Genomic DNA, 72,089 nt, shown 5'->3' on the forward strand with positions numbered 1-72,089 from the left:
TTGGATCAAAGCAAAAAAAGGGAGGCTAAATAAATGTAAAAAATAATCTAATGTAAAGGTAAAATTTATGTCAAGCAATATCCAGTCTCAGAGTAAAATCCCTAATGTACAGGGCCAGCTCTAGGGTTTTTGCTGCCCCAAGCAAAAAAAATTTCAGCCCCCCGCCCCCCCCCCCCCCTCCTCCCCTGCTGCCCCAGCCCTGGGTTCTCCCCCACCCACCCACACTCCCTGCCTGCCGCCCCAGCGCTGGGCTTCCCCCTTGCCCCCCCCCCACTAGCGCCCTCCCCCCACCCCCCTGCCGCCCCAGCTCTGGGTCACTGGTAACTCGCTCCCAGGATGGGTCATTCAGCAGGAATTTTAGATGTGCACAGAACACAGACAGGTTTGGTTCCCATATGGTCACAGAACTGCAGTAAAGTGGAACAATTTTCAGCTTGTGTGACTGGAGGATATCTGGATGCATATTATAAGACTGTCTGACATAAATGAGGAAACCCTGAGGTGTCTTTATTATTCTTTTGTTCCACTCTTTGTTTCTATGGGGAATTTGCCAATGCAATAGCACTGTCTTCCTTTTAAACAAATAAAACTTAAAAAAAAAAAAAAAAAAAAAGCAATGGCTGTTGAAAATAGCAATCCCAGTCCTAAAAACCACTGGGAAGCATTTCTTCAATTTTATCCTACTTTTTCTACAACAAGTTACAGTGGATCAGTATATTTGATTTGGGAGAAATGAAGTAATAGCTGCCCAAATTGAGCTTGAGCACTCCTGAATTCTGAGGGTGTTCAAATCTGGAAGGCAGGTGCTAGATTCCCTTTCTGAATATCAGCTAAATCTGAAAAGGAAAAGTCAATTTCTGCTTCCATGGCTCAGAAGTGGAAAACCTCCTAAGTGCCTGGTACTGTATCTAAAGCTGCCCAAGTCCTCTAGCAAAGCCTCTTCTCCCTTACTTTTCATTTTAAATTCTAGTGGGATCCATGTACCTCCCTTGCTAGGCTTCAGATAGAGCGGGGCACTGTCCATTTAGTTCACCCAGTTCCTTCTTTGCAAGGTGAGGTCACACCAGTATCCCTAATCCAGTCTGGGGAAGTCTTCTGAAGGGGATATCTGGGGCAAAGCCTACTCCTTGGGCACACTTGTTCCCCATTCACAGGGCCACCCCTTTCAACTCACAGCAAGCTGCAGCATGAGGTCTCAGCTACCTCACTCCCTACCCCTCCTTTTCCTGTTGATAGCTGCCAAGGGATTGCTGGGAAATGTAGTTCTTTCCCTGCTCCAGGTCTGGCTCTATAGGCAAGGAGGTAGGCAAGGAACTACAGCTCCCAGGGTCCCGTGGGTTCTCAGCCCCCATGCTGGATCCCCAGGTGCTCCGTGGCTCCGCTTCTGCAGGGTTGTTAGAGGGGAGGAAGTGAGTTAAAAAAAAAAAAAAAAAAAAGGATGACCCGAATGCCGCCCCTTGCAAATGTGCTGCTCAAAGCACCTGCTTGTTTTGCTGGTGCCTAGAGCCGGCCCTGCTAATGTAACAATGGAGGTAGAAGATCAGCATTGGATTAATCATGGTTCTACAAAGTTCATAGCCCAGATATAAAATGTATGACTATTTGATTTGCATAATGCACATGCACTTGGTGCAAATGACTCACAGTCCTTACAGCCTAAGTACAGCATCTTGTATTTGAACTGGAGCAGAGATGGGCAGAATACTTAAATACAAAGACAGCATATGGAGACATCAGAGCAGTACTCAGTCATAGCTTCCCTGATCGTTCAGCTGAAGAAGCTGGTATCACGATGGGAGGAAATCAAGGTGGAAAAGCTGACACCCACCTTCCGATAGAAAAGGTTGGTTCGGTTAGGTTTTTTTTGGTACATACCGTGGAAGTCCCTCCAGTAGACAATAATACAGCTGTGAGATGTAGCTAGGCTGCAGTGACAGAAAATTCTATTAGAAACACAAGACCAGTTCCTCAGCTGGTGTAAATCAGTGAGGCTCAATTGGCTTCAACGGAGCGACCGATCTATACTAGCTGAGGTTCTGGCTCATCAATATCTGGTGATGTGGTAGCCATACGGTAGTGAGTTGCACGCTATCCATAAAGATGACAGATGTAATGATACATTAAGTATCATGATTCATACTGGTACCAATGATGTAGGGCAGAGGTAGTCAATTATTTTTTGTCAAGGTCCAAATTTCTTGATCAATGTATAGTCCAGACCCCAGAGAAAATTGTACAAAATAACAACAATAATGATGATAATATGTAAATTAAAAGATTTTGCGGGCCATTCAAAAGTACCTGGTGGTCTGGATTTGACTCCCCCAGAACACCTATTGACTACCACTAATGTAGGGAAATATAAAACACAGGATTTGAAAGCAAAGCAATGGATGCTATAGACAAGTAAATTGGGTATTTGCATACCCTTACAGCAAACAAGGGGACAGTCAATGAAAGTAAGAGGAAACAATTTTTAACAGATAAGAGGAAATACATTTTATGCAATATATGACTAAATCCCTGATTTCATTGGCACAAAATATCATTGAGGCCAAGAGCATAGTGGAATTTAAAATAAAAGATATGTATATGGTTAATAAAAAGCATCCATAGTTATATTTAAAAGGGTGAAAAACAGAAATATAAACCCTCAAGCTTCAAGGCACAAGCCAACCGCTAATTAACATGGTTAGGAAAAATTGCCTGTAATGGACAGGTTATCCCATAATTGTCTTCCTGTGCAGAATAATACAAACCACTTTCTTCCTGCAAAACCTGTGTACGTTATCTAAATAGCAACTGCTACTCCTTGCCAGCCATAAGAGACAGCAACATTGGGAATGAACAAAAACACCCATCAAACTTGGGTTTCTTCTACAGCCAAGTTTTGGAAACAGCCAGCACACATCCATGCACCATATCAGTATCTCTCTGAAGCTACTATCTTGTTCTCCAGAATCTCAGGTTTCAATTTAAAAAAAAAAAGTAAATCTTTTGCTGTTATGGTTTAGAGAGAACCTCAAAATTATAGCTGAGTGTAACTGATGTAGAGATGAGTCTGTAGTAAGCTCTGAGCAATAGCTCTGAGAAATGTGAGCTGCCCTGTTCATCTTGCTGAGGAGTTAACTCAGATGCTCAGTGATGGAAGCTTAGATGTCAAACTTGTTAACTATGCCATTCCTCAAGTAGGAAAAAGGAGAATAACAGATCTGCATTATTTACTGTGAGTAAGGGCTCATTTTGGTGCCACATATGGATGGCATTTGGAAAATGCCACCACCCTTTTCCCCTCTCTGCCCCCCACAATCAAGGAGCCAAGCCCAAAGAGCCCAGCAGGGCCAACAGGTATATTTATAGATTATTATTTTTTTAAGACCAGAAGAAATCATCATCATCTAGTCTGACCCCCTGGCTAGCTAATGAATTTTCCCAAGCATTCAAGCCACAGCCAAACTCGAAGTGTCCTGTGGAGCCACAGGCACACATTATCATATTTTGAATAACTGCACAATCTACTATAAGTGGCATTTCCATTAGGCAAATCACAGGTGCAGCCTATTTTGTGGAGGTAGCTTAGAAGAGTACCACTACATCACCCTCCCATCTTCCATCTGTCTTGCAAATAGCCTCATGTTTTATCATAATGCCACAGGGCACATGCAAATTTCTATTGTAGAAAGAAACTTTGCCCAAGGGTCAGGTTATCCCAATACCTAACTACTGCAGGGTTTCTTCTTCTTCTTCACAGTTGGAGACTAGCTAGGAATTACCGCACTGGATCATACTGGTCTATGTTCCTATACTCCAGGGGTGACCAACCTGTGGCTCCAGAGCCACATGCGGCTCTTCAGAAGTTATTATGCGACTCTGGGGCTGCAGCTACAGGCACCAATTTTCCAATGTGCCAGGGGGTGCTCACTGCTCAACCTCTGGCTCTGCCACAGGCCCTGCCCCCACTCCACCCCTTCCTGACCCCTCCCCTGAGCCTGCAGTGCCCTTGCTCCTCCCCATCCCCACCAGAGCCTCCTGCACGCCACGAAACAGCTGATTAGGAGGTGCTGGGAGGGAGGGGGAGGCGCTGACGTATTACTGTGACTCTTTGGCAATGTACATTGGTAAATTCTGGTTCCTTCTCAGGCTCGGGTTGGCCACCCCTGCTATACTCCATGTTTCTTTCAGTGGAGGAAAGATATCAAGGTTTGGGGCAGCAATATATTTATATGCTTTTAATTTCTTTAAATAAAACAAACTAATAACTAAAGTAAAACCAGAATGATAACAGCATTTTTTTTTACTGTAGCAGAACAAATAAATGGAAGCAACAGCAGCCACACAACTTCTTCCAGTAACAGCCAAACTAAAACTGGGTAATTTTATCTTTTGACGTTAAGCCAAGGCCAGACGATTTTTACTGTCAGAGACTGCTTTGCTACCGAGCTTCCAGAATCTCCTCCCTCTCTACTAGGCTCTTCTTACAAAGAGAGAAGGCTAAACCCCTGCAGAGACAGCTGGTGCTTTTGCAATTGCATTGGAACTTTTCTGTGTTAAAAAATACAAACAAACTCCAACAGAAATTCTTAATTAAATCAAACTATTGGATGTTGTTTGTCAGGGCAAAGTATGCTTTTCTGCTTTGAGTTCAAATTGACATTCCACACCCCCTTCATTGTATATCTCTTACCCTTCTGGTAGGAAAAGTTTCTTGCTCTGACAGAGATATCAATTGAATTAGTGCAATCCAAATATATTACAGTGGTGTCCTCCTCCCAGACCAATTACTGGGAAAGGCAAATAAGTCATCTGCAGAAAAGAATGGGCTGAAAAACATCTCTGCTCCCTTTCTTCTGTTACACCGTATCTTTGAAGAATACTCCCCAGACAATGGCTTAAGACTCCTAGCCAGTCACTAAGCTTTTAAATGATCAGGAACACACCCTCTCCTTCCTCCCTATCATTTTACTTATAGGGAGGATTTCTCTCCAGTTTGAGGCTTGATCCTGTAAGGTGCTGAGCATTCTGGCTCTGCTCAAGCAAAACCCCTAGGGATGTATTTAATTTTAAATGGTTCAAGTCAAAGGGACTACTCCAGTGCTTAAAGTCAAGCATGTGCTTCAGTGCTTTCCTTTGTCTGATGACAATGTGTTTGCCTCAGTGCTTTGCTTTAAATTTAAAACTTGGCATGGTGAGGGACATCGGTGTTGATCACTTAAGTAAAATGGCATTAGCCTTATTATGAAATCTCACCACCTGTTACGGGACATACCAAACAGTTCAGTGGTTTCCACCTTTTCCATATTACATATGGGAAAGCTTGGAAACCCCTCCCAAATAGTGGAAACCCCTCCCCTATGTAATGCAAGAAGGGAAGGATGGTCATGACCCTGCTTTGTAACCTCTACACTGAGAGCCACTTCAGTTTCAGTTCTCAGCTGAGAAACAGTTCAGTGTAGCTCCCTTCTCACCCAAAGGCTATAGCAGGCCCAACAACATAGGAACCATATGGCCTGCCCATTCGGATGCAGCTCAAAATCAAAATCCCTCACCCAGCTGCTTCCTTGTGCACAGAAATGGGCATGAGTGAGGGACATCTCTAATCTGTGCTCATTGGAAAAGTCAGGCTGCTCATTTTATCCTGAGGCTCACTCACTCCCAGCAGTTTGGTGGAGCATATGGTCATAACATGACCCACTATTACAGAAGACTCTTGCTGAAGTTGTGACAAACACCAGAAAGTTGTCTGAAAATCTTATTCAATGCAACACAGAAGCACCCACTACAGATTCCTTGATGTACCCACTAGCTCTATTCACCTTCCAGAGCTCACTGCAGGGGTGGGAGGAGGAACCAGCCAGCAGAAAAAAAATATTTCCCAAACCGAAGAGATGGCCAGCCACTGCACAAAGCACTCAAAAATCTCACTAAACAATCAGTGATGATAACTCAATTGCTCCAAATATGCACAAAGAAAAGCTACCACCATAAGATAGGGCAGAAGGGAAGTTGGACCAGTTAAGGACAGAGAGAAACACTTCCCTTATACCACACAAAAGGTGGGACAAATTGGGGAAGCTGATTAGGAGGCTAGCAGGATTCAAAAGCCCTCATCACTGACTGAGCTCCCCTACATGCCAGATAGGACATGGCAAAGGTCTGGAGGTCTCCTCCCTCTCCCATGTCTTCCAACAATCCTGGATTCCACCAAAAAAAAAAAAAAATCTTAAGAGAACATTGAAGTTGCTAAATTAAGAACTCAACATTCAGAAAATGCACATGTAACCTTGACGGTGTCTGTGTGTGCACGCCTCATAAAACTACATACATTTTTACTATGTGTTACGTTATAAAATATAAGATCATTCAAATTTTTCTTCAGCTTAAAGTACACATACGTAGCACAGAAGTTTTTGATTAACTTTTTCAAAGAGACACTTAGAGGATGAGATGCAAATATCACACCAAAAAAATTGATTATTTTACTGAGATTCGAATACCACATTGTTAAATGGAGGTAACCATTTTGTTTACCTCAAAGGGAGCTGGTGTGAGGCTTCACTGTATAAAAGATACTTGTTAAAACCAGAACAGAATTTAGGATCTCTTGCCTATCAGTCTGTGAAAATCCTCATATATTAAAGGTACCTTTTGCTGGGGGATAAGAAAGATTCCTTTCAGCTGGCCTGGTATTTCACTGAAAGTTTGAAAATGGATCTTAGCTGGTCCAGAGCCATTCAGGGAACTAAGGTGCTTAATGTGTAACAAAGTGAGCCATGTGCAATGCAAAGTAAATGTGCTCAGAACGTGAATGAAAAATGCTTAAAAGAATCTTAACAGTAGTGTACATTCACGAGGTGCTATCTTGAGAAGCTCCTAGCTCAGTCAAATCAAAACCAATTTTACTACAACACTCAGTCACTTCTCATCAATGAAGGTACTTCCCTACATATTTCAATTTTCTAACCCCAGCTGCTTTGGCATGCGAGCAGTTGCAGGGTAACGTTGCAATCTTTTTTTCTTTTTTTTTTTTTTTTTTGAAGTAAAAATATAAGAAAAGTATATTTTTAAAACTTCTCCTATAACTCAAATATGGCAGAACACTTTTTCCAAAATGTACAAAAAATGTTCATTGCGGGGAGGGAGCGGGGAGAGAGACCAGAACTGGATATTTTCATCCTCAGATGACAATTTCAGAAAATCATGTGTGATATAAAACAGGGGTTAGAACAGAAATGCCTATGAAACCTTAACTATTGCTTACAGATTCACCAAACTCCATTCTGATCTCATTTATGCTTACATAAACTAGGAAAAACTCTTGACGTTAATAGAGTTTCACCATTTAAAAACTCATGTACATAAAATCAGAATCACACGTCCTGTGTATTGTGGTAAATCACTTTAAAAACGCATTGAGAAGAAAGTGACCGCAGCAGCCATTCTGCATAGACAATGGGACTGCTCACATGCTTAAAGTTAAGCATGTGCTTAAAGTGTTTGAGAGGATCAGGCTTATGTAGGTATCATTTGTATTTACATTCATTTCATACTTGAGGAGGCTCTAGCAGAAGATCACAATGAAACATTATATATGAATAAAAGGAAATTAGATGTTTACTGCATAAAGCAAAGCTTTTTAAATGTATATTTAAATACTGTTTTCATTTGTATGCCTCAACTAATAACATACATGTCTTTGAGATTGACTCTAGCAATTTGTTATTACATCACTTGTTGTTTTTTACTGTTGAAGAATTAAACACTTTTCAGTTGTATAAATATTTATTTTTGGTTTGAACCAAATGTTTATGTGCATAAAACTCAAACCCCTAGAACTGTGAGAAAATTAGCATGGCATAATAAACTGCAAGCATGGTCTGAAACTTGATATTGTCATTGTGTATATTAAATAGAAATGAGCTAAGATAAAAAAAAAACTGATTTGGGTTTAGATGCAAGTTTACAGCCCGAAGATTTATTTATTTATAATCTGCTAAATCTGAACACTAAATCCAGCACTCTAAAATTTGGGGAATTTTGGATTTGGATCTGGCATGCAAATCCCCATCCTAAGCAATGTTTGGACATGGGGGAAAGGTGGTGTCAGCCCATTACAGAGACAAGAAATCTGATTTTGAATATGAATCTGGAGATTTGATCTGGACCCATTTCTGATCAAAAAGGAAAACAAATCGAGAACTAATCCTTAGAATAGGATCTACTATATAACAACATTTCCACTGAAATACACATAACAGTATAAAATAAAAAAATTATGATTTTTTGTCAACATTTCAAATCCCAACAAAAAAGCATGTTTCCCTCTATTTGCTGGACAGCTGTAGAGTTGGTTGTGAGTTTTATTTTATTTGTTTGATTGGCTTATTTGTAAATATTTTAAAACTCTAAATTTGAATGAAAAGTGGAAGAAAACTTTTTAGAAAAAAAAAATTCTCTCACACACGTTTCTTGACCATTTCTAGTACAAAGATTGTGCATGATCAATATTCACAGCATTTCAGGTCAAGGATTGCTTCTGTCACATCACCTCAGATAGGTAACTCAGTTTTCACCTGAAGAGACCACCTCTGTCTGGGAAAGGATAGCTCAGGCTTCATGCACATGCTCATGTTGGCCTCTCTGATGAGACTGCTAGCCAATGTAATGGCTATAGTGGGTATTTTGTGGTGTAGTTACCTTCCATCAGGACCTGAAATAAGAGCACCCATTCATTTCATGTAGACCATCCAATGGACTTTAGATGGTAATGATTTTTGGGTCATAGCCAACTGCAGCCAAAGTCATCTAAAGGTAAAATCCCATTATCAGAGAGCATGTACATATTTGCACCAATTTCAAAGTCCTTTATCCCTCTATTTCTGTGTGTACCTATCTGTGCATGAAAACTAACTTCCCAGTTTCTGTACATGCATCCAGCATGTAGAGCTTTTTAAATGTAAGCCTTCCTTTTCACCCTGAACTGGAAGACGCGACATGGCCATATCTCTTGATGGTGATTCACTGATATACATTAATGAGAAAGAATTACCATGAAAGAAGAGGTCTGGAATGAGATAAGTTGTTTCTTGGGCTTTTAACTTGGCCTTCTGACTTTATACAAAGGCAGGTCATAATAATCACATTAAGTTGATACCAGGAGTAAATGAGCTGGTACATTTACTCGTAAAAGTGAAGATGTTGAAAACCAGTGGCACAACAATTACACGTATGACTCTGAATGCCTCTTAGTATGTGTTCTGGCCTCGTTCATGTCAGCAGCTCCTCATCCATTACATTTGACTTAAGTACAGTCCAGTTGCAAAGTAGCCTAAGTCCTGGCCCTAGTGAAATGAATAATAATAGTCCTATTGACTTCAAATAGAACTGGGATTTTTGCCCCAGGATTATAGATGGGTTCGAGCTGCAAGAGGTGTCACTGTCACGCCAAACTTTTCCAAATTTCAGAGTGTTTAGATCTGTGGCTTTCATTTAGACTTTTACTTAAATTGCATTATGGGGCAAGTTTTCTGGCTGAAAAATTTGAAATGTGCCTGCTATTGTAATCTGGAAGAAATTGTTTGTGAAATTCCTCATGCACCAGATGGAAAATGTATTTTTATTTATAATTCTGTCTAAAACATTAAAGAGAAAAATGTAATTTCTGCAGCAAAGATGTGAATTGGGTATGTGGGGTTAACACAGCATAATTTTTAAATAGGTTTAAAATGTACTTAAATTGCTTTTATATTATCACTAGCAGATTCCAACTCCCATAGCAGTTTCTTTATTCACAAACATTAATAGCTCTGTTGTGAAGGGACTGTGCTGATTAGATGGCTTTCAACTCACTTTAAATGACCACATCTATCCACCTATCACATGCTCATCACTGTCATATATAGGAACGTACTCCTATTTTATCTATAGTATGTGACCCTGGTACGTTTCTTCCATCTGGACATTTTACAATGCTTCAAAATATTTGGCTAATGTGAGATAGAGCATCATGGAAGTAAAAAAACAGCACGGTGAGAGTTAAAAACTGCAATTACTTACAGGGCTTGAAAGAAAAGGACTCATAGAATCTACACAATCCTGAAGGAATCAAATTTAAATCTTCATTACTCTATATTGTCTGTTACACTTCATGCACTAAGGAGCCTACAGAATCTGGTAGAACGGTACTTTGCTACTATTTCCTCTCGAGAGTGCACCATAAATGTAGTCTGGAGAAAGACATGAATTGTCCTGAATGAGCATGACAAGTATCATTTCACAAATGCACAACCTGAAGAAATATTTGAAGACATCGGATGCCCAAGGAGCTTTAACTTGCACAACTGGCACTACCATGTCTAATAACCCAAGCTGAAATTGACCTTGGCAGCATTATGGTAGCAATCTGTACATAAAGATGAACGTTTTTGAACTATATCTAGAAGGTATTCATGACAATAGGCTTTTCCTCAAGAGCAGGCACATGCATCTCCTATTGTTCCAGTTATATTTTCTTTAGGGACAACAAAATATTTAATAATAGCCTCCACTTATGTAGAGTTCCCTAGCCAACAATCTCATGAGGTTTTCTTTGGTTTGTCTAGGGCAGTGAATGCTCCATCTAGCACAGTATCCTTTCTTCTGACAGTGGCCAGTGCCAGATGCTTCAGAGAGAATGAATAGAAGAACAAATTATCAAGCGATCCATCCCTTGTCATCTAGTCAGTTTGGCAGTCAGAGGTTTAGGGACACCCAGAGCATGGGGTTGTGTCCCTGACCATCTTGGCTAATAGCCATTGATGGACCTATCCTCTATGAACTTATCTAGTATACATATGCTTTTTATTCTCTCTCTCTCTCTCTCACACACACACACACACACACACACACACACACACACACACACACACACACAGTTTCAATATACACAGATCATTCCTGAAGTAAGACAAGAATTTTTTCCCCAAAATGAATTTAGTTGCAAAACAAAAACCTGCAAACAATTAAATGTGTCATACACAGGTGTGATTGTAAATGCACACTGGACCCATGAAGCTCCACCCTTTTCAGGCTCAGGAGGAAGAAACCTCCAGGGCAGACCCAGCCCAGGAGGAAACAGCAGCCTCCAACAGAATCATTGCACCCTCACAGCCTCTAGACACTGGCCATGTCAGAGGACTCTACCTGTTTTTCTCTAGACATTCTTCCCCTCTGCTGATAGGCTGTTGCTTTTGAGCTCTCCCTCCCCTCTTCTTCTCAACACCTCCAGTCCACTTCTCATGCCATCCAGGCTCTTTTCCTTTGTCACCTTCTGACACTTCGGTCACCTCCTTCTCCTACCCTCTTTTCACTATCTTCCTCTGTGTATCTTGAATCTTCCTCTGTCTGTTCTATTAACTCATATCCTCCTTATTCCACCTAACCCCCTAATAACCACAGAACAAAAAATTTCTGGTGACCTTCTGCAACCTCTGATTTGATCACATTGCTTGTGTGTTGCATCCCTCTCTTCCACCCTTTGTTTATTTTAGGGAAGTTCTGTGATCTACTCAGGAGGTCAGACTACATGATCACAGTGGTCCCTTCTGGCCTTTGAATCAATTAATTTCATCTATTTAGACTACAAGCTCTTTGGGAAAGGGATTATCTCTTATTATGCGTTTGTGCAGGAACTTGCATCATAATGCGGCACCAATACTGATCGGGGCCATCCATACTGTAATACAAATAAATAATAATAAACATTACATATGAGGAACTGGCAAAGAGGGATTTACATATAAACTAAATTGGCATTAAATAGCAATGTAGCTGTTGTAGATCCTTAAAGACTAAAGCCTGGTCTACACATAAATGTTAGGTTGACCCAACTATGTCACTCAGGGGTGTAAAAATCCCCACCCCTGAGCAACTAGTTAAGACGACCTACCCCTTGGTATAGACAGTGATAGGTCAACAGAAAAATTCTTCCATCAACCTGGGTTAACTATGCTGACAGAAGAACCTCTTCCATTGGCATAGGTAATTTCTACATTGAAGCACTACAGCAGCACAAATGTAGGCAAGCCCTAAAATACTATAGGCTCTCTCTCAGTTCATATAAAAGGAAGAGAATTGACAACCTACCTGTTAATCTTTGTCCCCTCTCATTGTAAGGCATATCTGTGGAAACAGTATTTCAAAAAAGGCCAGTTCAATACACCAGCTAACTTAGGAGTCAAATGACAGATGGATACTTCTGAATGTCAAAAAAGGTTTACAGTAAAATTTTCAAAAGCACCTAAGTGACTTAAGAGCCTAAATTCCATTTTCCAAAGTACTAGGCTCCTACGTTTAACTGGAAGCCAATGGGACTTGAGCTCCTAAGTAACTTAGTTGCTTTTGAAAATTCTATTTTTAGTCTAAAGCAACAAGGAGTCCTGTGGCACCTTATAGACTAAGGGTACGTCTATACTTACCCACTGGTTCGGCAGCAGGCAATCGATCTTCTGGGATCGATTTATCGCGTCTTGTCTAGACGCGATAAATCGATCCCGGAAGTGCTGGCCGTTGACGCCGGTAATCCTGCTCCGCGAGAGGAGTAGGCGGAGTCGACGGGGGAGCCTGCCTGCCGCTTGTGGACCCACGGTAAGTACTTTTAAGTTCGAACTAAGATACTTCGACTTCAGCTATGTTATTCATGTAGCTGAAGTTGCATATCTTACTTTGAACTGGGGGCTTAGTGTGGACCAGCCCTAACAGACGTATTGGAGCATAAGCTTTCTTGGGTGAATACCCACTTCGTCAGATGCATGTGTTTGAATTTTAGGTCAGAATATAGCTCAGTTCTCATTTTATCCAACCAGTCCGACCATCACATACTGTACATATGTTTTCTATGTGCATCATCTGTATCTTGCAATTTTAAATGTAAACTAGATAATGAGACATTGACCTATATTTTCCCATTAGTGTAAATAGTTTAGCATAGATCTGACTTAGGCAGACAAATCCCTCTCTGTAGGCAAATTTGGGCTGAAAATATGCAAACCCTTCACAGCCCTACACAACCCTGATCTGAATGTGCAGATAGGAAAATTATTGTGCCTAAATAGAGCTCTCTCAAAAATGCATGTGCCTTAAGCACACAGCATTTGAAAAATTTGGGCCTATACATAATATTTAATGGACTGCAGTTTAACAGTGTATTACCCTGATACTCCTACAGAATAGCAAGACACATGACATCTGCACTAAAATTAAGTGAATTCATCATGTTCAATGCTAATGCAATGAACATAGCAACACTTTCTAATAAGTGACAAATCATTATTAACTCCTTTATTATTCATTATGGTAACATTACTCATGATAAACCCTTTAGGTATTAATGTAAAATGGTGCATTATATACTGTCTTACTGAACGATTTCTTAATGACAGTATGCATACAGCAGATTGATTTTTTTAATCTGACTCCCCTCAAGCCCACCCAGCCAACCAATGCCTCTTATCTGTCCCTAGGATTTTGATCACCATTTCATATGCATACTTTTCACTTTTCTTTTCTTTTTTTTAATTAAGAAAGATATTCCACTCCACATAAAATATTCTCAAGCTGTTTTCACAGATCATCAGACATCAAGCAACTCCTGATTTTCACCATCTAAACTAACCATTATCACTTCAAATAATTCTTGATCATAGTACCATACAACATATACCCTTCATGGTATATGCTTTCTGTTTGTAAAATGAATCTTAGACGGTTGTACTTTCATTAGCCACATTCCTAATACAAAAGAAAGTCTATTTTGCATTAGGTATTTTACAAAAGTTCATAATACCCTTTCTAGCCTGTTTAACCCATCAAATACCAAATGTTTGCATAAAAACCTCTAGTGTTTCATAGATTTTATTTTATATTCACTCCAATCTTTGGGTCCTGTTACAATAAATTAAAAATCTCACTCTATCAAAAGATAAATTTCACCAATATAATCAAGTAGACTGCCCCCAGGTCAAATGACTACTTGCCAAACATAATCCAAAGGCTAACCCCATGCCACTCCATCCAACTTTTCCCCAAATGCCTTGAAGAAAGGAAAAATATTAGATTGTAACAGCGATCCTTTGAAATTCTTGCTTTAAATAACAGTTATGGTTAGACCCAGAGGCTGCCTCTCACTAAAGATTAAATACATTCAGTAGGACTCCTGTAGGAGTCCAGGACTGCCTGAGGGGTAATAATTTCAGGTGGTAGTCAGTGATATGTAGTGAGACCTTTCTGTAGATGACACACAGCACAGCAGGTTTCTTTAGCATTTCTATCTATTCATTAAAACTGGCTGTCAGCAGAATACATTTTTGGTTAGTATAGTTACATTGGGTCTTGGGTAGAAAACCAAAAGACATTACAATTTTATCATCATGCAACTCTCCTCACACACTTTCTTCAGCCTCCACAAGGAACATTGATTTAGCAAAGCCACACTTGGCCATGCAAGTTATATTTGGATTTTTGACATGAATGTTTTGGAGACTGTGGATTTTTAATGACTTTATATGTAAATTAGAGGTGGACCATAACCAAAAAGGGCATTCACATACCACAGCAATGGACTTGGGATAAATACCTAGATTAGATAGAATGGCAGACAAACACACACCCAGATACAAACACCTATGTGCTTGGCGAAATTCAGAGCTGGATCCAAATTTCAAGGCTAAAATCCCTGTTAAAATGTACACACATTCTCTCTCTCTCTCTCTCTCAATAATTCAGTCAGCTGTCCCTAAAATTACCTAAAATTTCCAGCAAAGCTCAGAAATGAGTATGGAAACTAAAATACTGGTAGCTCAGAACTGAAATATCAGCTATCTGTTCCCTAAACCATCACTACAGGCATGACTGGATTACTTACACACACGCATACACACACATGAATCCAGATCTGAATTTATCCAAGTACATAGTTTTTTGGATCTGGTTGTGTGTATGTGTCTGCCTGCCATTCTATCTAATCTAGGTATTTATCCCAAGTCTATTACCATAGTATCTGAATGTCCCTTTTGGTTAAGGACCACCTCTAATCATATATAAAGTCCTTCAAAACCCACTGTCCCCAAAATGTTAACTTATGATGTGGTCCTTCCCCTTTGCTTAATGGTACAGTGATGGAGGCCACCCACACAAGAGCAGTCTGTTGGGTTCTTAATGGGATTCCTTCCCACTAAGTCAGGGAAGTAGCAGGGGTGCACTCTTCTTCCTTGTAGTAGTAGCAACTAGAGTAGAGGGGGACCCTGCCAGAGCTTGGACCCCAGGCCGGGACCTATAATGCCTATATGTGTTAAACTACCCTGACTACAGAAGCTTGAAAGAGATGGCTGCACCAAAGTGCTTGTTCTCCATAAACATGCTATCATCATGGCCTGTCAAAACGTGGCATACGGGTTTCGCCAGAACACAGATAGGAACTAAGAATGTGGGAAGTGAGATTTTTTAGGGAGCCTGTAATGCTGCGCAGGTTCTTTAATCTGTGGAAACGCCCGTCGGTGGAAGCGATACCCTACTGATGAAAACTTGGTTGGAAAAAGTCATTGCTGAAGAAAGAAAGGAGATTTCCAGGCACAAATACTGCCACCATAACAAATTATATAGAACTGGGTGCAAGGGAAACCCATTAAAGGCACAGGGAGTAGCTATAATGCATAACAGGGCATAGTTTACAGTCACCTGAAGTGAAGGCAAAAGGAGAGAATAGCAGCAGTCATAAGAGGACCCAATTGATTTTGCACTGAGACATAGATAGGAACAAAAGGCACTTGCCTATAACTAAACAGCCCTAAGTCTAATAAAAAAAGACTGCAGATATATATTGACTCTGTAAGACAACCTTACCTTTATTTATCAAATGACCTGGTATCTGGTGTACGCAGTCAGAAAGAAATACAGTAAAGTAGCTTGCCAGAGCAGGTTGACCCTGTTAAGAAGCGGAGCCTACAAATGTTTTCAGGAGGACTTACAGGCCAGCGTGTTCCCCTTTTTGAGTGACAGGCTGACCTGTTGCTTTGGACACTGCCAGAGTGAGTGCCCCTACTCTACGTGCTTGCCACTGTTCTCTCAGAACAGCTTGTTTGGCTCATGGCAATGTAGGGGATGAAATTGCAAGTTATCCAAAGAGCAGCTTCCATCTGAGAAAAGCTTAGCACAGCTCTTTCTGGTATAGTCAGGGGAGGCTTTCTTTTAGCTCACCAAGTAGAGCTGTTGCCTTTCAATAACAAATGTCCCAGTTCAAGTCTCAGCTGTGGTGGTGGATAAGGCACATTTATAGTGAGTTCAGACACCATATGAGGGAATTCTGCTAGTTGGACAAATCTGCTCTGGCTTCCAATGGGTAGACACAATAGCTGCTAAAAAAAAGAAGTCTGAATTCTGTGGAGAGGGGAAAAGAAATCATTTTTGTTTTTAAATCAAGTAGCTGAGCCCAGGATACAGCTAAGAATTTGTGTTGAAACCCTAGAGGTTTTTTCTTGAGAATCACCCTAAGATTGATGAAATATAAGGGGCTCTCCATTTTTAAGCTTTCAGTAAACATACTGTAAATCTGGGACATAATATTTGGCCCACTGGGACCACAAAGACTAAGAATTGTTTTTTGCAGCCAGCTTGCAAAGTCATTTTCAACAACTAATTAAATCAGTTTTTCCCCTCAAGGTTAAATGATAGGATGTAGGAAAAGTGGTAGAATAATTTATAGCAAAATATGTTGGTTGCAAATGTTGGCGTATATTTTCCATTCAATAACTATTAGTGAATCATTTTTTTTCCATTATTTAACTAGCTCTTGCTCATTCTTAGTGAAAGATGAGTGCCAGGAACTGAAACCTAAGAATTACTCACTGGAATGATATTATATACAGAAAAGGCTCTGCAGACAAAAGAGCCACTTTGATACACTGCCTTCAGACAGGAGGCTGAGAAATTGGGGTTTTATGTGGGTAGGGGGAAGGAGAGGATTAGTCAGTCAAGAAGCAAATTAGAGATGAAGAGCACTGCCCTCTTTATTTCTTTGCCCTTTACCTTTTGTGCCTTTATGCATTTGTTAAACATGTCGCCTCTGTTGCTACTGCAGTAAGATGACACATTATGCACAAGATACAGCCTTACTAGGAGCACTACTGTTGATTTTAATTCATCAAATCCAAGTGGGACCCACTTACCACCCTGCTAGTCCTAAGCTTTCTTCATGATGAAAAAAAAAGGCAAGAGTTGGAATAAAAAAAAAAAAAAGTGTAGCTGTGCACCTAACAGTGCTCCAGAACAAGTTTTCAAACTAGCAAATCAACAATTAATATTTAAAGAAGAAATAAAAGCCAGGTCAGCAGAAGATATGCTCTCAAAGTCATCATAAAAACAATTTTTATTGACTCCTTCATTTTGTCAAACCATTTTTATGGACTTTTATTGCTGGATACCTTTAGTTGCCCACACAGGAGCATCATTTCAAAAATCTTTAAAAAAATAAAATAAAATTTCAAACACCAATGAATATTTTATCAGCGTTCATTAAGAACTAAACAACAATGATGAGGCCAATACAAGTCCATGAAACTCGGAACTGGTCCTGGGAGCCAGGAAAATGCCATAGGGGCTTTATAAATGTAACAGAGCTGTTTATTATTATTGCAAGCGTGCTGAGGCTGAGCAGAAGTTACCGCGGTCATAAACCGAAATGTGCTGAATCCACCTCATTCCCTTCCATCCAAAATGGTTAGGTTAAAAAAAAAAAGTGATTGCTTCAGCTTCAATTTTTCTTTCAGCTGTCAACATATCATGAGAGGCAACACCAAACCTTCTGTGTCACACATTATTTTTTGTTGTGTGGTAACACGCGCAATGCAACCCAGTGTGAACCAAGCAGGGGAAGGAAACATACCACCTTGGACCATTGAAAACTAAGAACATTTGGAAGAGTTACAGTTTAAGAAACCACAATTGTCAGGGGGAAAAATCCAACACAATTTCTTTTAAAGACGTGTTGTAAGTACTGTGTATTACCTAGGAAATGAAAAGAAGGGTGAGGGTCACATTCTGTTTTCACAGTGGTATAAATGCAATGTAACTCAGCCATGTCACCAATGTAATGGAGATCAGAAACTGGCTGTGAGCCCGTGGGCTCTGTCACCAGCCCAGGAAGGATCAATGCATGTCTGAGTCCATTTCAGGCCCTTGCCTCATGGATTAAACAGAAAACTTAGCTATGATGTAGGTTCTCTGCCCAATGTGAGCTGAAGTTCCCAGAGGCTTTTCCCTCACCTCTCTCAGCCCTTTTGTCCTGATTCTGGGATATCTACAGCAGCCGTTCTGCTCCCTCCAGTTCTTACTCCCCAGTCTGCCTGCCTGGGAGTCGCTTACTAATTGGGTTCCTTCCTTTCATCCATGGACTTTCACAGGAGTCTTCTTGTTCCCTGGACCTATCACCACCCAGGCCACCCTCTTGGGAGTCCCATAGTAACTTGGTGCTTTCCCTGGATCCAAAGACTTCTGCAGGAGCCTTCCAGCTCCCTACAGTTCTCCAGCTCAACTGAACTCTTGACAGCTTTTATGAGGACCAAGTGCTCTTCAGGCTATCACCTAATCCCTAGCCCCACAGCCTCAGATGGGAAGCAACTGATTAACTAGAGGTTGTGTTGGGCCTGTCTCCCCTTAAAGGGCCAGCCACCCTGTGACACTGGTCCCAAGTGTCTATGCCACTTAAGTGTTGCTGACAATTTAGGAATAGAGAATTATAATCTAGAGTTGCAATATATTCCTGTTTAAGATTTTTTTTTAAATGCCCACTTACTGCTGATTAAATATTGCTCAACAATAGTAACACAGGAGACACTTTTTGAAATCTAAATTGCTTTGTTTCGATTTGTAACTCTTTAAAATGTCATGCCATTGCAAGTTAAATTCATGTTACTGGGATGCTTGGCTGCACCCTTCTGAGGTCTTTATCTTACAGTGGCTGGGAGTGAGCATTCATGCTGCTGTTCTGTAGTTGTCATTGGTCACTGTAGGACGTTTTAAATTATTCTTTTCCCCCCCCTTTATTGGAGGGCGGAGGGGCTACAGTCTTATGCTTCTCTTTTTCCCCTCCATCCATACACATCATGTTTTCATAATCTTCTGAGATTCGGACTCCTTCAGCCTCTCTGTGATTGAGATACTTGGGGCCATCGGCACCAACTTTCCTTGGCGCTGGTGGGTGCTTGCCCCCGCCTCTGGCCCCGGCCCCGGCCCCGCCCTGCCCCCTCCCTGCCCCTATTGGACCCCTCCCCAAATCCCCGCCCCGGCCCTGCCTCTTCCCCGAGTGTGCCGCGTTCCTCCTCCTCCCTCCCACTTCTGCTGTGCAAAACAGCTGTTTCGTGGCACAAGCGCTGGAAGGGAGGGGGAGAAGCAGGACTCAGCGGCGTGGTCAGGGGAGGAGGCAGAGGCAGAGTGGAGATGATATGGGGCAGGGAGCTGCCGGTGGGTGCAGAGCACCCACCAATTTTTCCCCGTGGGTGTTCCAGCACCAGAGCACCCACAGAGTCGGCGCCTATGCTTGGGGCATGTCTGCACAGCAATTAGACACCCGCAGCTAGCCCATACTAGCTGACTTGGTATCATGGGGCTCAGCAGGGGTTTGCACAGCAAGCTGGGACATCCCTCCCCCCCCAAAAAATCTCTGTGTCCCTGGCAGCACATGGAAGGAGGAAGCAGCAATGCAGCTGGTTACCAGCTGAGCTCCTCCTCCCCCCACCCCTGGAGTTTCAGCGTGTTACTTTTCCTTCCCTGCTGCTGGAGTCCCATGCATTGCCTCTGCCTCTACCCCATGATTCACCTCAGCAGGCAGTCCACAAAGCAGGCAGCAGCCCCGGGACTTCAGCAGCAGGGAAGGAGAAGCAACTGCTATAGAGGTGGGGAGAGGGGGAGCTCATCCAGCAGCCAGCCATCCTGCTACTTCTCCCCTCCCCGGGCTGCAGGAACATGGAGAGTTCCGCTGTCAGGGGAAGCCACTCCCTTCTCACTGCAGGCATCCCCAACAGAGGTGTCCCAAGAAATCTGGAGTGGGGTGGGGGTCATGCCCCTCCAAACATGGTCAAATTTAAATTCCTGCACATGCCCCTGAGGCTCGGGCTGTGGGGCTGTTTCATTGCTGTGTAGACTTTAAGGCTTGGACTGGAGTCCAGGCTCTAGGCCCCTGAAAGGTGGGAGGTTTTTCTTTGCTGTGTAGACATACCCTGAGGAATGGTAGAGGAAAACTCAGCTAACACCTCCCGACTAATTAATTACAGTAATTCATTAGAGTCCAAGGCATAACACTTCTGCCACTAGCCTGAAACCAGAGTGCTCAGGTCCTGAACACAAATCTCTGCCACAAAAACTTTATTAAAGCTAATGTTAAAAAATTATATAATACACAGGTTAAAAAAATAGAGTGTCCGTACATCTGGGTATAGTGCTTAGATTATCCACAAATACAAAGTTTTTTTAAAGTCATCAGACACATATAGTGCATAATCAGCAATAACCCAAATTTAAGTGAATAAATTTAACAATACAGTTTAAATATTAGGATCTGAATACTTGTGTAAATCACTCATGAAAAGTTAGACAGAGAGTTGGTTGTGGAAAGCAAATTTAACAATGAGTGAAAAATTGCTATATTGGAATTGGAAAAGGTTCAGAAAAGGACAACAACCAAGAGGGGTGTATTTCTCCACCTTTCGAACATGGGCGTTGTGGAAGGCCAGGGTCCTGTTCTCGAAGGGCACTGTCACGTCCACCATCATGATCTTCTTTCAGTCCTCATTGGCGCTGATGATGTCCGGTCGCAGTTGATTGTCAGTTCTGGGGATGGAGGAGGTCATGGCCACCTTCCCTACAGGTGGCAGGATGGCTCTGACAAGGTGGTCTTGGATGTCATTATGTTGCAGCTGCCAGGCTCTGGAATGGGGCTTGCAGCTACACAGGATGTGGGGTTGTGTCTCGTTGGCATAGCCACACTTCCTGCATAGCTTGTCCCAATTCCCATGGAGGATGGCTCCATTCAGCAGAACACAGTTGAGCCAGGCCCTGTGGATGAACCTCCAGTCAGCAAATTGGGTGAAGCTGCCCCCAGGGAGGAAGTGTTGCTGGTGTCCCACTTGCATGTCACCTTGAAGGCCTTGCCCGGGTCTCACTTCCATTTCAGGTTTTCCACATATTGGCAGCAGATGGCAGCTCCAGGGTCCTCTCCAGCTTGGTTCTAGCTCTCGGAGTGAGTGCTCTGCATTCTTCACCAAGACAGTAGGACTCCCAGCTCCTGGCATTCCTCGCACCACATCCAGCAGTAGCCAATAAGCTTCTCCAGTCATTGCGTAGTGTTGGGGCCACGAGTCCAGAGTGAAGCAAAGTCTCCTACGTCTCTTCCAAATTCACCTTCCAGTAAGTCACTCAGGTAGGTGGCGACATCTTGGTTGGAGGGGGTCCTTGCGATTCGCTTCTTGAAGACATCCTGCACAGCACTTTCTGCGATGTTCCTGACTATGGTGTCCGGGCATGTCAGAAGGCAGAAGGCATGAGTGATCACCATAGTGTCGCAGAGATCACCCCTACGAAGGACGCTGGCACTGCCCTGCTTTTGTGTGATATACACCAGTTCATTGCTGGCTCTCTGGGGAAGAAACATCCACTTCTTCACTGATGTGCCTGATGGTGTTGTCTGCCTGTTGTCTACTACACTGAAACTTGTCATGCTTTCACCGGACAAAGGCCAATACTAGGATCTCCAGAACAGGTGACAGCACCTGGAACACTTAGAATACACTTCATGTGGATGTGCATTTTTATTTATAGAGCTCAGCACTTGCAACTATTCTGGTCACACACATACACACCAAATAGTTTTCCAAACACTTTATGCACTTCCTTTTTATTCTCATCCAGTTACCTCAATTAGCACCTAGTTAGCAACATGCCTAAACTGACTTAGACAACTGTAAAGCAGGATTTTTAAAACATCGATTGCACATACAATTTTTAGTTATTTTGTAGCCAATATCAAAGATTTTAATAAACTTGTTCCATTTGGAGTCATTTTCTGTTTGTTATTTATACAGAAACTTTTTTAAAGTAAGTATGCTACATTTTCTAGAAAAACCCACAAACCTGTTAAAATTTTTGCTTTCAAAATTTAAAATTTCAATCCACTAAGATTGATTTTCACACTGAAATATGCAAAATTTCTGAAGTTGCAAGTTTCAATGCCCCACTGCCATTTCATGAAAAAGGTGTGGATGAAATTATGAGCTGCAACGTGAGCCAAAATGATTCCATGTGGAAGCGTGTGCGAAATTTTTGCAAAATATTATCCACTATTTTCAAAAAATGTTATAATAATAAATTTACTCTTGAGTATTATTTCATGGACTTTAATAGACTATCTACTCAGTCATATTTTAAACGTGGCATTCAACTTTTGCAGTCATATTTTCATTTAAAAATATTTTTGTCTTAAAATTAACATGATGGTAAATTCCATTTTCCTATTGGAAAAACTCATAGCTGAAATAAGGTAAACAGCATGTTTGCAAAATCAAATGTCTACAAAAGTTTTAATTATTTTTAATATTATTGTTTAAATAGTCTTCATGTTTTCCCAATATTGCTATTTGGCTAACGTGCGTGTTTATTCTCATCTGTACAAATGTTTAAGATTGCATATTCTACAGATACAACCATGTGACTGGGAGTCAGGTCTTCCTGAGTTCTGTTACTGTACTACTAGACTGGCAGTGTGACTGGGAGCAGGTTCTTTAACTTTTTTCTGCTTCAACCGAAATGGGGATATTACTTATCTCCCAAACATGGGTGTTTTAGAAGATAATTAGACAAGGGCTGACATTTTCGAAAGTTCCATAGTGACTTAGGAACCTACTGTATTTTCTGGCGTATAAGACTACTTTTTAACCCAGGAAAATCTTCTCAAAAGTCGGGGGTCGTCTTATACGCCGGGTGTCGTCTTATAGGGCGGGTGCTGAAACTTCCGAGCCGGACTGGAGAATCTGCGGTCGCCGCATATGGTGGGGGGAGCTCAAAAACGGCCGCGGCCGCATCCCTGCCCGATGACGAGGTGAGGGGGCGCCTCACCGGGAAGGTGTAAGTGAAGGGCGGAGCAAGCTGCAGGCGTCCGGGACGCCCGGGGTATGGAAAAAAGAGAGAGAGCGGCGCTGTGCCCAGAAAAACACGCCTCTTTCACCCGTCTGGCCCGCCCTTGTATCCTATTACCGTACCTCCTTCTCTGCCTCTCAGATCTCGCTCCTGAGGACTGCAGTGAAGCGGCGCGCATGTGCGAGATCTGAGAGGCAGAGAAGGAGGTAATAGGATACAAGGGCGGGCCAGACGGGTGAAAGAGGCGTGTTTGCGCTACCGCTCTGATAGTCTTGGAGACAGGGAGGGCTGGGCAGGCAGGGAGAGCTGACCAATCCAAGCAGGCTTTGTATACATCAACCAGCCAATCGCCGGTAAGGTACATCGCTTGCCGTGATTGGCTGGTTGTTGTATACTGGGTACCACATACAGTACAGCACCAGTATCTGTACCTGTTCATACAGTATAGCACCAGTACATACAGTACAGTATACAAATGTCCAACAGTCAAAACCCCATCATGGCTCCACCAGCAAGAAGAAAGAAATATGAAGCCAGTTTCAAACTTAAAGTTGTAAACTTTGCCATGGAACATAATAACTGCGCTGCTGCAAGACAATATGGAGTAACAGAAAAGATGGTTCGGGACTGGAAAGCAAATGAAAAAGCATTAAAGAGTATGCCAAGGGGTAAGTGTGCATTAAGAAGAGGCACTCCACATTGGCCAGAACTCGAAAAACATGTAGCAGACATGGTGAATGAGCATCGCCAAAACGGTTATGTAGTGACACGAAATAAAATACATTTGTTTGCACTTCAGTGGGCCAAATCTAACCCAGATCACAGCAACAGATTTAAGGCCACTGTATCCTGGTGTACTAGATTAATGGGAAGGCATAATATGGTACTGAGGCAAAAGATGAAAATTGCCCCAAAATTACCTGCAGATCTTGATAGCAAAGTAAATAGTTTCCATCGATCCGTAATACAACAGCGCACTAAACATGGCTATGCGTTAAGTAGTATTGGAAATATGGATGAAACTCCAATGAATTTTGATATGGTTGGAAATAAAACTGTCCATCAAAAAGGTGAAAAAACAATTTTAATTAAAACAACAGGACATGAAAAGTCCAGTTTTACAGTGGTACTAGGATGCACAGCTGATGGCACCAAACTGAGACCAATGATTATTTTTAAAAGAAAAACAATGCCAAAATTCAAGTTCCCTGTTGGTTGTTTTGTACATGTGAATGAAAAAGGCTAGATGGATGAAGAAGGGGTAAAGCTATGGCTTGATAATGTATGGAGCAGGCGACCAGGTGGACTTATTCAAAAATGTAGTCTACTGGTGTGGGATATGTTCAGGGCTCATTTAACTCCCAGCACCAAGCAAATGCTTGCAAGACTAAACACAGATGCGGCAGTTATTCCTGCAGGATTGACATCGTTGGTACAGCCACTGGATGTGTGCCTAAACAAGCCATTTAAAGATCGCATTCAAGAACAGTGGAATGAATGGATGGTTAGCGGCGAAAAGTCATTCACAAAAGGAGGAAACATGCGTGCTCCACAGTTGGATGTTTTGTGCAAGTTTGTCATAAAAGCCTGGAATGATATTGATGCAGAAACAGTAATCAAGTCTTTCAAGAAGTGTGGCATATCAAATTCATTAGATGGTATGGAGGACGACTACTTGTGGCAAGATGAAGAGGAAGCCGAAGCTGAGACCACACCATCTGATACGGAATTCGATCCATACGATGACTGCCTTACAAATGTATCACAAGATGTCATTGATGTACTTTTGATATCAGATGACGAACAGGAGGATTTTGAAGGCTTTTAAAGGGAAACTGTCACGCCAGCAAAACCTGTAAAAATACCGTAGCTTGCAGTTATGATGGGCGTTGCTAACTCGCCAGGGACTTGCCCGGCACTTGCTCTCTCTCTCTTGTTTGTTATCTTCCTCCTATCATCATCAGTTCCAGTTTGGTTGACAGCTTAGAAAACAAACAGCATGGCAGCTCCCAGGGGTTTATTGTCTTATCCTTCCTTTCAGCTTTAGAGTGAATTAGGAAAAGTTTAATCCACTTGCACTGTTTTATGTTTACATGTTTGATGACAAACAGCCTTATGTTTATAAGTGACAGTTTTCCTGCTAAGTACCTGCATGTCATAAGCATTTGAATTAAAATTACCATATTGAAATCAAATCTGATGTTTTTTTAATTTTTTTTTGGTGTGCGTTGAAAGAGGGGTAGTCTTATACGGCGAGTATATCCCAAACTCTATATTTTAACTGGAAAAGTTGGGGGTCGTCTTATACGCCCAGTCGTCTTATACGCCGGAAAATACGGTAAGTTCCATTTTCAAAAGTCACTTTGGCACTTCAGAGCCTCTAGGCATGTATGCACAAAAGCTGTACTGCTTTAATTATAGCAACAGTATTAAAGAGGTACAAACCACTCCCACCCCAGTGTGGATGCAGTTAAATCAGTTTAAATATGCTTATACGGGGGAAGCTTTATTCCCAGACAGAAAGAGGAATAAACTATCCTGGTATAAAAGGCACCTTGATACAAGCACAACTGTGCCCATGCTAGTATCAGTAAAATATAAAACATGTAACAGATAACATCATAATATAATATAACAACAGTGAGTAGACCAGCCTAAACCCCATCAAATTGAAAATCGGTCTTAGGCTCCGAAGTCACTTTGGTGCTTTCAAAAATATTACCCAATGTCCATAGAGCACTTTGAAAATGCTTTATAAAGACTGGAGCAGATCTTCAGCTGATGTATAGCAGTACAGTTAAGTTGAAGTCAATGGAGCTATGCTAATTTACAGCAGCTGAGGATCTAGCCTGCAAAGTTTTAATAGTGTTATCTTACCTTTTGTATGTAGTGCTGTCTGTGTATTTGCATAGATATTGTCACCACACAATCCTTCACCCCTGCCAGTTCCCCCTCTCCCTCTTTTAATGATTATATTTCCTGTGTGGTCTTTCTGAATGATTTAAAGATGTTCCCTGATTTTGTTTGTTTGATATGCTGCTTGTTCTTGTAAAATGTCAAAGGGAACTTCAACCAATCCAGCTTTACAGGCAGCAGGTGGAAATGAATAAAACTGCTGCTTCTCTGAAAATAAGATGACATCTTTTGGCTGCTGCCCAAGCTGCTCTCCAGCTGTGGCCATAAGCTCTGTCCCAACACAGGGCACTGCAGAAGGAGGTTTAAATGTTGACCCAGCACTTGCAAACCATCTTTGAGTCCATTTCAGAAGTGTTCAGGTTTTGATTTATAATTTTTGCTGTATAGCTTCAAGTTTCTTCTGTACAACATTGCTTAAGAGAGAGAGATTTGTTGAATTATTAGAATTCTCTTTGGTTTTGTGCACTAGTAATCCTGCACTTAAATTAAATCTGGTGCTGACCAGAGCTGCTAGGATCCCTTTTCGAGTGCGGGAGGGGGTTCTGTTCTGGGGCAGCGGGGTTGGGGTGGGGGTGGGGGGCTCTGGCTGGGGGTGCAGACTCATGTGGGGCTGGGGCTGAGGGGTTTGGAGTGCAGGAGGGGGCTCCGGACTGAGACTGAGGGGTTTGGAGTGCAGGACGGGGTGTGAGGACTCCAGCTGGGGGTGCAGACTCTGGGGTGGGGCTGGGGATGAGGCGTTTAGGGTGCAGGAGGGTGCTCCAGGCTGGGACCAAGGGGTTCAGAGGGTGGGAGGGGGATCAGGGCTGGGGCAGAGGGTCGGGGCCTGGGAGGGGGTCAGGGGTGCAGGATCCTAGCGGCACCCCTATGCATAGGAGCCGAAGCGGGGACATGCCGTCTGCTTCGCAGGTACTGCACGGCACAGAGGCTAGCAGGGAGCTCGCCAGCCAAGATGCGCAGCACCACCAACCGGACAGTCAATGGCCCGGTCAACGGTGCTGACCAGAGCCGCTAGGATCCCTTTTCGACCGGGTGTTCCGGTTGAAAACCGGACACCTGATTACCCTGCTCTTCAACCATGATCTCACACAACAGCTAAGTACCACATTTGATATTAGGGCCTTTACAGGAGTTGGACTAATTGTACAGCATTCTCAGTGAAACGCAAACCCAACCTTTACAACCAGCTTTCCTGCAACAGTACCAAAACATGCATCCAAACTTCACATTTCCATATTTGAGGGCTTTTAAAAAACAAACAAAAAACCCCCAAGCCAAACAAAAAGAAGAACCTAAACCTCTCTCTTGCTGGCACGCAGGGGAAGAGAGGGATCTTGGTGCTGTCATTTTTTTCTCTTGGGACAGGCAAGCACTCAGATAATAGTAATAGGTGCCAATATAGGAACATAAATAAGCTGATAGGTTATTATGGATAATTTTAATAAAATTGACAAGCACCTATGGTGGTAACTACATTGGGCTGCTGGGGGAAACAAATCTTAATGCTTCTGTTGTAATAATTGGGCCTACAAATTCACCCTAACTGAGAGTTCAACTGTAAAAAGTGAGTGCAAGTTTATGTAGTGTCACAATAACATGTATTCCCATAACAATAAATGTTAATGGGAGAAGGTGCAAAAGGCGGATTAAAATACTAGTTTAGTCCAAACAAAAAAGGCATATTGATATAATTCAAGGACTGTATTAAAATCATGCCTGTTGAATAAGAGCAGTAGAAGCTTGGAAATCAGTGAACCAAAGTTGGCATACCAGAGATTAGGCCTAACTGATGGACAAAATAACAGGGAATGGGCTTTTCTATCCTTTTTAGGGTCCTTAAAATAAGAGAGACTTTGAGAGGAAAACTGGTGAAGAGGAAGCGAAGGGGGACAATTGCTGACTGAAAGAATGGGAAAGAGCAAGCTTCACCATTACGGCTGCCACCTGCATCATCTCCTCGGACCCACTGGAACATGCCAAGAGAGGGACCCAGATGACATCTCCATGGACTATGGCAGAATCGCAGCTACCACCTGAGAGATAACACACACACACACTCTCTCTCTCTCTCTCTCATGTACATCCACCATGTGTCCTTTTCTTTCCCCACCTTATTTTTTTTTCTTTTCTCTCATTCTCTCTCTTTTTGCCTTCTATTTAAGAGTGTGGCTTAGTTGGCCAAGACTATGTATTTTGCACACTGCTGTAAGGCTGTCATCAGAGAGGCAACCAAAATAATACCCTAAGCAGTCCGATGCTGGTACAAGTTTGTCAGGTCTAATAGTGGCTAATAAGATCGTGTGCTATGCCTGTGTTTTTCTAGTAGTGAGGTTGCAAGTGAGAGTCAGTACTAGAAACAGAAGCTGCATTTTCTGTCTTTGCTTGTCTTTTCTTTCCCCTTTTGTGTGTGTTTGTTTTGTCTTGTCTTTAGGAGATAGGATTGGATTTTAACAGCAACAGCCATGACAGCTCCAGCCCATCTCAACTAACTTCTTCTCTTTTCTCTAAAAAGTGTTATCACCATCTTTAATACCATCTGGAGACTGTCAGCTAAGTGGCAGTTACTGCTAAAAACTCTCTCCAGCTGAAGAAAAAAGGAACAAGGGATGTTGTTAAAATGAAGACCTGACTTAATACTTTACATTTCAGTTGCTTTAACTCTTTTTTCCTTCTTTTTCTGTATCTTAAATAAAAGGTGACCAAGATTTTTAATGGTGTGTTTGCTATGGTACTAAGCAGGCGGTGTCTATATACCAAACCGTGAACGTTGTTGGACAGTTACAGGGTTATATTAACAACTTCAACTCTTTGGACCATTTATTCCATCTAAACTAATATCACTCTTATACCACTAACTAGGTTCCACCAGTGGTAGAAAAAATGGGAGCAGTAGTGTAGAAATGGTTCCAACAGCTGCTGGTGTATTCAGCAATTTCCTGGTCCCACTGAAAGCCAATGGGAGTTTTGCCATTGATTTCAAAGCAGCCAGAATTTCACGCTGGAACTTTGTCTACACTCCGTCTTTGCTGCTACAGGTGCAGTGGAACTTGGGAGTAGTAACAGTGAATAATTTTAGCAAAAACTTTTATTTCTCTTTGTGTTTTTATTAATCTTAGCCTATTGGCCTTTTTTAGTCTTTGACCCTCATCGGTTTGCTAGTAATACAGAGCCTGATGGATGCCTATTGACATTTTCAAAAGTGAATATATACCTAGACAAATTCAGAATGGAAATAAGGTGTACATTTTTAACAGTGAAAGCAATTGATCATTGGAACAACTTACCTAGGGTGTGGTGGATTCATCACTGGCAATAGTTAAATCAAGACTGGATTTTTTTTTTCTAAAATATATGCTTTATGAATTATTTTGGAGAATTTCTATGGCATATGTTATACAGGAGATCAGACTATATGATCACTGTGGTCCTTTCTGGCCTTGGAATCTATGACTATCATTAAAAAAACTCTTATTGACTTCAGTGGGTATTGGATCAGCCCTCTGGTGAATATATTCCAATTTGTTTTGTTTTTTTATCCTATCCTATTTCATTTTTCAAACTCTCACCTATTTTCCATTTGTGTTTCTTAACTGGTGACTATTTATTTAGAAGTCAGACACACTCCACATCCTATTTTCAGTCCTTTGAATGATCCAGTCCCAGTTCTTGCAAAGAAATGTACATTGTACCTTATATGCATGCTTCTATTACTGTATAGGCAGATATACATCCACCTGTTATGAAAATATCCAACCCGATTGCAGCGATACCAACAGTGCCTGCCTCTCAAGGAGCTAAGCCTCTCTGTACTCTCTGTATTAAAATATTGAAATTGGGTTTTTTTTAAGTGATTCTTTGATATTTTATTGTATAACTGAAATTATGTCTTTATTGGAAAGGAAAGAAGTAGCAGACATTTCCCACGCTTGGTTAGGATGTTGTAGAGTAGTAGCATTTGGGGGTGGGTGGAGAGAGAGGTGTTTTGTTTTGTTTGTAATAGGTGGCAGTAAAGAGAACCATTTGGCTGTCATGTTATCTGCCTCCAGTGTTTCAAGATTACTGGTATATTGCTTCAGGGCATTTATGTTTAAAAAGCTCAGTGGAGCAAAAGATGATAAGAAGGCATACAAAGATTAATTTTGAAGTTCTCGTTAAAAACCAAATGCTGTAATCCTGGAAATGAGAAAAATCTCTTTTCCTTGCACATTTAGCTGTGCTCATCTTCAAAATTACTATGATGACATGGCATATCTGGAAAAAAATATTTTAAAAACAATTCCCTTGACAGTATTGGGTTACAATTCACATAATGTGAGTGTTGTATCTGTCACAAGTCAACAGTTTTTTATTGGAACTGATCAGTATATGGGTTTCAGGATTAACTTGATGAAGCAAAAATACTGAGTGAAAACATTATGAATCATAGGGGGAAACAATATTTTGTTGCTTCTTTCCTTCTCCAGTTAATGATTTCAGTAAATCTGGAACAACACTGCTGAGAGCAGAACCTGGCCCACATTTATTTATTATTTGAAATTACTTACTTTTTCTTTTTAACTAGATAGATTGATCACAAATGGTTCTCTCTAATGTATTCAATATTTACTATTTGAGCTAAAGCTTGTAATCAGAGGAGCATGCAAGAACTTCCAGTGTCAATACTTATACATGCCTATTTAAAATTTTTCATGAGTAGAATCATATAAGTGTTGGGCTAGAAGAGACCTCATGCAAGAAGCAAGATTAAATATACCTAGACCATCCCTGGCATGTGTTTGTTTAACCTGTTCTTGAAAGGGAGAATTAGGTTAGATATTAGGAAAACATTTCGAACTTTAAGGATAATTAAACCCTGGAACCGGTTACCTTGAGATGCTGTGGAATTCCTATCACTGGAGGTTTTCAAGAACTGATGTGAATGGCAGAAACAATTTCATTTAAAAATATGAGCAAATACTCACAGAACATTGTTGAGTTCACCCAGTTCTTCTGCAATGAAAGATGTCACTACTAGATACAGAGGCCCAGAAAAGGACCTATTGGGTCCTGTGCCAGTACTCCATTCCCCAGGGACTAATACAGAATTCAATACAATATATTTTCAAGTGCTTCAGATGGTCTAGTCATAAATGTTTCCAGATACTGGGCCTCTAACACTTCCCTTGTGAAACTATTCTTACTCTAATAGATCTCTGTGCAGCTCCCTAATCCTTTTGTTGGGGTGCAGGTTTCCACATGCTGAACCAAGTTGTTTTCTGAATAGGTATTATTCCTGTTTTATGATTGGGAAACTGCAGCACAGAAAGGTTAAATGACTTGCCATTCACAGAGGAAGTCAGAGGCATAATGGAAAATGGAAGCCAGATCCCCTGACTCAAAGTCTTGTTTCCTGTCCTTCATTCCTAGAGCATCCATTGCACTCTCCTTATCTTCTAAGCCATCCATTCTGACAACTGAATCCATATTACAGCGTACGTAATAAAGTTCAATTTTTTAATTTCCTTCTGCATATTTGGTCATTTCAAAGGCTTAACCTAAACTTCAAAGGATTCCCTTTGAAGAGTTGTACAGGGAGAGACAGCTGAAGGGAACTCATTCCCCTTCCAGGGGAGTTTGGGTGAAGCGTTGTGACCATCATTTCCTTTAGCTTTACAGTGGGCTGTCCCCACAGGGACCCTTCCTGAAGACATAGCCTGCAGCTTCCTTACAGAGTTGCATACCTGGGTAAAGCCACGAATAACGTTTTGAACCATTATGTTAGATGCAGATATTTGTCAAAGGCACACACCTTAAAATGATGTTGTAAAATTAGAGCAGTGTTAATTTCAATGAAATCTAACCTAAGCAAAGAAGAGCCCTTTAGCTTAAACAGTCTTTGATCTGCTCCTCCCTCGCTCCCCAGGAAATATCTCCTGGTCCCCACTTTGTACTTTTTAGAACTCCCTTAGCCTTTACACAGTTGTTCTCCTCTGCTTTTTGCTCTCACTAGTGTATTGCCAGCAGCAGTCTAAGAGCCAAGCAGCTCCCCAGGAAACAAGAATGTGGGTGGCCTGGATCCTGACTCCTAAAAAGCTCTTGTGGAAAGAACCCAAAATACCTGCACAACTAGGGCAGGCCCCACCACACAGCAGGAATCAGAACAGAAAGGCAGAGCACTTGAATAAGGACCTGTATGACCCTCCTTCCTCCCCTTCCAGCTGTACTGATTTCAAGGTTTTCCCCTCTCATTATCTCTGTTTCTGATTATTTTCCCCAGGATGTATTAGCTTTTTTCCAAACTGAAGCTTATGGTCCTATTTCCTATCAATGGTTCTGATCCTGCAATACATTTCACATGGGCAGATCTCTTTTCCCACATAGAGCCCTACTGACTCAATGAGCAATGCAGTGCAGGATTGTGGTATATTGTTGACATCTCTAGGTTGCAGTATATTAATTCTCTGTCTTCATGTAGATGACAAAAGCTCCCAAGTTAGTATAATCTGCAAGTGTGATTAACATGCAATTTACTCCTCCTGCTATAAAGATACTAAATAAGACCAATGCACTAAGCCCTTTCACATCTGACTACATTGCACCTTTTCCCAACCCAGTACAGTATGTTGCTATTTACCTTTTGTTTCATTCCATCAGACACAGCTCATGTCAAAGCCAATCTGAATTTATTCTGTGAGCAAGAATTCATAAAAGTCTATCAAATGCCTTGCTAAGATCCGTGAGCCAAATTCAGCTCTGATGTAACAAATGCAACTCTTATTGACATCAATGGGAGTTACACCTGCTTACACCTGGGCTGAATTTGGTCTTGTATATTAGCACCAACTGCTTTCCATTTCTCTACTAACTTGGCAATTCTACCAACAAAAACTATTCTTTATACCCCCTTTCTGCTTATTACTCATAGTTCAGTCACAGTAGACCTTCACCTCTTAATATTTGTTTCATTATTTTAGTAGGGATTGAAGTAGATTTACTGGATGGTAATTGCCTGGATCATTCTTATTTCCCAGAGACTGTCATTTTTGCTTTTATCCCAATCTTGTAAAAAATAATGGTCAGATGCTTGGTAATATGCTTAGTTCACACCTGAACATCCTAGGATGCACATCATCCAAATGAAGTGGTTTGTGCATGTTACCATTAATCAAATATTCTGTCTCCGGCTTATGTTCACACAGCTTTCACTATTTTCCTAATTTTCTAAACTTCTCTATTTTTTATTGATTTTTTTCTTTTCAAAAATAAGGGAAGAACAGAAAAAAGGATAAAGGACAAAAAAGTAAAAGAATGGAAGGGAAAGAAAGGAAGGAAGGGGAAAGGAGAGTGACATCACAGTTTCCATCTGCTAAGAATTAATCGAAGGTTTGTAAAATGGTAGACTAAATCTTTTCAAATTTGTCTGAGGTCCCCCTTCTCCAAAATGTTACCCACACTTTACCTTCTAGGTCAGCCAAGTTGCTCAGCCGAGCTTCTATCCCCGAAGGCAATTTGCTCTTCCATCGAAGCAATATGAGTCACTTGGCTACAAGCACTACAGTCTGTGAGTTGGCGAGTTTCCAAGGTGATGGGACATATCCCAAAACACAGTTCTGGGAAATAATTTTTAAGGAGGTGTCCATGATTATAGTAGTCCTCCTGTCTTTTACTAGCCAAAGGATTGTTTCCTGGGATGACCTCAAAACATGTGAGTCAGTATGGCTCCAGGCAACCCATACCTCCAGCAGCAGTCTGTTTTGGCAAGTGTGAACAAAATATATTTTTTTGCTGGATCATCCTTAATCGTAGATCAATAGAACTGTTTTGCAAGACACTTCCCCATTGGCTAGGGTTCCAGGATATACACAAATCTTTTTTCCAGGCTTGGTGCAAACAAGGGAGGCCTTTGGGACCCAGAAGCCTTAACAGTTACAGCTATGGAGCTCTCTCCACATCAACAATAATTCTGGACTCTCTGTTGCTCTCTTGTGCATCAGAATCAAATATGTCCTTCAAGAGATGCTTAAACTGCAGATAATGCCATGCAGCTAGACCAAGTAGAATGTATTGTTGCTGCAGGGCTTGGAAGGACAGAAACTGATCATCTGAGATCAATTAAGAGACCCAAATTATCCCCTTAGCCATCCACTCTCTCCACATTAATGGTATCTTGTTGATTTTCATAAATGTGCTTCCCCAAAGTACAGCATCAGTGTATAAGAAGGGATGGAATTTAAATTTTCTAGACAAAGTGGCCCGTGTTTGTCTGGGAGCCACTATTATAAGGGACATTTTATGATCAAAATGGTAAGAGGTGGAAACCCAGTATTCCTGCCAGCAGAAAGAGACCAACTCCCAATCCACCAGCAAAGAGAGAGGAGTCTGTTCTGTTATGTTCTGGAGCCACAGAGATGCCTCACTAAGGATAAAGGTTGTATGATAATCCTGCAAGTTGGGGAAGCATATGCCTCCAAGTTTGATTGGGCATTGCAATTTATACAAAGCCAGTCTTGGCCTTCCCCACCCACCTACTCATTCCCAGGGAAATATTTTTAAACATCTGTTAATTTTACTAAAACAAAACAGAGGAATAGTAACTGGGAGACTTCTCAGGATCTACTGTATTCTGGGAAGCATAATCATTTTGATAATATTAATTTGTCCCTAAAGACTAAGGGTAAGGGCTCTCCATCTGGCCACTCTCTTAATCCCTGGGCTAAAATGGGCTCTAGAATAATTATAACCAGAGTCTCCATCCAATTGGGAATGAGTATAACTAAATATTTCATATATTTGGGTTGCCACTTAAAATTCTAATTACCAGAGATTGCGCTATGACATGTTTGCTTATGCCTAGAATTTTTGAATTTTCCCAATTGATTTTATACCTGAGAGGTGTCCAAATGCATTCGTTCTTAGACTTAAATAGCTTAGGAACAGAATCTTCAGCTTTAGACTCAAAAACAAGAGTGTCCTCAGAATAAAGCATGAACTTGTGCTCTGTTTGGCCTATCTTGATGCTTATGTGTATGTTGATTTTTATGGATAGCAATAGCTAAAGGTTCTAGGCCTAAGTCAAACAGCAGAGGCAAGAGGGAGCAACTCTGTCTCATATCCCTGTGAAGTGGGAATTGTTCTGAAATAGTGCCATTGGTAACCACTATAGAAGATGGTTTCATATAAAGTAGTTTAATCCATCAGATAATCTGATGACCAAATCTGAATTGAGCAAGCATATAAAAGAGCTAACCCCAGAATACACAGTCAAAGGCCTTCACCCACACCCTTGGAGATAGTGGCAAGAGGCTCCTGTGACTCCTTTGAAGTTGCAATAACGACAATCATTTGGCACAAATTGTCCAATCTATCTCTCTGACCGGGGAACCCCAGCTGATTGACATGAATAATTTGGGATAGGATTTTATCAAGCTTTTTTGGAAGGGCTTTAGCTAATATTTTGGCATCACAGTTGATTAGTGAGATTGCCCTATATCTACCACACAGCCTGGGATCATCCAGTCTGATTGAAATAACAGCTTCCTTTGAAGTGTGAGAAAGCGTATTATTGTTCCTGGCTTCATTGTACATATCCAATAACTTGGGAGTTAGAATCTCAGAATATATTTTATAAAATTCAATGGCAAATCCATCTGTGCCTGGTGCTTTACTGATTTTCATTTCTCCAATTGCCAGATTCAGTACTGCTAACTCCAGGGGGCTTCCATGCCCTCTTTCTTAGGACTTGTGTACACAGTACTTTTGTCTGCATTAGAGGAGTATGAATTCCAGTGCACACTAGCATGTTTCACACTCACTAACCCTGTGTGGAGCCTGCTGGCATGCACTAAAATGTCTCTAGTGCATCTTATACTCCTGGGGGAATTCTGTGCCACTGCGCAATGCAGAATTTTGCAGAAATTAATGTGTGCGCAGAATTTCCTTTTTTCCCCACAAAAATGGGCTGCAGAGATGGTGGCTGCTGGACCCGTCAGAGCCCAGCTCACAAATAGAAGAATCATAGAATCATAGAATATCAGAGTTGGAAGGGACCTCAAGAGGTCATCTAGTCCAACCCCCTGCTCAAAGCAGGACCAATTCCCAGCTGAATCATCCCAGCCAGGGCTTTGTCAAGCCAGGCCTTAAAAACCTCCAAGGAAGGAGACTCCACCACCTCCCTAGGTAATGCATTCCAGTGTTTCACCACCCTCCTAGTGAAATAGTTTTTCCTGATATCCAACCTGGACCTCCCCCACTGCAACTTGAGACCATTGCTCCTTGTTCTGTCATCTGCCACCACTGAGAACAGCCGAGCTCCATCCTCTTTGGAACCCCCCTTCAGGTAGTTGAAGGCTGCTATCAAATCCCCCCTCATTCTTCTCTTCTGGAGACTAAACAATCCCAGTTCCCTCAGCCTCTCCTCATAAGTCATGTGCTCCAGACCCCTAATCATTTTTGTTGCCCTCCGCTGCACTCTTTCCAATTTTTCCACATCCTTCTTGTAGTGTGGGGCCCAAAACTGGACACAGTATTCCAGATGAGGCCTCACCAATGTCGAATAAAGGGGAACGATCATGTTCCTCGATCTACTGGCAATGCCCCTACTTATACAGCCCAAAATGCCGTTAGCCTTCTTGGCAACAAGAGCACACTGTTGACTCATATCCAGCTTCTCGTCCACTGTGACCCCTAGGTCCTTTTCTGCAGAACTGCTACCTAGCCATTCGGTCCCTAGTCTGTAGCAGTGCATGGGATTCTTCCGTCCTAAGTGCAGGACTCTGCACTTGTCCTTGTTGAACCTCATCAGGTTTTTTTCGGCCCAATCCTCTAATTTGTCTAGGTCCCTCTGTATCCGATCCCTACCCTCTAGTGTATCTACCATGCCTCCTAGTTTAGTGTCATCTGCAAACTTGCTGAGAGTGCAGTCCACACCATCCTCCAGATCATTAATAAAGATATTAAACAAAACCGGCCCCAGGACCGACCCTTGGGGCACTCTGCTTGAAACCGGCTGCCAACAAGACATGGAGCCATTGATCACTACCCGTTGAGCCCGACGATCTAGCCAGCTTTCTATCCACCTTACAGTCCATTCATCCAGCCCATACTTCTTTAACTTGGCGGCAAGAATACTGTGGGAGACCGTATCAAAAGCTTTGCTAAAGTCAAGGAATAACACATCCACTGCTTTCCCCTCATCCACGGAGCCAGTTATCTCATCATAGAAGGCAATTAGGTTAGTCAGGCACGACTTCCCCTTCATGAATCCATGCTGACTGTTCCTGATCACTTTCCTCTCCTCTAAATGTTTCATAATTGATTCCTTGAGAACCTGCTCCATGATTTTTCCAGGGACTGAGGTGAGGCTGACTGGCCTGTAGTTCCCCGGATCCTCCTTTTTCCCTTTTTTAAAGATGGGCACTACATTAGCCTTTTTCCAGTCATCTGGGACCTCCCCCGATCGCCATGAGTTTTCAAAAATAATGGCTAATGGCTCTGCAATCTCACCTGCCAACTCCTTTAGCACCCTCGGATGCAGCGCATCCGGCCCCATGGACTTGTGCACGTCCAGTTTTTCTAAATAGTCCCGAACCACTTCTTTCTCCACAGAGGGTTGGTCACCTTCTCCCCATGCTGTACTGCCCAGTGCAGCAATCTGGGAGCTGACCTTGTGCGTGAAGACAGAGGCAAAAAAATCATTGAGTACATTAGCTTTTTCCACAAGAAGGGTGGGGGAGGGAGCTGGAGGTTTCTCAGCAGCTGCAGTACCCAGCACACCCTGAAGGAAGGAGGCAGCAGTGCACAGGAAATGCTGTGCAAGTCTGGAACCCAGCATCAGGCTGTTTCTCCCTCTGGATCCCCAGGCTCAAGGAGGGTAAGGGGTGTTAGCATGTGGGCCATCAGGGGCCTGCAGCTGGCCTCTGGGGGCATAGGAGGTGTGAGGGTCTGGGCTGGAGGGCGCAGCTGAGCTCTGGGGGTAGGGGGTGTGAGTGTCTGGCCCCCTGGCTGGGCTCTGGAGGAATGGATAGAGAAATAGGAGCTGGGTTGTCATAGGTGTTTCTTTAACTCTCTGCTCCTGGGGGAATTTTTTTGTGCATCTGTATTGTTACAGACATACTTGCTGACAGGTATTTTGAAATAAATTAGCAAAATAATTGAAACTGGTGTGATTATATAGTGTTATTGTGACAAATAAAATGTGCAGAATTTTGCAGAATTTTAAAATATTGTGCGCAAAATTTTTAGGCACAGAATTTTAATTTTTTTGGTGCAGAATTCCCCCAGGAGTAATGTTAATTAGTACTGTTTGCAAAGGGACCATACTTTAATATGCACTAGGGAATTTTCAGTGGACTCCAGCATGGTCCATACAGACCAGTTAGTGTGCAACATGCTAGAACGCACCAGAATTTAGTCATTCTAGTATGGATTGTATAGATAGTCAAAGAACTGTAGCAGTGTCAATTTAAAAAAAAATTGAAAGTGTCTGCATCAATCACTAAGTCAAATACAACTTATAACTATAATTGTTTGAATTGTTCATTAATTGCTAATTGAATTGTGTGTATTTTGTTATTTCTATCTAAATTGGTAGTGATTTTATTTTGATTCAATTTTTGCTTAAGTCTAAAAGCCAACAGTTTGTCAGCTTTTTACCACATTCCCGGTAATTTTGTTTTTAAAAAACAGCGCAAATTCCACCCTCCTTTATTTTTTAATTTTTTAAAGAATGAAAAATATTTTACTGTGTAATTTTTATCATAAATGTCCTAATTTTAGCTAGTATAGTTCCATTATGTGTTTGGTTGATACAGCAAAACCATCATTAACATTTACATTACGAGATTATAAATGCTTGTATATTTTGGCCTTATTCACATGAAAAAAAAATTGTCTTATTTACGTAGCTTTTATCTTTTACAACCATTGATTTTTAACTCTGTAGAATTAACCATATGTAGGTTCACCTTGAAAAATCCAGACTTACCCTTCCATTTCCTCCTTAGGCTTGTAACAAGTGGGAGCTAAGGTAAGAAATAAATATTCAATGTGGCAGGAGATCAATAATGATGAGTGGCCTTGAGTAGCCCAGCTGGTGGGGATTAGCAAATATAGTGTGTAGGCCTCGTGAATAGACATGTTTGCTTTGTAAATTTACCAAGTTTTTCAGAAAAAGATTGAGAGCTTGCCTGCAGGGCAAGGTTTTCCAAAGCTCTCATAGCTCTAGTTAGGAGCGGAGGGAAGAAATGGCCTTCAACGTATTTAGGCTTCTACAGTTCTTTCAATGGGAAAGCAGAGGGTGAGCTGAGTAGAGAGCAGTTTAAAAAGTGCTTTTTCATGCAACAAAAAGCTTGGAATATAGGAAGTGATGCAACTTTGAAAGGATGGGGATCTGAGAAAACCTATTTTATGACCAAAAAAAAAAGTGACAAGAGGTCTCCAGGAATGGTCTGAGTGTGTGAGAGAGTGAAGATTTAATTCAATTCCATAGCAAAACATTTTGTTGAAAGTGTAGATGTTATGCAAGTATAGATCAAAAGCTAGATAAAAATGGTAGCGATTCAGGGAAGTCTATGCAACGGGAGGAGATAGGGCCCCTGAGCAGGTTCCCAGGCTTTCTAAACTCAAACAGTTCAAGTGACTTCACCTTTACCATGCATATTTTCTGTTTTAAAAGCAAGATGGGCCACAGTCTGTCATGAATGGGTGCACCATTACTCTCATGCTCATTACTCTCACAGAATTCCAAATTTATCAGCACAGAGGTATTTAGACAGGCAAAATGGATAACTGGGTGCATAACTATCATCTTAAATGTTCAATTACCTGCTTTCTGCATGTAAATGTGATGCACAGCATTTTTTCCCATTGCAGAAAACTTGGTCTAAGACTGTAGAACTGCTAAATACAAATCACATCAGTACATTCAGTTGAAACAGTCTTTGTAGTGCTAAGGAATACAGCAATATCATGGGTTGTTAGTTTTTGTTGGTATGGCAGTGGATGTTAAGTACCTTGTACATTTTTACAAGCAACATGCTTGACTTCAGACTGGGCTGTTGATTGCTTTTTGCATTAGCTCGCTGTCTTTAGAAATAACCAATCACTATGTTCCACCATTTGAAAAGCATAGATTCCAAGGTAAGAGAGACCATTGTGATAATCTAATCTGAACTTCTGTATAACACAGGCCACAGAATTTCCCCACAATAATTCCTAGAGCATAATCTTTTAGAAAAATATCCAATTTTGACTTAAAATTGCCAGTGATGAAGAATCCACCACAACCCTTGGTAAATTATTCCAATGGTTAATTACTCACTGTTAAAATTTTACTTATTTCCAATCTGAACTACTTTGGCTTAAATTTCCTTTCTTAGATATATTGAAGATGCCATTATCACATATTTTTTCCCCATGTTCATACTTAACAACTAATCAAGTCACCCCTTAACCTTCTCTTTGATAAGCTACACCAATTGAGTTCCTTGAGTCTTTCATCATAAGGCAGGTTTTCTAATCCTTTAATCGTTCTTGTGGCTCTTCTCTGAACTCTCTCCAATTTATCAACATCCTTCTTGAATTATGGACACCAGAACTGGACACTGTATTTCAGCAGTGGTCAAAGCAGCGCCAAATACAGAAGTCAAATAACCTCTCTGCTCCTACTCAAGAGTGTCCTGAACATGCATCACAACATATTAGCACTTTTGTCCACAGCTTCTCACTGGAAGCCCACATTCAGGTGATTATCCGCCACACCCACAAATGTTCTCAGGGTCACTGCTTCCCAGAAAAGAACCCCCAACCTTATCAATATGCCCTACATTCTTTATTCATAGTGGTATACATTTACATCTAGCCACATTAAAACACATATTGTTTGCTTGTGCACCATTTTCTCTGAATCTGTAACCTGTCCTGTTCATTATTTACCACTCACCCAATTTTTGTGCTGTCCACAAACCTTATCAGTGATTATTTTATGTTTTCTTCAAGGTCATTGAAAAAACTGTTAAATAGCAGATGGCCAAGAACCAATCCCTGCAGGACCACACTAGAAATACAATTGCTTGATGACGATTCCTCAATTACAGTTACATTTCAGACCTCTCAGCCAGTTTTTAATCTGTTAATATGTGCCATGTTAATTTTATATCATTCTAGTTTTTTTAATCAAAATGTCATGAAGTATGAAGTCAAATGTTTTAAAGCATTCTAAGTATATTATATCAACACTATTACCTTTATTAAGCAGACTTGTATTCTCATCAAAAAAAGGATATCAAGTCTGTTTGACAGGATCTATTTTCCATAAACCCATGTTGATCGGCATTAATTATATTACCATCCTTTAATAATCAAGCCCAATATTACTTGCTTCATTATCTTGCCTGGGATTGATCTCAGACTGACAGGCCTATAGTAACTGTCATCCCATTTACCCTTTTTAAATATTGGCCCAACATTAGCTTTCTTCCTGTCTTCTGGAACTTCCCCAGTTGGTGTTCCAAGACAAAGTGAGAATCAACAATAAAGGTCCAGCAAGGTCCTTAGCGAGCTCTTTTAAAACTTATGGATGCAAGTTATCTGGATCCACTGATTTACCAGTATCTAACTTTAGTAGCTGCTGTTTAATATTCTTCCAAGATTCTAGTGGAATGGAATGAGTTTTATCATATGATATGACTATATCATCTGTCTTTTCCCCAAATAAAGAACAGAAATATTTATTGAACACTTCGGCCTTTTCTGTGTTATTGATTATTTTACCATTTTCATCTAGTAATGGACCAATATCATTGTTAGGATTCTTTTTATTCCTAAAATACTTTTAAAAACTCCTTCTTACTGTCTTCAACGCTGCTGGCCATAGATTTGTGCTTGTATCCCCTTGCTTCCCTTATGCTTTTCCTAGCTTCTGATTTATATTCATTATTATCGACTTCTGATTTCTCACATTTGTTATGGTTTTTTTCATAGCTGCCTTCACTTCCCCACTAAGCCAGGTGGTTTTTTTTTTTTTTTTTTTTAAACCAGCAAGACCTTCTGCCTTAGTTGTGGGAAGATTGCTTTTGGGGCATCTAGTAAAGTGTTCTTAAAAATTTCCAATCATCCTTCACATTTTTCTGTTTATGTTTCGGCTCATAATTGTTTTCAGTTTTGTGAATTTGGCCGTTTTAAAGCACCACCAAGTATATATGTTACTGGACTTTATTCGGTCTTCACAATGTCAATGTGATCAAGTCATGATTACTTGTACCTAAGTCACCATTCATTTTTAGTTTTATGATCAATTCCCCTTTTATCTGTCAAGACAAGGCCTAATATAGAATTATCCTGTGTTGGATGCAACAGTCTTTGAGTTAGGAAATTGTCAACTATAATAATAATAAGTTCTGAGGATGTTTTAGTGCTGGCAGCATGAGTCCTCCAGAATACGTCGTTCAAACTGATGTCCCCCCATGATCACACAGCTTTTTTTCCTACCCATTATAGATAGGTATTTAAGGAGCCAGTCATTCTGTTCCATAGAGTGATTTGGTAGTCTGGAGCAGACACCAACTAAAATACCATCTTGTGCGTTATCTGTTAGGACATTGATCCATAAGCATTAAAGATCATTTTCTTCCAAGTTGTCAATTATTTGGGAACAGGTAATGCCATTTTTGACACAGAGTGCCACTTTCCCTCCCCTTTTGCCAACTCAGGCCTTCCTAAATAAGTCATAACCATTGATTTTAACATTTCAGTTGTGTGCATCATACCCTTAGGGCTTCAGTAATTCCAACTTGACTGAATTTATGCTCATAAAATGAGCATGTCCAGTTCTTCCGGTTTGTTATCCACCTCCTAGCAGTGGTGTATAGGCAATTAAAGAATTACTTCTCTTCATGGCCTTTGGTTCCTTGATTAATTTTGTTGTCAACATCTTGAATTGTGCTAAATGAGTGCTTATATCTTCCCTCTTTTTACTCACCCTTTTTGTTATTAGTTTAATGCCCTCCTCACTACTCTTGCCAGCCTGTCCCTTGGAAGACTGGCTCCCCTTCTACTGAGGAGGAAGCCATCCAAACTATACAGATCTCTCTCGCCATTGTTCCACAACATAACCCTACATCACTTACCTAGGCAGTGTTTCACTGCCAGAATCTTCTACCTTCTTTCTTCCTTTGCTCATGAGACAGGAAGCGTGTCCTAGGAAGATCACTTGGACAGTCGTCTTCTTCAGCACTCTTCTGAGTTCATTGTAGTCATCTATTATCAGTGAGATATCCAGCGGGGCAGTGTCATTAGCACTGATATCACAAAAATGTAGGACTGGAAGGGACTTTGATAGATCATGTGGTCCAGTCCCCTGCACAGAAGCAGGACTAAGTATTATCTATACCATTCCTGACAAAAGTTTGTCTAACCTGGTTTTACAAACCTCCAATGACAGAGATTCAACAATCTCCCTAGGTAATTTATTCCAGTGCTTGATCCATCACCAATGGATCCTTGCCCATCAATTTCAGAATCCGGTCTTAGAGTGACATTTTGTGTCTTGGCTCCAGGAACAAAGCACGCCATCCTGTTGTCCACCTGTCCCTTGCAGAATGCTGTTTCAACACTTGTAAGTATTGAATCCACAACAAGAACTGTCTATTTTCCCTTGGATGGTCGGAGTGATTAAGCTTGATTTTCTTACAGATTGAGTTATGCTGCCATACAAATGTGTGTCCTGTACAGCTGTCCATTCTCTCAGCTGGATCTTGAGAGGTACTTCCACAGTTTCTACACAGAGGGCATGATATCAGTTGGAAACTTCGAGCCATATGGAATTCCTCTGGTCCTCTTCTCTCTGGTGCCTGCCAGTCCTCATCTGTAGAATGCTGCCTTGACCTTTTGCCTCTGGTAGTTACTAACTGCCAAGCCTCCTCTCTGACTTCCTCATTCTCTAATTTCTTGATGGCCAGTTCCTTTCTTCCTCGAATCTGCGGTACTGATATTTCCTGAACTTTGCTGTCTGTTTCTCTGATTTTCCTTAGCATCTCTACTTGCACGTCCAATCCAAGAATCTTCTCTTCCATCACAGCCCCCTAACTTGCATTTCATGCATATGAAGTCCCTTTTGCCTTCAGGTAGGAAAGAAAATGTGCTACATCCATTGCAGGTCACCATCACCATTCCTTCCCTGGCCATCTGGAAATCACACAGAGCTAAACCTGAAAGGAAATCCTCTCACAGTCCCTCTCTCAACTCCTCTGAAACTCTCCTGGTAGCTGCCTCTATTTGCAGCACCTGAGTTTGCCTAACAAGTGAATTTCTATACCAAGTCTCCCTGCTCAGTTCTGCTTAGCTCCACTCCACCCCATATCACCAGGCAGCAATTAACCACTCAGGGACTTCATATAGCAAGACTTATCAACGCTCCAGAGGTCAGAACCTTACTGCGCTCAAAGTACCAACAAACAGACGGTCTCAGCTGCTTACACAGGGGCTCATGGCCCATCTATGCAGCCCATACACAGGAAAAAAAACAAACAACCCACAGACAGACCAAATGCACCACTCACCAAGTTCCACTACCTGCAAGTATAACACTGACAAGCAGGATCGAACCTGGGACTTCTGAAGCTTAGTGTATGAGTCTCCACTGCATGAGCTGAACGCCATATAGCTATTAGCTAAGGCTGTAGCAGATTCATCTCTAGCAGGGCTAGGTGCCACTAGAGGGGGACAGAGTGCCACATATCAAGCAGGCAATGGTTACACAAGCTCAGAGTCTGCAGGTATGCCCTGCAAAACTCCTGTTAGCTGCCCCTTTCATGGCCCTGTACTGGCAATTGCTTAGGAATGAAGAGGTGAGTGATAAAGAATGAGACACCTTTTTAGGCTTCTTTCTATTCCTGAGGCAGGAAGAGCCTTAGAGATCACTGATGGCAGCAACAAGAAAATTAACAGTGTTGAATGGATGCAGGTACCCAATATCACGAAAAGCTATTAGAAAATTAACAGCTATTGCAAGGTATTACTTAAAGCCTCCCCCAGCTTCTTTTCTTTTTGTCTAAAGCTGAACAAGAATGTAAATTAATTACTGAATATCCCTAAATCCTAGATCTCAGCTCACTGAACCAAATCCTAATCCCACTGAAATCATGACAAAGCCCCCAAGGATTTAAATAGAGACCAGGTTTTGCCCTTTGTGACTATCATCGCTCTCCTTGGCCTACTTCTACTGATGCTACTGATTCAGAGCAAGGGCATCAAAAGTGTGGGACTTTTTAAACAATAAGTAAAACTCATTCTATAATCAGTGGAACATATGCCTGATTGAGGACTACTGAACGGGCTGTGTGAGAGAATATCTCTATGTGGTTTCTCTATTTTTACAACTTCAGGTAATATACCATAGAATGGAAACAAACCATTATAAATGCACATCTACTGCTGTACAATAGCTTCTCTCTGTCTTGTTTTCCTACAAGCCCCGACTTTGGGTTATAAGCAAAATATGTTTTAAAGAAACTAAACGGAATCTAGATAGGGTAAAAGGCTTAGGTAGTCATTAAAGTAGATACCGGCCTCACTAAGATCCAGTTACTTTTTACAGACTGAGTAGAGTAGAGTAGTGATATAATATTGCTGAAATGAATATCCTAAGTAATGTTCTTGCTACTTTGTCATAATGAAACGTTATGGAGATGAATAGTGTCTTCATTCTGCCTAGGCATCTATACAGGGAAGAAAAAATGGCCATGATTGTGTTCACTCTAACCAGTAACACTCTCCTAAAACTTTGTAAAATGAGCTCTTTGACTTGAAAAAGGATATGACTGTTTAATTTCAGTATGGTTATGGTTTGGGCTTTCTGATTTTGATTTATATTCTCATAAAAACCTGTAGGACTGGAGGCACAGATGATATTGTAAATTTCTACCCCAAAATCTACACATTTAATCAGCTCCAGCAGGGCTCATGATTTGTAAATCTTGCACAAGAACCTCTTTTGTGCTTATGGTTTGGCAATGATGTACCTGTTTGGTTTAAACCCCAGTACTAGTGACATTGTAATTATCACCAGCAGACGCCTACTGTGGTTAAGCTCTCCGACGTAGAGACTGTAAAGCAGATAATATCTTTCAAATGTATTTCAACCTTAAACTTTATCAGTAGGAAGCCAATTGTTCCCTCCTCCCTCACCCCCATAGGAAAATTTAGACAAGAAAGGCAAAAATGTTTACAGAAATTTCATCTTTTCAGTAGCTGAGAGGCTATGGATTGGAGCCTTTATGCAAGACCTATACAACCCAGGGATTTCTCTCACAAGGGAACTCCTTAAGGAACCAGTTAAGCGCAATTTCCTGCTGCTTTGCACTGCTGCAGCAGCACAAGAATCAGGACCCACATTTGTCTATCACCTCCCATTCGTTTGTTGTAGAAATAATCAGGATGTTACAATTTCAGAACTAGAACTTGGCTGCTCGATGACTTACGTAGGACTGACAGAAAGGCCTTTTCTTTAAACAGAACTATATTTGGGTATGAGAAAAAGTGCTAAGAAAAAGGTATTAAAACTATGACTAGCAAGCGGATTTATATTCAAGAATGTGACAATTTAAAGTATCCTCCTTTATGAAAGTTTCGCTTGAAAAACAATGTTGCATCAATCCTCCTTGACATTCATAACAATGACAAAATATCCTCATGCATTGTCATATGTAATATTTTCTAAATGGCATAATAAAAACTGTCATATGCCCCCTTTGTGTACTAACAGAAATGTGCAATCCTTTGTTCTGTGCGTGGCTGCATTTGCACATTATAGAACTATGAAATATTTACAAAGGGAAGGTTAAATCAATACAGCTTTAAAATTTACACTCCAGTCTGCTGGGACTTATATCATCTTGATTTAATGAAGTACAAGGAGTGAGAGTGTTGACACACAGAAAAAATATTTCGTTTCCCCTTTATTGTACCTACAGAAAGTATTAAAGTAGAATTTGCTGGTGACTCATGCAGTAATTAATTATTACACCTTTTATGCTTTGGCTATTATTTGAGTCGCCTCATATGGCAAAACAGAGAAACTGAGTATTTTTTTAAAAGACGACAAAGAAATGAGGTGCATTACATAGTAAAGAAACATTTTCGTTTAACTTGCCCTTATTGTTAGTGGATTTAACATATAAAACATTCTTTGGCCTAAATAAAGAAATGCATTAAATTTACCAGCATTTTCTAGAGACTGGGAAAGAAAAAATGTATCAGGATGTATCAAGATGATGAAGTCTATAATTAAGGGATATATACATATGAATATATAGTCTTATTGCTGGAGTATTTATGCTCATAAATCTCATTAGCATAAATTAGAGTTACACACAAATTTCATATCAATTCCACAGCAGGATAAGAATATGCTCATTGCTATTCATTAAGCTCTCACTTCACCCGTGCAAGAATGGCTAACTTTCTGCTTTAATCTTGAATACAGCTGGGTGAAATATTCATAACAAATAATTTATTTGATAAATTTAGAGGGGGAGGGGACATGTTCTGTTTATAAATTGTCTGCACAAAGACTTGAATTTCTTTTAAATAAAAGGGGTACATTATCCAGACATGTTGGAACATTTTAAGGAAACATATTTCAGCGTATGCATTTTTCACCAACTAGTCACTCTGACCATGAATTTCACTATTCAGTCTTCACTATTCATTATTCATGGAGTATGATTGTCTGCTAAGTCACATGGTATTATTTCTGCTCCCTGATTTAAATTAATAAAACTTTAATAAACTGGAGAAAGAAAATCAAAGAGACTGAGGTGGTCATATAAACTCTTCTTAATAATTATTATTTTTCAAGAATTTACTTGGCATCTATTATTGGATGGATAAAGGGACCTGAGGTCTTGTTTGAAAAAATTGTTGATTCCTTAAATGGGCATCTGAATAGAAGGAATTCAAAAATGTATCTATTCATTTAAATGTTGGGGTGAAGGATTTCCCTTACTGTTGCCTATTAGGTTTTTAATGAAGATACAAATTGATGATAGGCAACCCTCAAAAAGTTCAGAGGTTTGCTTCAGCTACCACTTAGTGTGATTCATTCTCTGCCTGCTGATGGCTTCTACTAGTGGCACCTTGTCCTACTAGGTCAGAACATTAAAATTGCACAGTCAAACACACAAAAGTTAGCAAATGCCAGACTTAATGTTGCCTGTGAAATCTTAATTTGCCCCGTTGTGTGTATAAATTATAGTAGTCTTTTATACATGATGACATACCATATTTGTCCTCAGGACCCAACCTCATTCAGTGTGCCCTGGAAATGAATTACAGCTATGTATTTAAGGGGACTATTGTCCATAGAACCCCTGCTTCATTTGTTGCAGTATTTGGAATGTGTGTAATATAGGAGGCAGGGAGAGAAAGGATGGTCTCAGGATTAAGGCAACTGAATATTCCCTTGGGGAATTTGATTCTAACCCTGCCTCTGCAACAGAGTCCCTGTTAGAGTGAACAGATGTCCCAATTTTATAGGGACAGTCCTGATATTTGGGGCTTTGTCTTATATAGGTGCCTATTACCCCCCACCCCGTCCCAATTTTTCACACTTGCTGTCACACTAGTCCCTGTGTAGTGCTGGATGAGTCATATAAGCCAAAATTTTCACTAAGCCCTTATATAGTTTGTTCTTCACTTTCTAGGTGTCCAGTTTGGCACACCTTGGGGCTGATTTGCCAGAGTGAGGAGCATTCACCGCAGCAAGTGAGATGCAGGAGATCTCTTCCTTGGTCATATGAAATGCTAAGGTCTCTGAAAAATCAAACCTTTCAAATTGGACATGTAAAATTAGTTGAAACTTTTGACAATTTAAGCTTTAATCTCTGCACCTCAGTTCCCCAGGTGTGACATGAGGAGAATATTGCTTCTTGGCTCTCTGTGAGCTGAGGGGTGAAAACATTATCTCCCCTCACCTCACAGGGGTATTGTAAAGATGTAAGATACTATTTGAGAACACCTAGCAAAGTCCATGAGAAAATTAATAATTCTGTACTCAGTGCAGGTTTTGCGTGTTGTGTTGGGTGACCAGATGTCCCGATTTTATAGGGACAGTCCCAATGTTTGGGTCTTTTTCTTATATAGGCTCCTATTACCCCCGTCCCCGTCCCGATTTTTCACATTTGCTGTCTGGTCACCCTAGTGCTGTGCAGTAAGTAGTGCATGTGGCCCACATGCTGAATGGGGAGGATAAAGAGGATATTGAATAGCTACTCATTCAGTGAATACCATTCATCCTGTGTACTGAATGAGGCAGGGGTCCGTAGAAAAAAATATCATGTGATCATGTAATTAAAGACAGTATCACAGGCATATACACAAAGGTGCTGAATTCATGTTGCATGGACAACCTTAATTCTGGCACTTACTAACTTTTGAATGTTTGACTTTGCTACCGTAACTTTCTTATAAACACAGTTATTTTGGATATAATATAAAATCTGTCAAAATTCATGCTACTAAAAGCTCCTGAAAAATTCAAACTGCCTCTAAGGTGGGAGGCAGTGGATTTTCTGAAACCCTAATGGACTTTTAGAACGAGATCAATGAGTCATGATGATCTCATTCAGAACAGGGTTGCTCTTTGTTCCATTTCTTATATTCTTCGTTGTCTATTCTGCCTAAAAAAAAATAGCCAAAGCGTGTGTGTGTGTCTGCGCTATTGCTTCAGCACATAATAGCTGCTACATTTTCTTATACAACATCTGCAATAACTCTGTACTTTGAAGTACTTTAGGATACTTTCAGTACGAAAGGTGCTATGTGCAGTTATTCTGGAAGTAGTTATTGAAGTGGCCATTCATTTCTGGCAACCCTATTTAAAAGCTTAAATTAGGTTAAACGTTAACATGAATTTGATGAAATCATCATACAGCCTATTTTTACATATCACAAAACTTCCATGAGGTTCACCAGAATTTGGTATGATTAGCTATTTCTACTGAGAACTGAAATAGCAGGGATGTTGCAGGGCAGGAATAAGTTATTTTTGGTTAAGCTGCACGGAAAGCCTAACAGTATCATGGATTATTCTCAGTCCCTTGAAATCCACAGATGCATATCCTCCTCCAGTGGATAAGGGGGTGAGAGTCACCTGCTTCTGCAGTACTGTTTCCCATCTTCTTCATATACTGTGGCGAGCATTCCACAGGTCCAGGTGGGCTGGGAGGGATGTTCAGAACTGGCCACCCATTGATCCAGTAATACTGTTTAACAGCATCAAGAGATTGCTATTTATCCCTTTTCCACAAACAGTACTGTATATTTGTACTAAACATTGGCACTAAACATGGTTGTTCTACTGGTGCCTGTGTAAGAACCAATTGGTGCCAACTGTGATGATGGGAAGATCTAAGAGGAGGTGCTACATCTTATTCCAGCACTCCCTGGACCAAGCAGAACAATCAGTAAGGACCCGCACTAGGGGACCAGTACAGATATTTCCTTTCCGAGAACCCTCTGTTTCTTTCAGTCTGTAGCAGGCAGCTAGGTGTGAGGATTGCAAAGGTTCTAGACAGAAGCTCTACAGTGAAGAGAGTGGCAGAATAGGTTTACAGATAACTCTGTTTATTATTTCCTTAACTTTCATGAACATTAACTTAGTTCACAGGTCTTTTAAAGGTGCCATAAAAACATATTGTATGCTAATTTTTGTTTGCTTGACTATAATGGGGAAAACTGTTTGGGAAGAGCATGAATTGGGTACGAATTGAGGTAGCAGTAAATTTTCAGACTGAATTGCACTGTAGATTGAATAAGTAAGTCTCTAGCATACCCAGTGCTTAAGGGGTGGGATTTATTTTCAGTTGGCACACACTACTAACATAGCTTAACAATGACAATTTTCCACACATTTTCAGCCTTTAAGAAAAAAAATCTCTCTCTAGTATACCACCAAAGTCCTTAGATAAACTTGTAAAGTGTATTGCACCTTTCAATGTGAGGCGTCTTCTTGAGGACAGGGCTATCAGGTACTTCAAAACGGCTGCAGTTACAAAGTGAGATATACACACTGTGCTCTCTCCTGAGATTTCAGACCTGTTCTGTTTCTATGTTAAACTAAAGTAAAGGTTATTCGGCAGATTATGTGTTGCTTATTGTCTGTGAAACACACAAAACCGTTAGATGGGAGGGATCAGTCAGAGCTTTGCCCATTCTGCAACCTCCACCAAAGTTTGGTTTGAGGGGCTCATATTTAGGCAGTTGTTACTTTCTAATCTGTTACTATTGTGTCCAGTGCCACTGTGGAAACTGTTCTGCAAATTAAGAACACCTGACTCCAAGCTTAGTAACTATATAGAATTATAACCAGAAGTAACCAGTAATACTGGTTAACAACATCAAGAGATTACTATTTATATCCCTTCTCTATAAACAGTACTGTACATTTGTACACTAAACATAGTCACTAAACACGGTTGTTCTACTGGTGCCTGTGTTAGAACCAACTGGTGCCAACCTTGATGATGGTTTTCATAATTTGGACACCTGTTCAGTAGGAACTGGCTGGATATCACCAAGTCATTCCACAGAGGCCAAGGGCAGCAATTCTCTCATAAACACTTTATATCACTAATGACCCTGCCCACATTTGAGCCAGTGGCCTAGCGGTGAAAGCTCCATATGCTAATAACTCACCCATGAGCCATCAATTTCCTATCAACTCATTGTTAAAAATAATCAAAACCATGTTTGCATGAATTTTGTGGTGAGTAAACAGTAGCAGCAAGCTCTGATTATGCTAAAGAGATTGTAAAGTTTTCCAAATAACTTTCTCAAGTAAATTAAAACTAGTACTGATAAACTAGTACTGATCTCATACTAACCATGTTATTGTGTGTAAAGCTAAAATAGAATTTTATCCAGTCAAGTGTCCTATATACTATATAGTCCTATATATTCCTTTAGCATGATTGACAATAGTCAGTCATTTTCACTCCTCTGATGTATATATTCTGTTGGAGTTTAGTTTCTTGTCAATCGCTGTGGTATCTGAGTGCCACAAAAGACATATAACCACTGTTTAATTTAGGTCACTTAATGCCCAGTCGTAATCCCATTGAACTTAATGGAAGCAAGCCCTTAGCAACATAAGACATTTTTAGAAGCATGGTTAATAAAAAGTAATATTCAGTACAATAAGAATCATAGATAAGCAGCCAAGTGATAAAGTGATGTCAATGGACTAGAATGTTGTTGCTGGATAATGGTTTCCTGCTGCTACATAAATGCTGATGCAAAGCGGAGAGGTTTGTTTTCAAAGCAGGGAACATTGTTCCTGTGCCAATATTCTATCACAATGACTTTATTTTTTTCATGCTAAATGACCAATGTCCTGTAAATATAATTATTTTATCTGATGGATGTTAGTGCAATAACTGTTGCTCACTGTACTATTATTGTCATCCTGCATTATAATTGGCTTAGAGAACATATCTATTGTGTGCTTCAGGCACTCAGAGACCAGATGATATAGACAAGTAGGGTTGTTGTTTTTTTAATGTATAGTGCCGCTGAAATTTTTGTATTATGGAAAACTTGCATGTAAAAACTACCAAAACTTAATGTTCACTTACAAATAAGATGATTTGTGATTAGCTGAAGCACTCATTTAATCTTTTGTTAGTAAATACAGATCAACAGCCCGATTGGATGAGACATGCCAACTAGTAAAACAAACAAAAACAAAAAAGCATATAAATTTGAATTCAGAGGCAATGGCCCTATGCTTGAGTAGAGGGCCTAATGGGCATAGACCTGTTCCCTTTTGAACCTGGTCCAGAGCATGTCCATGTTCTGGATCCAAGTGAAGAAAACACAAGAAAGAAAAGGAATCATAACCCAGGTGAAAAATAGAGCCTGAGGCTGCAGCCAACATATAGCCAAGGTCCTTTGAAATCAGTTGGACAGAATCAAACCCACAACAGGTAAAAGAACAAAACTTAAAACTTTTCAACAGAACACCACCAAACAATGATGAGTGTCAGTGCTTGTCATTATAAATACCAAGCCTCCAGCCCAAGAAACAGCCAGACAGAAAGTAAACAAGAATATTCTGTCCACCTTTCACCACTGAGCCTACAGTAGCATGAGGGTCCTCAGGTCACATGCACAGATGCATGAACAGGACACAACCAATGACTGGAAACAATCATTAGAATAAACCATTGTAATTTACATTAGAAACAAAACAATGAGTGTGTAGGTGCGAATGAACCATCTTTTGTCACTCACCCTACAGACAATTCCATTACATACGATTTAAAGGAATATTTGTTTATATATATTTTTATACAAATGCATAATAAAAATACAACTATATGTTATTCTTATGCACCTACAAAATATAATACTTTCTTTTTAAAAACACCTGCCCCAAGAAGTGCTGATGGGAGCAGTAGACTCGGAGCATTGGGAGTTCAATGCGACATTGGTGCAGAAAGAGTGAAATCCAAGAGTGAAATCCTAGCCCCACTGAAATCAATGGCAAAATTCCCACCGACTTCACTGGCACCAGGATTTAATTCCAGGAGTGCAGCATGGAAATACTGCACTGTCTAACAGCACTATGGTACAATCAATACTTGCCTGCACCATTTACTCTTGTAACTGCATTTGCCTAGTGTAGACAGACTCTCAGACACAGCCCTACTCTTGTCTTTCCTCCCTTCACCAAGAACTAACTTCAATGGGAGTTGCAAGAACTCAGCATGTTTCAGGATCAGGCCCTGAAATTGCTCTTAATTAAATGAATAAATCAATAAATAAAATTGTGGCATGACTATGAGTCATCAAATAGCTAATGCTATTTTTCTAACTCTTTCATAATGTCAGCTCATCATTCAAGGCAAGATAAAAGTAAAATTGCAGAAACTCATACTGTTTGCATCACGCAGAACAATTCAAAAGAAAATAATTCTATGTGCTTCTCAAAAGTCTCTATGATTGACACGATTAGTAATAGACAGGGGGTTTTTTTGCATTTTTTTTTTAATTTACGTGAATTTTGTTTAGCATTCTTTTTATTTTTTAATCTATTCAGACCACGAAAGGATAAAAAGAACTACAAAAGAATGCAAAAATATATTTAGAAAAGGAAAGCACCCTGGTGAGTACCCTGTAATGCTATTCCATCCAATTAACACAAAAGCACCCCATGTATAGGAATGATTTCCACAACTGTAGACTGCACAAATATTCCACAAGTTAGCCTGATGTTTGGTCAGCTGTAACAAAGAAGAAAAAAAAGTCTGCAGGGCCACAACTTCTCTAGGAAAAGAAAGATTACCTGAACCAGTTCCCCTACAACCAAGCCAAACAGAAATGTTTGAGGCTGTCAGGGATTCAAATGAGTAAGAAATAGCCTGTAAGATTGCTGGCCCAAAAGAACTTCATGGGTCTCCAGGGCCCCTCTACTGCAGTGAGCAATCATATTGCTTCAGAGGAAGACAATTGCAATATTTGGCTACTATAGAACAGTGTATTATACATTACTCCCATTGACTTCACCTTTGGTCTCTTTGCAGTGTGAACTCACCATACAATATACGTCAACCTTTAGATACCACAACTAGATAGCATGGTGATTGACTAATACTTGATAAAAACAGACTGATGGGTAGGAAGAAAATTAGATGCTGATACAGACAGAATAAACTGGTAAAGTAGTTCCACTGATTGCTCAAAAAAATATCCTAACCTACAGAAGAGGACTCTTCCCCAGCTGACATGTTCCTTTGATCAGCTGATGATGGCTGCATATGCCTAATACCATCCTTCCTCACCTAAAAGCAATGAGTAGCTAGAATCAAATGGCTTGCACAAACTAGACAGTGCTCCCTGGCTAACCTCATAGGAACTGATAGTCAATTAGCTGGGGAAGACCATGAAAGGAACTAAGACATAAAGGAAGATTTTGAGGTGGAAATACCGCCGATGTCAGGAAACCCTGCAATAGCTAGTCCCTACCTTTGCTTCATTCACTGCCCTATACTCAATCTGGCCAGTTCATTTTAAAATTTATTTGTGAGATGGACCACTGAGCCATCTTAACCATCACCGGTTATATGATCATACAGTTCAGAATGCAGCCATGAATGAGGAATTAAGGGGATTGATGAGTCAGGCACAAAGATCAGGAACACTTTCCTTTCCACATGAATCAACACAGCCACCTGTAATCTTTCTAAAACAGGTGTCTACTGACCAACCAATGTCTGTTTGCCATGGGTCCAAGGTCTGTGCCCTTCAATAATTTGTCTGTCAAGAGGCACTGTAGATGGGAGTTAGCTTTCTAACTTTTGTGTTCATTGGAGTTTGGATTTGGGTGCACTGGCTCAGGACAGGCAGGGCAGTTTGAAAGCTACTGCCAGTGCACATCAGTCCTGAACTTTTATTCCTCTTCTGAGTTTCCCTTGATCTGAAACTACCAGTCATACCAGCCCTGTGGTTGTTTTGTGGACATCCATTAGGAGTTAGATGGACAGCATCAAATTCATTCTCACTTGTGATGTGCCTGGATTGAACCTGTGTCCCCAAACGCAAAAGGCTGCATAAACTCCTGAATCCCTATGTGGTAGAAGCTTTTAACAAAAGGACACATTTTGCCTATTGGGGTTTCCACTTACACATTATCTTTCTTGATATTACACCCCTAACACTATGAGCTTCTACAAACAAAGAAAAACCTGGAGAGTAATTTAAAAAAAAATCAAAACAACTGACATATCCTTTAAACAAACATGAAAGGTTCAGTTTTGCCTAATACAATCATTCACGTTTAAAAACCTTACAGACCTTGACTACAAGAGCTGAAAATTATAATTTTCCTAAGAATAAAAAGAAAATTACATACATTTCAACATCAGAAATTGTATTATAGCTAGCAAAATAATTTTCCAATACCAAAGATACAGAAAGCAGCACACTGGGTTAATGCAGTGTAAGTAGCCTTTTACCTCTTGAGCTATAAATAAATTTGACCAGCTTAAGCCACAAAAACAAATGAAGTTGGAGTTTTCCTTCCTACCCTGTTTGTCCACATTACAAATCAACACACGGTCTGGCATGATTCTGTGTCTCCATCAAGACAAGCACTTGACTACAATAACAAAGGTGTTCCAATAGATTAGGATTGAGGTGCAAAGGCACAGCTTTCTGGGCCATGCTTGTAGAGAACTTTTCTGTGTAGCAGGCTCAGAGACATTGAAGGCCTGAAATACATTCAAGGAGGATTGTGGAGAGGCCATCTTTCACCAGCTCTTTTTGGGGCTTCATGTTTACCGGTCTGCATGGTGTCATACTCTAGCCAGTACTATTGGTTCTTTAATTTCACAAGCATTAGATTTACTTAATATGTTATATATAAAATCACATGAAGAGGAATCCTTCCTCCCAGGTCTGTGTGAAACTTCCCACTCATAGCCCAAACACTTGTAAGTGGTAATATTTGATTCTTGTATTGTATATCATATTTGTATTGGTGCGCATTGAAATTTATAGAACAATAAAAATATCACCCTATCCTGAAGAATTAACAATATATGGGGCTGAATCTGCTGTCCTCAGTCACTTTGAGCAGCACTACTCTTCAGGTGGTTCCACTGATTTTGTGGGCATATCCTGCAAAGTAAGGTACCATTCAACTTCATTAAGGGTGGCAGAACAGACACTGAAGTGCTCAATATGGCCCAATTCTACTATTTTCCAGCTGGGTAATATGTTACCATGCCGGTAATTCCATTGATTTCATCAGAACTACTAGCTGAGGCACAGAGACTGCTACCCTTACTTGTGCTGAGCAGTACCTTATTCCAAGAGGCCGCCCATTGATTTCAGTGGGACTCATGTTGGAGTAAAGTGCTATTCAGAGTGAGTCAGGGTGGTAGAATCTAGTTCAAAGGGATTAGGATTTGCTGCTATGGGGAAACAGAGAACCTATCCAATCCATTCATCATCATGCTTGTGACAATTATCAAGACCATATATTTTAGCCAGAACATTCCAGCTGACATCACAGTGTCATTTTGACTAGCTCATTTAAATCTGGAGCGCCTCACTGACTAGTTTCAATTGCGATAGTAACATACTTGGTTTTCTAAATGCATTCATTTCACATGTTGCTCTTGATGGAACTGGCTATTGGTTTGTCTGCAGAGAAGGAGCTCATTTTATGATGAATAAAGTATCAAGGAAAACATAAAAGGCAATGCAAACCCTGAATAGAAAAGAGAGAGAGAAAAAACATTGCCTTTGGTGATGTGCAAGTCCTTCTGTGAAAGGGCATGCATGCCATTTTCCTTTGCACAATAAACTGAGTAACATAAAAAGGACTAATGTATCTTTAAGAACTGCTCTTTTTCCCCCCCTGAGCTGCTGCATGTTCAAATACCTTGGCTGTAGTTCTTTTTCCAAGGTGATTTAAATCCCGATAGAGTGCTCCAAGGAGAGATGTCCCTGATACTTCCCATGGTCATTTTGCTGAGCTAGCCAAAGTATATACTCATGCCATATATCACTTTGGCACCATTAAAGAATTACAGGGCATCACATGGTCTCGCAGGAATTAATCACTGCTTAACAGTGGGTGCTCCTGTGTTTATGAAGTCATTTGGAATATCTGCATGTAACCACTGGCACTATGAGGAGAGAGTATATGCAGGTAATGAACCATGGCATTACTTTACGGTTGAGCTACATAATTTTCCAATTGGTAATTAATATTTCTGGATGATAGTTTTATATATTTTCTTGCACTGAAATGCTATTTTCCAATGGTGCCTAAACCCTACAGTGATGGTTGTATTAGAAATATCCCAGATAAACGGAGAGATGAAACTAACATTGACTGACAGTATGCTAGCTTTTTAAAGTGCCATTATATAAAAAAAAATCCAGATTGTGTTAATTTTAAAATGTGCCAAATTCTCCCCTTGTGTAACCCATACTGAGAACTAAGAGAAGCATATGGTTCAGTAAGTGTAGGTATCTTTATATAATGAGTTGAGTATGTTGAATGAAAAGTGCTTTTTAGTGTCATCTGGCTAGTAAATATGATTTTAGAAATCAGCTTATACAACTTTAAAATTTTTTTATTTCCTTTTTGGTCAAAAATAAACAAATATTACTCAGTTTTTAACACCAGTTTCACATGTCCATCAGAATAAGACGAAAACTGCAAAAAAATATTCTATAGATCGGGGTAGGCAACCTATGGCACGCGTGCCGAAGGCGGCACGTGAGCTGATTTTCAATGGCACTCACATTGCCCGAGTCCTGGCCACCTGTCCGGGGGGGCTCTGCATTTTAATTTAATTTTAAATGAAGCTTCTTAAACATTTTAAAAACCTTATTTACTTTACATACAATAATAGTTTCGTTATTTATTATAGACTTATAGAAAGAGACCTAAAAACGTTAAAATGTATTACTGGTACACAAATCCTTAAATTAGAGTGAATAAATGAAGACTTGGCACACCACTTCTGAAAGGTTGCCGATCCCTGCTAGATATTCTGTAAAATAGTTGCATTTTACTAACCCCCTTTAATGCTATGGCAGCTGCATGTGTATACTGAGGTGTATTTTGTGTGTAATTCAAGAGCAGAAGTCAGTTTTTAGAAAAAAGAGGCAGTAGTCAGTTTTTAGAAAAATGTCTGCAAGTGCTATGCTGGATTTCTCAAAGATTACACAATTTCCCACTTATAAATATTTATCTTGCGTGTATGATTCAGATGATACACTTGAGCATCAATTAGCTTTCCCAATAAAAGAGGAGAGGTAGAAATGTGAAGATTTATGTACTGCTCTAAAGCTAGGTGTTGCTAATTCATTCCGCATTCAAGTTGTTTATCATTATTGCACCTCATTTTTAAAAGTAGTGAAGAAGTTTTTAAATAGAAGCATTTGGAATTTGTATATAACAAGTGCCGTAGCAGGAGTGTACTTAAGTTTCACTAGAATTCAGGGCCAAGAAGTAATCAACTTGCTAAGAATTGAGAAGGTTATTAGAAATAGCTTTTACTGTACTTCTCTGACTCATTTAATTCAGATATATAAGCTGAAGATTTTAATAGATAAGGAGCTATTGAAAGCATAAAGAACAAATTTGTTCCAGAGCTGTTTGCATAAAAGATAAATGTATTTATAAAAGATGTGAAATATTCTACCTGACCTGTTGCTTTTATAGTTATTTGAAGGGGAAAAAAATCAACTGAAATCAGAAAAGCTCATTTACTGGGGCATCCTGAGGGGGAAATGGAGATCCTGTATGCTTGCTGCTAAAGTTTAAAATGTATCAGGTAGTTTGAAGTTAGCAAGGAATATAAGAGATGCTAGACATAAAAAAAGAACTTTGAGTGGGATATTTCCATACTGGCGAACAGTGAAAGATACAAGTGGCTGACCTTCACATCTTTAAGAAGCAACCCATTATGCTGCCCCAATTGTACTAGTGCAGTGTTTCTCAAACTGGGGTCGCCGCTAGTGTAGGGAAAGCTCTTGGCGGGCCGGGCTGGTTTGTTGGGCTGGTTTGTTTAGCTGCCCCGTCTGCAGTTCCGGCCAATTGCGGCTCCCACTGGCCACGGTTCGCTGCTCCAGGCCAATGGGAGCTGCTGGAAGTGGCGCGGGCCGAGGGACTTACTGGCCGCCGCTTCCAGCAATCCCCATTGACCTGCAGCAGCGAACCGTGGCCAGTGGGAGCCGCGATCAGCCGGACCTGTGGATGAGGCAGGTAAACAAACCGGCCCAGCCCACCAGGGGCTTTCCCTACACAAGCGGCAACCCCAATTTGAGAAACACTGGTTTTTCCTATTCCCTACGTGTGCCTGCCCCCATACAATGAGTTGCACCCAGGAGTGGGCAACTGGGTAGCAGCAAGCATGGGTCTTGAATTTTTAGTCAGAAAATGCCAATTCATCAAAACCAGAACTTTGTGGGAAAAGATTCCAACGAATTTTTAGTTTAGAAAATTTTTGAAGACAAGTTTCAAAATTGATGTTGTAACATTTCTAAACTAAAAATTACAGTTCTGCTGTTTGAGATGACTTTTCATTTAGAAATTTGAGCTAATTATAGTAAACAAAATATTTTAAAATGGTCAGAATCTAAACAAAGCATTTTGATGGACCCAAACTGAATTTCTTCCAGATTTTCAGCTTTCAGAAATTTGAAATTTTGACTTTTCATCTCTAGTTAGAATGAGATTCTGGCCTATTAAGGTTTTTCATTAGCTAGGTACTTGTATCACTTCTACTACTGTTGTATATAAGCACCTAAAAACATGAAGTAATACTTTTTCACAAAACCCTTGTAATATTGGCAAGAATTTCTCCCCTTGTACCAACGGGGAATGTAGGCACAGAGAGATTAAATTACTTGCCTAAGGTCACACAGGAAGTTTGCGAGTCTTATGACAGAACCAGAAATTGGAACAAGATCTTCAGGATCTCAGTCCTGTACCATAGCTGTTTCTTAGTCTCATAAAGCAAACCTGGGCAAGTTTATAGTAGAAATGATGTTCAAATCCAAGCTAGAGTATGGAGTTTGCCTCAGAGGCTGACCTACGTTGCTGACAGACTGAACAGTGCTGAAAAGCTAGCAAGCTGTTTGTGAGATTTTGGGGCTCCAACTGGTTAAAATGTTGCAAGATCTGTTACTCTTACAAGCTTTCTACCATCTTGATCCACACCTATACCCGATCTAGACAATTGACTTTCTTACTAATGAATCTGACCTTGAAACAAAACAACAAGGATAACACTGCTCTATAGCCAAAATGCTTCTGAAATAAATGTAGTCAAACTTTACTAATTCTGGGACTCTGAGAACGAAAATGATGCTCAAAATTGTTGATTGGCTCTAGTTTTCAAGATATCCTATTGGGTCAGTATATGTGACCCTTGACTTGGGAATGGCGGAGGATAAGTGAGTTATAAAGGGAAGGGATCTCAGTTTAAACCAGAAATGACTAAAATACATCTTTGACTGGCTCTATGAATAAATCTATGACTGGGTTTGGACAATACTTGCTTCTTAGGCAAAACAATGAATGATGCAATCTGAAACTGGTATTGTGTCATACATGATATGAATTGCATCATGTTATTCCTAGAAGTCATGGATGATGCAATCGTAACGAAGCTTACATCACTCTGCTGAACAAATTGCCCTATATCAGCTCTAGAAATCATACAGTGTCGTGCTCTCTTATTTATCAGTGTTTGATTTTGCAAAGGGACACATTTCTGTTTAGCCAAAGTGAGCAGAGATGCCTCGTACTTGTGTGAACAGTGCAGATAACTTCTGCTATGTTTGTGGTGAAGTGACTTTTGCATCACAAAAGCGCAGTATAACCACTATGGTTAAGAAAGCCTATCACCTTTATTTTGGCTGCAAAATTGGAGATCAGGACAAGAGGTGGGCCCCCCACACATATGCTGCCACACTTGTGCAACAAATCTTCGCCAGTGGTTGAACAGGAAAAGGAAATCTATGCCTTTTGCAGTGCCAATGATTTGGAGAGAGCCAACAGATCATACCAGCAATTGTTACTTCTGCATGGTGCCTCCAGTTGGGAAAGGTGTGTCAAAGAAGAAAAAGTGTGTCATAACTATAAAGGGAAGGGTAACAGCTGTCCTGTGTACAGTACTATAAAATCCCTCCTGGCCAGAGACTCCAAAATCCTTTTCCCTGTAAAGGGTTAAGAAGCTCAGGTAACCTGGCTGGCATCTGACCTAAAGGACCAATAAGGGGACAAGATACTTTCAAATCTTGGGGGGGGGGAGGCTTTTGTTTGTGTTCTTTGTTTGGGAGTGTGTTCGTTCTTGGGACTGAGAGGGACCAGATATCAATCCAGGTTCTCCACATCTTTCTAAACAAGTCTCTCCTATTTCAAACTTGTAGTAAATAGCCAGGCAAGGCGTGTTAGTTTTCCTTTGTTTTCTCAACTTGTAAATGTACCTTTTACTAGAGTGTTTATCTTTGTTTGCTGTACTTTGAACCTGAGACTAGAGGGGAGTCCTCTGAGCTCTTTAAGTTTGATTACCCTGTAAGGTTAATTTCCATACTGATTTTACAGAGATGATTTTTACTTTTGTCTTTAATTAAAAGCCTTCTTTTTAAGAACCTGATTGATTTTTCCTTGTTTGAAGATCCAAGGGGTTTGGATCTTGATTCACCAGGAGTTGGTGGGAGGAAGGAGGGGGGATGGTTAATTTCTCCTTGTTTTAGATCCAAGGGGTTTGGATCTGTATTCACCAGGGAATTGGTGAAGGTTTTTCAAGGCTTCCCAGGGAGGGAAAAATTGAAATGGTGGCAGCGGAACCAGAGCTAAGCTGGTAGTTAAGCTTAGAAGTTTTCATGCAGGCCCCTACATTTGTACCCTAAAGTTCAAAGTGGGGATCCAGCCTTGACAAAGTGGACTGTGCATTATCCAAACATTCCATCAGCTATACGCCCAGTACCCCACAGAGAAGGGCTGCCGGTTCCTGATATACCGGAATCATTCTCACTTGAGTCAGACGAGGAAGAGGATGAAACTTCTGGTCCTGAACCATCAATGTCACAGGACTCACATTTTCTCCCTTCCTCCTCCTCTGAACCACACCTCATAACACAAGGTGAACTGAATGACCTTGTCAGGGATTTGGAACTACCCAAGAGTAAAGCAGAGCTGTTGGGCTCCAGACTACATCAGTGGAATCTCCTGGCAGGTGATGTTAGGGTTTCCATGTTCCGTGACCGTCAAAAGGATCTTGTCCCATTCTTCTTCATGGAAGGTGATCTTGTAGCCTGCAACAACATTGATGGTGTGATGGCAGTCCTCAACATCGTTCACGATCCAGATGAGTGGAGACTGTTCATTGATTCATCCAAGACGAGTCTTAAAGCTGTTTTACTGCATAATGGCAATGTTTTGCCATCAATTCCAGTTGGTCATTGCAGTCCATATGAAGGAAACCTATGACAACATGAAACAACTTTTGAGGTGCATAAACTATGACCAACATCAGTGGCAGCTTTGTGGCGATTTGAAGGTTGTTGCTCTCTTGCTTGGTTTGCAGACTGGATACACAAAGTACTGCTGTTTTCTCTGCGAATGGGATAGTCGTGCAAGAGATTCCCACTACATCAAGAAAGATTGGCCACTCCGATAGTCATTGGAGCCTGGGAGGAAAAGTGTTCAGCATCCACCCCTTGTTGAATTAAGGAAGATTTTGTTACCACCCTTACACATCAAGCTGGGTCTGATGAAGAACTTTGTCAAGGCCATTGACAAAACACAAGCAGCTTTCAAGTACCTCTGTGGAAAATTTCCAAGGTTAAGTGAAGCTAAGATAAAGGAAGGTGTCTTTCTTGGTCCTCAGATTTGTGAACTTCTTTGAGATGATGCATTTGACCGTGCACTGCGTGGCAAGGAAAAGACAGCATGGAAAGCCTTCCAGTTAGTGGCAATAAATTTTCTCGGAAACAACAACGCAGACAACTACAGGTTGTTGGTGGAAAACCTCCTCAAGGTATACAAAAGCCTTGGTTGCAACATGTCACTAAAGATACATTTTTTGCACTCTCATCTAGATTTTTTTCCACCGAACTGCGGAGCAGTGAGCGACGAGCACGGCGAGCGATTTCACCAGGACATTGCAACAATGGAGAAACGCTGTCAGGGCAAATGGAGCCCATCAATGCTTGCAGACTATTGCTGGACAGTGACAAGAGATGCTCCATTTAATGAATACAAGAGACAAGCCAAGAAGCGCCGAGTAGACACTGAATAGGACTAAACTATGTACATAATACTTTTTTGCCTTTTGTTTCATAATAAATTTTATTTATATAACCCTTTTGCTGATTTTTAAAGTGTTACATAAACAGGACAGGTGAAATATTATCATGTAAAGCAACCATAAACACATGAAAAGACCTAGGTTTACAATTTATGATTAAAACTCTACTATCTAGACAATATACATAGACATAAAATGTAAAAACTTAAATATCTTAGAAACAGTAGCCAATCAGTTGTTTTAATTGTCATATTTGAATTCAGCACATCAAAATACATAATAAATAGCACATTTTATCTCTGAAGCAGACGACTTCTCAAAAATTGTAGACCAGTGTCATTTTAGACCCAGAGATTTTAAATGCAACACATTGTTCCGCTCAGCAATTCAGGAAGTGATAAGAATTTGAAGTCCTGTCTCAGGCCTCTCTATAGTTTATTGATTTACAGACCTATCCTCTTATAAGATACTTATCTAATTCTTTATTGAACCGAGTTATACTATTGGCTTTCACAATATCCCCTGGCAATGAGTTCCAAGGGTTGACAGCACATTGTGTGAACAAGTACTTCCTTTTGTTTGCTTGAAACCTGCTGGCTATAAATTTTATTGGATGACCCCTAGTTCTTGTGTTACATGGAGGGACAAATAATAGTTCCCTATTCTTTTTCTCCACACTATTCATGATTTTATAGACCATCTATTCCCCCCCCCCCAGTTGTCTCTTTTCTAAACTGAACAGTCCCAGACTTTTTAATCTCTCCTCATATGGAAGCTGTTCCACACCCCAATAATTTTTGTTGACCTTCTGTGCCCCTTTTCCAATTAACATATATCTTTTTTGAGATGGGGTCACCAGAACGGCATGCAGTATTCAAGTTGTGGTAATACCATGGATTTATATAGCGACATTAGGATATTTTCTGTCTTCTTATCAATCCTTTTCCTAATGGTTCCTAACATTGTTAACTTTTTTGACTGCTGCCACACTGAGTGGATGTTTTCAGAGGACTATCCAAGATGACTCTAATGGTATGTCTACATGGAGATAAAAGGCCACCGTGGTCAGCTGACTCAGGCTCAGAGGGCTTGGGCTGTGGGGCTAAAAATTGCTGTGTAGACATTCTGGTTTGGGCTAGAGCCCAAGCTCTGGGACTCTTCACCCTCGCAGGGTCCCAAAACTTGGGTTCCAGCCTGAGCCCAAATGTCTACACAGCAGTTTTTCAGCCTCACAGCCTGAGCCTTGCAAGTCCGAGTCAGCTAACCCAGGCCAGCCACAGGTTTTTCATCCCTAAGATTTCTTTCTTGAGTGGAAGCAGCTCATTTAGACCCCCATCATTTTGTTACAAGTAAGTTTCACTCAGATGTTTGGTTTGTTTGAATGCACAACTCAAAGTGAAATCTGGGTGAAGTTACATAGATTAAAAATGAACAAAATATTTGCATAAAACCTTATGAAATGAAACTGCTTTCTTTTCACACAACTCTGCTAGTGAATTTCCATTTCCCCAGAAATGTTAAGACTCCAATATCAGACCCAACTGAATTTGGACTAAAATACAAATACAAAGTGGGAAGTGATTTTATAAAAATTATGGACAAATGAGGATCAAATTGGATGAAGCAAAACATATCTGGAGCTCTCCAGACCAACCACATTTTGATATTAGGCAAAAAGTCTCACAATAACATGCTTTTTAGTGGGATTTCCTTTCCTCTCTGGTTTCAGCTGAATCAGAAATACTGGGGGAAAAGCTTTATTTCATAGTTTTTTTTTTTTTTCTGATTTAAGTCCTGGAAGCAATTGGGAACCACAAATCTGCATGTATATCTTAAAATGTTAAACAGGCACTTTTCAAACCTCAGAATTAAAAAAAAAAAATGAGTGAAGGTTTCTGAGTGAAGGTTAGAGCTATGTGAAAACTTGCTTGGTTTTATGTTTCATTCAAAACCAAAGCAGATTCTCTGAAATGTTCTTTAGCCATTCAAGAGAATTTGGCCCTAGTTTCGGGACCAATTTATGGGTTTTTTTATTATTGAAATCTTATGAAATTAGCTATTTGGTATGGTTTCCAACATTTCCCCTCCGCCCCAAACAAACTTGATGATCATGGACGAGCTTTCCTTTGAGAATATGAATTTACTGGAATCCTTAACTCAACAAGAAACCCAGGCAGTATCAACCCACCCAGTTCTAAATGGAAAAAGAAATGTACCAAGTTTTCTGCTGGCAAAACTCCATTGATTTCAATAGAGTAACACTGGTAGAGAATGCAGCCCAATGTTTACACAAATTCTTGTAAAACAAAGCTGACAGATTTGGCACATTTCTAATGAAAGCACTGATTGGTTCTTACTTTTTCTAAACCTGTTTTTCCTTTCCTGGTTTATGCTATCCTAATGAAATGCATGTAGCATGACGCTAGCATACATCACAGACTAAAAACTTTTAGGGAAGCTCTTCTCTGGGGCATTTGGTGTCAGATCCCGGCCTCATTCTGAATCTGAATGCCACTCTTCTCATCTCCCCACCCCCAAACTGCTGGTGTCCTGCCAGGCATAGGCCTAAATAAAAGAGAATGTAACATCTTTCAGAGAGAGCCTTCTCTCCCAAACTCTCAGACCTTTACCTTGCTACTTTTACTCCTGTGGCTACTCCCCTCAACGCTGTGAATTCTTGGGAAGGATTTTAAGTGGGCTGCTTTTAAATAAAGTTTGTCACAGCTGAAGACTGTCCAGTCACGAAGCCCTAAAATAGCAATCAGCTGCCTTCAGGCAGCCATATGCTCCTGTCAACCACAGTGGGACTGGAGGCATTAATAACTTGGTGGAGGAGAAACAGAAGCCACCATTCTATATTTTACAGCACCCTTCCTTGGTTTTAAACTCTTACAGAAGAGTCAAACAAATAAAAGCATATTTAATGTTACAGTTTTGACTCTCAGCTTTTAAGTCACTTAAAAAGAGAATGTTTAACAATACCTGATGGCAAATCAAGCATATCCCAGTAGCAATCAGTTCTCTCCCAGGGAACAGCCATGAAGCCTTTCACAGGACTACATCAACACTGTTAGGAAGCCAGGTGAAGCATGGAGTCAGGACTGATGGATCCCAACAGACCCGCCCCGGGGAGGGGTTGAGATGTGGTCCAGGTTGGCAGATGAGTGAGTTCAAGTCAAGTTCCCTATGTAACCCTTCTGCCCATCTGAGTTGGCAGCAACAAGGGCCGGGTTCCGTGTCTAGGGGTTCCATTTCAATAACACAATGCAAAACCAGCTCGAGCCCCCACCCAGTGACCTGGGACAATTACATACCACCCCCTGGGCGCTTCTAAGAGGCACTTCCCCTCTCACAAGCACAGAGTCTGAGTGTAGCAAAATCCTTTTAACAAAGGAGGGAAACAATGTGGCATTATGTTGGGGAAACACCACAAACAGGATTCATAACACAAACCATGAGCAAAAGACACCCCCCCCCCCCAAGTAAGTTTGGCAGCATCCTTTTCCCCTCAGGGTCTTAAGTCCAGCAACCCAACAAATCACCCAAAAGTCCAACACTCCAAAGTCTCTTGAGTCCAACAACCCAAAAGTCTCTATCCCTGGTCAGTGCAGCCCCAGAGTTCAAAAGTTTATCTGCAGAGTTTTACCTCTCAGTCTGGAGGGGGGGGCGCAGCAGTGTTAAGGGACACCTTACGTGGTCCAAGACCAACTGCCCCGTCTCTCCATGGGGTTCTGCTACAGCCTTCACCGCGAGTCACTCCACCAGCTGCTCCGCTCCACCAGCCATCCCATGAGCCGCTCCAGCTGTTCCATGAACTGCTCCGCTCCACCAGCTGTCCCGCAAGTCGCTCCAATGGTCCCGCAAACTGCTCTGCTCCACCAGCTGCTCAGCAACATATCTTCAGGCCTCCTCACAGCACTCAGTGATTTCAGCTCTTAGTAATTTCAGCTGTTTAGTGATGTCAGCTTGTAGTAGGGGAGCCTCAGTGCTGGTGCACCATTGGCCCAAAGTGAATTCAGCTCAGCAGCCTGTAACTAGACTCTTAATGGAATTAAAATTAGCTCTGATATTCTACAGTAGAGAGAGGAGGAGGTGCAATTAGTATTTCAGGCCCTCAAAAGGGGCCCATACCATAAGGTACAAATAACTGTCCCCAGCCTCTCTCAATTCACTTGGTTTTGGAAGCCATGTCCCTTGTCTAGCGAGTGGTACTTAGTTGATGGCGAATCCCTCTGTCATAGAACAGTTTCATTGTCCTTGATTCACATAATCAGGGTAACACCACTTTATTCTTCCTGCCCCAATAACAGAGAAACTGGGGATCCCACAGCAGCCAAAGTGACCATTTGGGCTTATGCTAGGCGGAGTGGGTGTGCCTATGCAAACAAGATCAGCCCCTGAAGTTCTTTTCCACAACTCGCCACAATTCACCACCAGATGTCAAGGTAGAGCTCATCCTGACTCTGCTTACATCCTCCCCCAAGCTGAGAATTTGTCATCTCAACAAATCACACTTCCTATTATACCAAGTCACTGGTTCCCTCCAAAGGGCCTCAGCTAGCCCACTTTAGCTTCCACAAGCCTGTGTGCTAAATGTATTGGCTCCTCATTAGTCACCCCAGGTGCATCATAAGTTAACCGTTTTACTGGTCTTATTATCCTGTCTTGTCTATTGAGAATCTCTGTTGCTGTAGTAGGGGGGGACAGCCTCTTGAGCGATGGATAGAGAGGTTTCCTTTGAGGGCCCCTCGGCTATGGGCATAGGCCCCTGCATTTCTAGTTCTAACAGTGGAGGGTCCAAGGTACCCAAAACATCCTCCACCTGTATGTCTCCACTGTCCAATAACCTGTGTGTATCATCACACGGGGGTCCCACCAGTGGCCCAGGGGTATCAGAAATGGACCTAAATACTTCCGCCATGGGGATTAGGGCAGAAGAGGGGGAGCTCTCTTTTGGTTCAGCTGATCGAGACTGAAATCTTGTCTCCATTCCAGGATACACCATGGTTGTGTCTTCCTCCTCAGACTCACTCTCGGATGTGCTGTACAGGGGTAGCTGATCGAGGGGGGCCGGCTCTCCATGTTCGATGGCGGCTTTGGTCCAGCACCTTTTTTCTGTCTGGTTGCCCTGTCGTGGCCCATCTCATAAGGGGTGCCTACCAATTCCCCCACAGGGAGCAAAAGGTTTCTATGCACTGTCTTTGTCATTATATAACCACATAACCTGTTGCAAAGGCTGGGTTGTGGTGGTGTCAGAGGATGGGGACTCAGGAGACCTGGGTTAGTTTGTAGCTCTCTCAAAGACTCCGTGTGTGATGATACAAGACATTTGGTGCCTCCACTTCCTATTTGTGTATGGGAATTGAAACACTTCAAAGGGGTATTGTGAGGATAACTGTGTTAATGCATATTCAGTGCTTTGAAACTGATAAAGAAGGGGACCTACAGTAGAGTGCATTCACTGCAGGCGTGTCCTCTCATGGTGTAACAGGATCTCCTTCCCAAACACTCACCGGTGATGTTTGCTCCCATGACATGGTAATCCAGCTCTTCTCATGACTGGCCCTGTGGCAAGGTCACATTTAGTTCCACCCCTTCCAGAGTAAACAAGGAGTACAACAGATAATCTCAAACATACATAATTCTTTGGGGAGGAGTGAGCCTGGGGCAGACTATTGACTCCTTCCTGGGCTCTATAGGATTGCTATCCAACTCTGCAAAGCCTCCCAGGTCTTTCTCCCTGGAGGCCCAATTCCAAACTCATTTGTCCTCCCCATTGTGTCAGGGTGTTTCCACTCCACTTTTCTGGTTGCCCAGTAGGGAACCCAGGCCCTCCCACATCACTGGGTTCTAGTCCAGGGACACTAGGATGAGCAGCCAAGATAGGCTCCATCAGAGCCCTCACTGCTGCCTTCTTAGACCTCTTCCTACCATGGCCTTTCTTCAAGCTGCTTTCCCCAGCTCCTCCCTGGGCTCACTATAGACAAGCTTCTCTCTAGCCCCTCCTTCACTCTCTCACTAGCAAGCAAAGATGGACTGCAGAGTTCTTTCTCTCTCTCCCCACAGCCTCCTTCTCATCTGAGCTTCCCTCCCTTTATGTTCACCACCTAACTTCTCCCTCAGGTGGATGCTCTCTTCTCTTGAGTCTGGCCCACCCTCTAAGTACAACCAGGTGCCTTAATTGAGCTCTCTTGCTCCTCTTAACCCTTTTTAGTGCCAGTGCAGAGTTTATGCCCCATCATAGGGCAATATAAGCTATTAATAGGTCCTGGGGCCCCACAGTTGTTGTAAAAAAAGAGAAAAAGGCACACAAATGTAACATGAAAGAAGCACAGTGGGGTCCAAATAAATGTGTTTATTAATTATATACAACATGCAAGGCCAAGCTACATATACAAACTGCTACTGTTGTAGGATTCTGGTGGCTTCTGAAACACAGAAGACAGTAAGAGCCACTAGAGGGCTCAAAAACTATTTAGAGTGATACTACCCTATATTGTATACTACACTGAATACTACAATATAGTAAGAGACAGTTCATGTCCCAAAGAGCTTGAAGTCTAAATAGATAAGACAAAGGGTGAGGAGAAATGAAGTATCTCCATGCTACAGATAAGAAACTGAGGCACAGATATATCAATTTTTTAATGTCCTATAGCATAGAGTAAAAGTTGCGTACAATACTGAGGTGAGCTCTCCTTCTAGACAGTGCCATAATGATCTTTTCTGCCTTGTGCTCCATTTCTATATCCCAATGTTTGTGTTTGATGATTGTCTCACAGCTGCCAGACAACAATGCATACCTATCTGAAATAGTAAAATAAGGTGGGAAATAATTTCCTTGTGCTATTTTTGCATTTCTTGTGAAGCAGAATCTTCTATACTACATACCTTGCTGAATAAAAAGGAAGTTAATGTAACTTCATATACAATCATTTCACACCTCAGTTCTGCTTGATTTTTCATGCTCTTTGAACCCTAATTTGGGTTTGAAGTTCAGTTAATTTGAATTTGGCCTTTGTGGGTACATTTAAAAATCGCTTGTGTTTTGATTTGCTACTTAATCCTTTCTTCCAAGGCTAATGAAGAAAATTAGGACCAAGTTGAATGGCCAGGCTTCAATAAAAGGCGCTGGGTGCTCTTTCATTCCACATTGCCCTCAGCCTTTGTTAGTTACACTGTAATCTTGCTTGTTCATGGAGGTGTAGTTTCCTTGTTACTATCTACATTCCATCTACTAGCCTTATGGCTTGAGGGCCCGATCCTGAGAATAAAATGTATACTTTCAGTGGAATTTATAACTCCGGGCCTGCTGATTTATCTTTAAATCTGACTGCATCATGCTGTGAACGAGAACTTAATCGTCCTACATACCACTCCACAGTATTATACTCATACTAAAGAATACTAGAATACATTAGTTAGTAAGCTAGTAATAATGCTATTATGTTAGATTATTTTTCAGTGCAAGGGTAAATAAAAGTTATATGCCTATCAGAAAATCAAGAGTTTTGGAATAAATGCAAGTTCTCTCATCATCTCTAATTGTCACTTGCTGTAGATGTCAAACTAACAGAGTAGCAGAATCTAATTTCCTTGTTTGATTCACCATGAAATTAAACTGAACTGACAATTTTTATTTTCACCTGGCAAATTCACCCAACACTATTTAAATCTAGCTAATCAAGTACAGTTATCTGCTGCACACACTCATCTCTCCTACCACACCTCTGATTTGTAGTATCCCACATCCAGCTCCCTCTGACTGTCTGGCATTGGATTACATTTACAGTTTTGTAAGGTGTAAAGGAATGCATGGACATAGTTATCTTAGTTGCCAGCAAATGTCGCAGAATTATTGCTGAAAGATGAAGGGGAAATCCACCCATGGTATGAAAAACAAGAACTCCCCAACAGCACCTTCGTAAAATACAATTGGGTGAAGCTCTTTCTTTAGAAAACTTGATTATAATTCTCTTTTCATCTGGAAATTCACCAAAAAAAAATCTTTATTAGGAATAGAATTTCTGTTTAGAAATTACTGAGAAAATTAGAGTTAGCACTGTCTACTAAAAGATTTCTCCTGAATCAAATATACTTTAGTGTCAATGCTGACAAGCCCATTTTAAGAACCTTATCACTTCAACAGGAAAAGAAAAAAAAGTAAATGGGAGACAATATTGGCTGAATATCCAAAGTGCATGTATT

The sequence above is a fragment of the Trachemys scripta genome, chromosome 6 (genome assembly GCF_013100865.1).
Source record: "Trachemys scripta elegans isolate TJP31775 chromosome 6, CAS_Tse_1.0, whole genome shotgun sequence".
Classification (NCBI taxonomy): Eukaryota; Metazoa; Chordata; order Testudines; family Emydidae; genus Trachemys; species Trachemys scripta.